A 72,089-nucleotide genomic window follows, 5' to 3' on the forward strand; every position below is an offset into this window, starting at 1 on the left:
AAAGAAAAAGTTTCTTTAGTTGATGGTTTAGGGGGTTAAATGTCAAACAGCACAGCATGGTCAACAGGCTCCTGGTAGAATGTATACTTGAGGAACTAGACCGTGACAAGACAGGAAACCAGAGAACAGGGAGGAGCCAGCTCCAATCTCTCAATCTTCCTCACCTTTTAAAGGTCCTACCTCCTAACATCACCATTATAGGGACCAAGCTTTTAATAACGTGAATCTCTGGGATTCTGCACTCAAACTGTATCCAAACCATAGCACCCACCATTAGCCTGCAGACACAGCTGCATATGTATTTTGTCCTCAACCAGACCGAATGTGGTAATCACCTTCCACTATGAATTCCTGGTGAAGGGACTAACTGATCCCTAATATTCCCCAACTCCACCTTTTCACATATTCTCCTCTTGAATCTTAAATTAAGCCTATGATCTGATTTCATTACCCATTCCACCATCTGTACCTGCCTCATATCTCTCACTTGTGCTGTGTATATTCATATTTTCAATTGGGAAAATAAATGGAGAAGGTATTTATTAAAGCTTTGGTTCTCCATTGCGGTGCAGAGGGCTTCAGCAAATCCAGTGAGGGTTTTGGTTGTCACAAATATAAGGTACTACTGTCACCTAGAGACTAAACACAAAGATGCAACCTGAATATCCTACAATCCACATACAGGACAGCTTCCCACAGTAAGAACCAAATGTCAGAAGTGCCAAGGTTCAGAAACTCGGACTAAATGCCTTTTCTTGGCAGAACTGCTGACAGTGAGGGCTTATTCTGATGCACTGCATTGGGAAGATCTACCTGAAATATTGGTTTTGTTTTATCCGGATGGAGGGATTGTGACCTTAACACAGCTGCCAGAGAACATGCCTGTGCACATCAACTGGCTCTTGACCCTCTGAGTCTGTGCTAAGGAATGTGTGAATGTGCCTGAAGTCCATGGACTGGGTTGGAGCCAGAGAGCTTGAGGTCCAGTCAGGCAGGTACACATACATACATTTGTATATGTGCACACACATGTAACATTAAGGGAAAGTAAAAGGGAAACTGTCAGGAAGAGTTCCAGAGAGAGGAACTAGGAAGGGTAATGGGAAGAAAGACAAAATATTACATGTGGGATCTAGATTGAATTACACATATGTGAATGTGCCTGTGTGTCCCATCCTATTGCTGTAATAACAACATTGCCAAACATTACTAAGGTTCATCTCATCTTACTCTTCCTCATTAACAGTCCATCCCTGGGGGCAGGGGACAGCAGGAATTCAAGGCAGGAATCTGGAGGCAGAAACTCAAGTTGAGGCCTTGGAGAAATGCTGTTTCCTGGCTCTCTCACTCCTCAAGTCTTGCTTACCTGCTTCCTTATACAACTCTGGACCATCTGCCAGGGTTGGCAGTACCCACAGTGGGCTGAGACCTCCCACATCAGTCAGTCACTTGACACAAAATGCTCCATGGGCCAGTCTGGGAGGATTGTTTTCTCAGCTGAAGCTCCTTCTTCTTCAATGACTCTAGCTTATGTCAAGTTAACCAAAATCTAGCTAGACCAATGTGTTGCCTTTATACACAATGTGGGGTGGAAAAGGGTTTGACTTCCTCTGAAGATTCTCCCAAAGACAATGTGCTTCTTACTGCCAAAAGAACAAAATTACCCAGATCCCTCACTGTGTGGCCCATTTTTTTGTTTGTTTGTTTGTTTCTGTATAAGATAGTTGATGCAAGGCCAGTTTCTTGCCCAAATGGCTAGCTTTTGCCATAAAGAAAGCAAATTCCACATGGAATTTCTTCGATGTCTATCATCTTCTCTGAAGTAAATTGGTGCTACCAGGAGTAGATATGTCTTATTGTCATAAAAAGCCCTATGTTAACAAAACATTTTAAATGCCATGTTCTGTAGGTGCTGGTAACCATATTGGAGGTGGGGCAGGTAGCAATTAATATTCAGGTGTTAGTCCATCAGAAGCTCAACTCTCTGATAAATACGTCTTATTCAAGCAAGGCTTATGAAATTACAGACTCCAGAATGTCTTTTGTCTGTGCTGTGCCTTCATATTGTTGCTGCTACATGCTCTTCTCTGGTATCTGATATGATATGTTTTTCTGTGGGAACTCCCCACTACCCGTATTGCTATGTGTCTATATCATGATTACTTCTCAATTTTATGGGCATTTATATCTGTGTACTATCTAAAAGATGTATAGTTGGATGTTTCTCCATCCTTCCTGGCCCTGCAGTCAAGACGAATCTCTCCCACCTGCATTCCGCAGCTGCTTGGCCCCAAGTAAACACACAGAGGTTTATATTAATTACAACTGCTCAGCCATTAGCTCAGGCTTATTACTGACTATCTCTTACACTTAAATTAACCCATAAATCTTAATCTATGTATCACCACTCATGTCTCTCCCCTCTCTGCCTTTTCTCTTCCTGTCTGTCTCTTGGATTTCCTGCCTGGCTATAACCTGACACACCATAGGCCAGAGCAGCTTCTTTATTAACCAATCACAGCAAAACATATTCACAGAGTACAGAAATACATCTCACAGCACTGTTACATACATTCCATCAACATTCATTATCCTCTCATTTAATTGTTCCATTTTTAGACTGCCTAATGTGTTATCAAATGGAGACCAAATTCCTTCCATTGTAAAACTGTTTCCCATTTTTTAATGGGGGGAAAAATTCTCTTTTAACTAATTCTTCCCTTTAAGATATCTTAATTAACTTATCAATTCTGTCGACTGCATAGAACAGCAGAAGTGTGAGGGAATTTCAAAGCAGCTACCTAGTGTAGTAGCAGTCTGAAATGGGAATCCAGAGAGAGCCCACCACACACCGGGAAAGAAAAAGCCAAAGAGATCCCTGCCCACATGGGTGGAGATCCAGTTGTGTGCAACTCTGGCCTGAGCAGGGGGCCGTTAAGGCCATGCTTTTTAGTGAATTCTTGACATAAAACATTGAGCACCAATTGTAGAACAAAGTGTTAAACAGTCTCATAAAAAAAAAACCTGGAGCCAGACATCAGTGTTAACACTTGAGAGATCAGAGGAATAGGAAAAGCCACAGCTCACCTCACCTCACTAACTCAGCTTCCAAAGAGACCTACTTCCTGAATAATCATGCCTATATGCCTTTCTGTTCTGCCATCTCATTTCCTCTCTGCCCAGCTACATCACTTCCTCTTCTTGCCCAGCTCTGTCACTTTCTGTCTGTCTGTACAGACCTCCAGACCTTTATGGTTAGTACTGGGATTTAAGGCATGTGCCACCACACCTGGCTCTGTTCCCAGTGTGGCCTTGAACTCACAAGGATCTCTGCCTCCTGAGTGATAGGAATTAAAGGCGTGTGCTACCACTGCCTGACCTCTATGTTTACCATAGTGGCTGGCTTTTTCCTCTGATCCTCAGATAAACCTTATTGGGGAACACAGATAAAATAACATCACAAAGATGACTCCTCCGTAAGCTATATAATTTTGATAAATAAGAATAATGTTTCATATCAAGGTGTGTTGTTACACACAAGGCATATGAGTCACACCGAAAAGCTGTTTTATATCATAGCTCAGGTTGACATAGAAAAATCCCTCCAGCTACAAAGACAGCTATATATTAGTAGCTGATTTAAGGCTTCAAAGTGACTTCAATTTAGATCAGGTTCCTTGGTAATGGGTTTTAAGATAAACTTTCCCAGGAAATGCAGTCCTGTTCACAAGGACATATAGCCAACCACAATCCAGTTTACTGGGACAATATAGCCAGCTGTCTGATTTGTTGAACCAAGGTTATAGGCACAAAGCAACTTTACTGTGGCACCAGCCCCTCTCCTACTCTGGCTAATTATCTAGTACAGTGATGAACTCTCTGCACAGATTTCTAACTTCAGTTTTATGATATGAGACTCAAAACTCAGACAACTAACTGTTTCTATGCTTGGTCCTAAAATTGCTGGAGACAAAATAGCTTTTGTTAAGAGTATGTACACAGCAGGAAAGTTCTGCCAACTGGCCAGGGCTACAGAATATAATCTGATTTCTTAGCCCCAAGAAAGAGTTGCAGGTTTCCCCTTTTACAGTCTAAAGTTATATGCAGGACAGAAAAATGTATTTCAAGATTTAAAGTTATTTCAATGTCACTATGCCTTGGAGAATGCCAAATGAGATCATATTAATATAATTAAGCTAATAAATGACTGGTTCTTTCCTTGCAGCTGCAAGTTACAGTCCACCAATTAGGAGGCTGAGATTTATGACTTGTATGTTATCAGGCTGACTCTATCTCTTATCATTTACTGTAATGTGGTGACCTTAAAATGTCATACCTATATTCAACATAGAAGAGTCTACAGTGTATAAATAGCTATTAAAAAACAGAGGAGCTGGAGCCAACATGAGGAAGTAGAGACAGGAGCAACATGAGAAAATAAAGACAAGTAACTATCTAAAGAAAACTGTCTGAGCCCTTTTCCCTTTCCCTAAAAACCCCTCAGATAGAAAAAGTCTAGTTTTGAGACTCTGGGTGTTCTCTTTGATCCCTGGTGCAGCCTGGGACTGGTTCCCTAGGGCTGTACTATGTAGGTCTCTGAAATGTTTGAAGATCATCTATCTGTCTAAAAAATATCTCTGTTTGACCTTGAAAACATTCCTAACATGACTACAAATTTGATTGTTATAGGTGACTAACCTGTAAGACAATATAGTGCAAACTGTATTATCTTAAATAGTTTGGAACCATGACTTTCAAGGACTAGAAATATACATTACATTGTTAAATGATGTGTATAGGTATAATAACTTAAACAAGAGTAGAAATGCATATACAGTATGTTCTAACAAAAATAACCTTAAATTTGTATCAATATAGAAAAATCTGCTGGATGGTGGTGGTGGTGCACACCTTTAATCCCAGCACTCAGGAGGCAGAGGCAGGCAGATTTCTGTGAGACCAGCCTGGTCTACAAAGAGAGTTCCAGGACAGGCTCCAAAGGTACACAAAAAAAATTTAAAAAAATAAAATAAAAAATAAAAGAGTACAGTCAATAGTCTACCCTTCTATCCCACCATTTATTTATCTCCCCTTTTTCTTTTTCAAAATGAGATCTTTCTGTCCTGCCTGCCAGCTCCCAAATAACCACATGGAGACTTCTTATTAACTATGAAAGCTCAGCTGATAGCTTAGGCTTGTTGTAATTATCTCTTACAACTTAATTTAACCCATTTTTAAAAAATTAATCTACATTCTACCATGTGGCCTTTTACCTTTATCCCATTTTGTGTGTCTGACTCATTCCGCATCTGTCTGGCTTCTCTTGACTTCTTCTTCCCAATGTTTTCTCTGCCCCCAAAGTCCTGCCCAGCTATTGGCCATTGAGCTGTTTATTAAACCAATCCAAATGACACATCTTCACAGTGTACAAAAAGATTATTCCACACTTAGGCATCTGGGTTTGGGATGATTATAGGTCTAGGCAGGATGATTACAGGATGATTCCTGGGTTTGTCTTTGTTGGATAGGTGTTTTGTTCCTTGGGTTCTCTTTTTTCTAAGTGTCCAAAGGTTCTGGTGACTAGCAAATCTTCAGGTCCAGTAGGGTGTCTCTGCTGGGGTTTGGGGGGTCTGCTTGGCCTCTGGGATTCCCAGTACAGCCTGGCCTCTAGTGCATCAGAAACTTTCTGCTGAGGCTGGGATCCCTAGATCTGGCCTGTCCTCCATTAAAGCCAAAGTCCTCTTCCAAAGTTGTAGGATGAAGTCTCAGGTTGTCTGGCAAGCTTTAAGGGGTGTCACTGGGAGGTGGGTGGTGTCTTAACTAGGATCTCTAGGACCAGGCTGGCCTCCAGTAAAGCCAAAGTCTTCTTCTGAAGTTGTAGGCCAGGATATGGAGCCCAGAGGTGGTGCTGCAGTCTGTGTGGTAATTGTAATTCTAATCACTTCTTCCCACAATTTCAGAGAGCCACACATTCTAAAGGAAGTCCAATCACTAAATTTGTTATAAGCCTGATATAGTATAATAAGCACGAAGTTTTTTATTTCCTAATCATCATGAAACCCACTCTCTTGTGTCATTTAGTTTCAATACTTTACAAAATATGACAACTGAGATTATACATCTCACTTCTTTTTTGTTTTGTTTTGTTTTGTTTTGCTTTTTGAGACAGGGTTTCTCTGTGTAGACCCAGTTGTCTGGGAACTCACTCTGTAAACCAGGCTGGCCTCGAACTCACAGAGATCTGCCTGCCTCTGCCTCCCAAGCAATGGAATTAAAGGGGTGTGCCACCACTACCCCGTACATCTCACCTTTTAAACGTTATCTTCTACCAACATATTAAATCCCTTCATACACTGTAGAGTTCAAAATATAGAAAAAAAGGGGCACCAGGGATAGCATCTTTAGCCTGATAGTTGCACTGTGAGAGGAAGAGAATAAACGAGGGATAAATAGCCAGCAGAGGGTGAAGACCAGGAAATAGCAACAAATCTTGGTGTTTCTGAGAGGCAGCCTAACAGTTGGAGCGTTGTGATGTCTCATGACATCCAGCAGGTGGCAGTGCTGCATAACATCTCAATGTTAAGATGTTTGCTGTGCTTTTGAAGCTCCTTAAAGAGAAAATTGTTTCCTTCCTTTCTACAGTTGAGAGGTGAATGTTGAAGTAAACATTATGTGTTAAAGATTCCTCCTTTCATCGCGAGAATTCAATTGCAGCCCCTAAATCTTAACAAAGTTCCCAGACACCTCTGTGGTTCCTTTTGCTAGAATATTTGTCATGTGGCTCTTGGTTCACCTGTAACCTTAAGCTGTCACACAAAGTGGCTATCCCAAATGGATCTCCCTACAACCAGCCTCTTCTGCAAGAAAGGGAGCCAGAGTGTGCTACACTCAGTCTCAAGCTGGCTTTTGAAACTTCTTTTCATTAATTAGTTTACTTTGCCAATTAGTCAGCTTGATAACACGGAGTGTGTATGTGGTGTACGTGTGTGTGTGTGTGTGTGTGTGTGTGTGTGTGTGTGTGTAATTCTTCCTGTTTATCACTTTGTGTCATCAACTCTCAAAAACGCTACCAACACACAATCTAATTTTCAGTAAGGCTGTGTGAGTTGTGGGCAACTGTAGACTGAGCAAACGCTCTGGTCAGGGATTTCTGGGGCTGGCTAATCCGTCAAAGCACCTGAGAGGTGTCTGTAGATGAAATCCTATCACTGTGCTGGGGACCACAGCCCTCCCCTTTCCCTGTTGCCAGGTTCTCTCTGGGGTGGGGGCACTCCCTACCCGGAGCATCTCCTTATCCATGCACACAGTTATTTAGTTGAGACTGCTGGACAAACATTGTATCATTTTTACATTTAGGCCTCAGTCAAGTTTTAGTTATTGATAGCTTCTAACCAACTCCTTTCCTTACCACCTTTATTTCCTTTTCTAAGCCTGCCTTGTATTCAGTTGGACTTCCTGCTGTTGATGTGTTCCATTTAGATACACTAAGTTAGGAATGCCTAACACCAGGAACTTCTAAGAACCTGACATGCTAACCTTGCAGTCAGCCGCCCCTTTGTGTCCCAGGTCTCTTCAGCATTATTGTTCATTCTTTCCATTTGCTCTTATCCATAATTCATTAACCAAGTACTTTTTGAAGACATGATCTGTTCATTTTTATTGTGTATCCATGAACATATTATTTAAAGTATTATAATTAATACTTAAGGTTTGTTAACAATAATTCTAATGTTCATGCCTCACAGATTGTTGATACTATGTTAATGACTTCCAAATTAATTATGTCACCACAGAGTTTTGAATGCTGAGGATATCAGGTACTGGACACAGTGGCTAACAAATCAGCATAATTCCTGCTCTTTGGAAAGCTTGTGGGGTTGGGAGGTGAGGTGTGATGGTTTGGATGGAAATGCCCATAGACTTATAGGGATCGGCATCGTTGGAGGTGTGGCCTCATCAGAGTGGGTGTGGCCTTGTTGGAGGAAGTGTGTCACGGGGGGTGGGCTTTGAGGTTTCAAATGCTCAAGCCAGACCCAGCCTCACTGTCTCTTCCTTCTGCCTACCAATCCAGATGTAGAACTCTGGGCTCCTTCTCCATGTCTGTCTCTGTGCCACCATGCTTTCTGCCATGAAGATAATGAACTAAAGCTCTGAACCTGTAAGCCAGCCCCACTTAAATGTTTCCTCATAAAAGTTGCTGTGGTCCTGATGTCTCTTCACAGCAATTGAACACTGATTAAGATGGGAGGGTGATAACTTGGAAATAAATACATAGACAAGTGTGCAATTATAATTAAGCTATGAATATTTAATAAATAATTAAGATATAATTAAGGAAAGAATCAGGTGCTATTGGGGTCGGGGGGGGGGGGGGAGTCCCTGTGAGTTCAAGGCCTGCTTGGTCTACATAGTGAATTCTAGAGCAGCCAGAGCTACATAATAAGACCATGTCTCAAAAAAAATTAGTTTTAACTGGGCTTAAAGTTCCTGAGGATTAGCATTTGCAATGGTGGAGTAAGGGCACAGAGGTAGGCCTCTGGAGAAGCATCTAAGAGCTCGTATCTTGATCCACAATCAGGAAGCTGAGAGAAAGCACACAGTGAATAGTGTCAGTCTTTTCAAACTTCAAAGCCTGCCCCCAGTGACACACCTTCTATAGGAGGGCCACACCTACACGCCCACCAACTGGAGACCAAGTATTTAAACACATGAGCCTATGGCGGCCGTTCTCATTCAAACACCACATAGGGTGTGAGGCAAGGTTGGGTGCTTAGATTGCTGATGGAAGCCGTGCAGGAGTGTCTGCTGGAACCTCCTCAGGGTGCCACACAGAGGTGGCCTCTAACTGACATCCCCTCGCTTTCAGACACTGCTGTGGGATGTTATGTATGTCAAATGTGTTGTTCTGATTGGTTAAAATAAATAAAGTGCTGATTGGCCAGTAGCTAGGCAGGAAGGATAGGGTAGGCGGGACAAGGAGGAGGAGAATTGGAGGAAGTGGAAGGCTGGAAGGCTGGATAGAGAGATACTGCCAGCTGCCACCATGACAAGGAAGATGTCAGATACTGGTAAGCCACGAGCCACGTGGCAACTTATAGACTAACAAAAATGGGTTAATGTTAATTTAAGATAGAAGAAGTAGATAACAAGAAGCCTGCCACGGCCATACAGTTTGTAAATAATATAAGTTTCTGTGGGTTTTCTTGGATGAGTCTGAGTGTCTATGGGCCTGACAGGTGAGAGAGATTTGTCCTGACTCTGGGCCAGGCAGGAAAACTCTAACTACAAGACACTTTCCGGGACCCAAGCTTAGATGCTGCCCTGACCTTGGTAATAACATCTCCAGGACCAAGAACAGCTCTCCATCTTTCTGAGAACCACAGTTATCTTAAGCACTGAATAGCAAGAATGGGAGCAACAAGATACTTTGACTTATTTAATGTTACCCAAGGCCTCAATTAGAGATGTCCAGGTTGGCATGGGCTGAGAAGAAAGAAACTTTCACCTGTGATTCAGGATCTGAGCCCACAGGAAGAACAGGGCCCAATATGCTCTGTAAGCAATGTGACTCATGAGTGACACTGTACCTCCTACCTATGCCTTCTGCTAGCATTGAACAGGTGATTGTGCCAAGTTCAGTTATTTCTGCAGCTGAAGGAACACATGTGATGGTAGCATGTTAACATATTCAACTCATGTCATTAAAGGGGAGAATGGTAGCCAGGCCATTACAGATACCAAGGGATGTGCACGCCAAGTTCATTTTATTATTCTTTTTAACCTTTGGATATGTCTGGGAAGTTCAATGATAAAATGTGTTCCCTTCAGATAGTCTTTCTGTCATGATTTAATATTTCCCCACTACTTCTACCAAATACTTTCCTGTACTAATTAGAAATAGGAAGTTTCCCAGCCACCTGTCACTCAAAGCTGCTCTATTAACAAATGTTTGGTGGAGTTTAACAAGACTTAAAAACTGTGAAGTCTGAGAACTCAGTTTACCTACTCTGAATTCCCACTACTTCACTTTCATAAACAATTTCCAAACTAACTTCTCAGGACCAGAAGGAGAATGTCAAATAGACCAGCAATAGAGCAGACTGCACAGTAAAGGGAGCTGGGAGACAGAATTCACTTTTTCTCCATCCCTGCCCACCCCAAATTCTTCCAAAGAAAAATCTTCATTAATCAACAGTCAACTAAGTCACCTTGCTGGAAGTAGTGGGGGTTTTTGTTTTTGTTTTTGTTTTTTAAACAAAACAAAGCAAAATCCCTCTTGGGGAGCTCTTATACATTGCTAATCTAAACCCTTCCTTTCTATAATGATTCAGAGGACTGATGCATAGCCCATTGGAGGATCTGGTTTAGGATGACTTTTTGAACCCATGTAAAGTGACATAAACAGTCACAATGGGAAGGATGCAGGCTCCAGCATCAGACAGTATTGGACAGCATCCCTGCTCAAAAGTGTAGTAGCTACTGATCTATGAGAACTGATACCTCAGTTTCCACATCTATGAGATGATGATATATTAGGATAATATAGGGATTAAATTGGAGGGCATATAGAAAGTGCTTATCACTATATATAGTGTTCTATAAGGACTCTGTGAAGGATTTAGGGTCGTATAAATCACATTAGCCATGTCTTAATATGATCTGGATAGACCCATTCCCTAACCTGTCTAAATCTCTTGTTTAAGGGGGAAAAAAATTGTTTCAAACATGTGAGTAGAAATCTATTTTATTTTGCCTTTGAACTAGGAAAACATTAGCCTATATTTCTGATCCATTAGTAAAATTCTAATTTAAACAGAGGAATGAATGGCACACTGAAAAGTTAGATAATTTCTTGTTTTCCTACTTATTTCCAAAGTGGAACTTACAGTTGGATAAACAAATATTAAAGATATAGAATCATTCCTCTTCAGTTTTATTCTTAATTCCATAAAATGCCCTATTCCCATGAATTCCTTAGAACTTGGAACCAACCGTTTAAATACATGGAGGGGAGAAAAACAGTAACAATTTGTATAGATACAAAAACTGTAAACTCCAAGATCTACATCTTTTCTTACTGGTTCTTCAAAAACATTGCCCACGGAAAGTCAGAATGCAAATTCATTGCATTTATAAAGTCAAAAGATCTGAAATGTTTTTACATAAAATTTTAAAACCTTTGATCACTATCCTAGTCTTTCATAAACACAATAGAGAAATTATATTATAGAATCACATAAACAAAATTTACTGTAATCAATGCCTTGAAAAACATATGAATAAGAGCATTTATATTTTTTTAAAGAAATCATTTTTAAGATGAAAAAATGACGTTTAAGGTAAAGTGCTATTTCAAAACAAATATTTCATTTTAACTTTGAATTCCACAGATATACCTAAATTATTCTTAAAATTGCAAATGACAAAGTGAATGGATTAAAAAAACTAAAGTCACAGGATGAGTAAAGACAGAACATTCAAATTCTCTATGAAAAGCTACAAGAAAGTAGTATCATTTTCTCCATCAAATCAAGCTGCTATCCCATTATGAAGGCAATATAGCAACACAAGCATTCTCCAATTCAAACAAGGTCTTCGCTATCTTCAGACTTCCCTCAATGCTTTGTTATTTCTCCCAGCATCACGTCTGGCAAGAGCCACTCTGAGGCCTCTTGGGGACAGTAGGTTAAATGGCCTTTGAGATCAAAATGTTTCCATGTGACTTAGATTTAAACTCCTGAATGATTACAATTCCCCTTTTAGTTACATAACTTGGCTTCTTTGCAGATGTGACATGATTGGGCATTTGGGACTCTTAATTCTATGGATTTGAAACAGCTGGAGATGAATTGGGGGCCCTGCCCTTCCTCTGTTTTCTCCATGTCCTCTTCTCCAATCTGAAAATTCAGTAATAATTCCAAGTCACAGAAAAGTTGAGTTTTTAAAGAATGAACAGACCCTTCTAAACTGATAAGTCAGGTTTATAATTATGATCCAAAAATGAATAGGGTGAGCACAGAATCCCATTTTTAGAACATCACTATGACAAGAAAACCCCCAAGCCCTCTTTTGGACAGTGATGAATCTAATGACTGGTTTGCAAAGAAAGCTCCCACCAGATACCCTGCTGACTCAAGAATTCAATTACTGCTCAATTGGAGTAGTATCAACATTCTTCTATTCCTAACAGGAATGTGTCTACAGTTCAGATTCAAGGTGGGGGTTCCTGGGGTACTACTAACATTTCAGAAAAGATGGAGAAATTGCTCCATCACTCATCGAGTTGTGTTAAATTTAGAGTAAGTATGGGGTGGTGACAGAGGTGAGTAGCAGGGACAGCTAGAGCACAGAGCTTCCTGTTTCAGCTAGTTTCAAATGAAATACACTACCAGCCACCTTTCAAATCCATTCCAACCATGGTGTTCATGATTATTCAGACACTCGAAGTGATGTCTACCTTGGAAGAGCCATGAGAAGGAAGACAGAGGAACAAGGACTTTGTGATGACAAAATTGCCTGGTGGCCTGTGCTTTGGTTGTGTCTTGGAGTTACCCTGAAATATAGCTAATTCCATCAACTATGTCCTGACCTCCTCTGGGGAGCTAAGTTTTGTAGAGAGTACAAATCCTGAATGAGAAAACTCTAGGCCACTCCAGATTTCTTTGTTATTGGTTATTTCTCCTTATAAATATGTTAGCAAAACAGTATTAATAATTTTCTTGGGAGGCAATATTCTGTCAAAATAAAATACTTTTGAAATGTGAACAATCTGGTGGCCTCAGGTCCATCAGCCTTGAAGATTCCCAGGGATAAGGCCACACTGGTCACGTGAGGTTGCAACCTGTCACAGCAGTAGCCATAGATCCCTCTTTCTGATCTGACTCCTTTGCTACAGAGTAGGCCACTGATCCATTGGTCCAAAGTGGCAGCTTGGGATCTGATTCTTTGGCCAGGAACCGCAGCTGTGTTCTCTTCATCCTCTTTACAATTCTAGCAAAGCCAAGCAGTACAGAACTAAATATCATGGCAAATCCACAGAGAAGGAATGCTGCAGTATAGCTGCCCATTGTGTCCACCAGCCATCCTACAACAAAGGCAAAACCACATTGCTGAACTGAAAATTCAATTACCAGATTTACCCACTCTCAAATTTAATCATTTGTCAGGATGATCACAATAGACGACAGCACATCATCATGACTGTGAACGAAAAGCAGATGGCCCCAAATTGTCATGTAGAAACTGAGAAATACATTCAGATTAATTAGGGTAACTCATAAAATAAATTAAATAATTGCTATTAAGTGAAGAATTTGTAATAGTCCTCTGTACTCAGTCATGACACAATAAATATTAGTGATTATTAACTTCATGAAATCTGGTAGAAAACGCTCAAATGAATATTTCATAGCCTATAACTTTAAACATCATTTAAAATATTGAAGTTGGGGTTATTTATATAGGGGGTTAGGTGGACATGAAAGATGCTAATAGAATTCCCAGACATCACACACCATTTTAAGTAACTTAATAGGCTTCAATGCAGTATCCAGTTGTCAATGGAAGTTTAATTTCACTCATATGCCATTCAAATATCAGGACTTTGGGCCATTGCATCTTTGCCTTTTGGCTAAGATCATGTGCCAAACATGGTGGTGTGTATTGTCTTAAATGTATATACTCAAGACCATTGTTGCTCTTGTAGCATATCAATCCCAATATTTACCCAGCCACAAAAATTTGAGGGCAACCATGTTGTATGACAGGAAACATATCAGTCATAAGGATCAGAGAATCAGTGGGGTAAAGCTGTACTTTGGCAGGCAGTTACTCTGTAATTGACAAGGAGCATCTTTAAATTTTTCCTCAAAATATCATTCATATGCCAACAAAATGTACCAGGAAAGCACAAAGCACACAGCTTTCCAAACCCAGTGGTCAAAATGGTGTGTACAAATTAATTGACATTCTACAAAGTTTCCCATAATCCATGCCCCCTGCACACATTTTTGCAATGGTCTTATTTATGTTCGGATTTCTGTAGGACCAACGTAGTCACTTTGGAAGTCAATAGATATTTATCTGCTTCCCTCAGTTGCATTAAAATGGAATCTTAATTTCCTCTGTCATAAATCTCTAGATCACAATTTCTAAAATATGCTTTCATCAGTTTGCACAAAAACTTGAATGTTACCAGCATTTAGTACATACAAGTGATAAAGAATTCAGAGCCCTGTCCTCTACCTGACTCTCAACTGCATCATCATGCCATTGCCTATCCTTTTGGCCTTGCCACCTACTGCTCCATTTTGGAAGCAAACTTCCTTCTGAATGTGCCTGGGTTACTTATAATTGGAACAAATGTGCCATTCTTTTAGTTCTACCATTAGTATGAACTAAAACAAAGACCCTAATTTGGGACTTTCTCTTTCCAGGCAAGCCACCAAGCTTACTTGGTTGGGAAAAAAATTATAAAAGAAGAATGTGGGTGGGACCATGATACTTTGGTGGCTCTTACATTCCTATTACCTTTGTCTTTCACTCTTCTCAAACTGACTTGATAGGCTTTGCCTAGTCTTTGGCATACGAGTTGTGTTCGTAAGTGTGAGTTTACTTCTTCCACATCAATATGGTGACAGTGGCTATCAAGCTTTTAACACTTACCTGCAATGGGTGGGCTCACCAAGTATGGCACTGCATGAAGGAAGTATACCACGCCAAGTGCTGATGACAAAGAGGTGGTCCCCACTATCTCTGCAGTCACTACAGGGATCAAGGTAACGTAGGCTCCATCAAAGTAGCCAAAAGTGCAAGAGAAAGGCACAAGAAGAGGGAAACTTTGGAGCATTGGGAGACACAGATAGCACAGCCCATCTAGTGCCACAGCAAAGAGGTAGCAAACATATCTGTAATCCTTCAAACACCTAGGGATGGGAAGGAATAATAATGAGAATGGGACACACAGATTTCATAAAAGAGATTTCTGAACTGAGCCGCGAAGCTGTAAGCATTGCAGCTGTTTATACAGGAACCTTCCTATTTGTGTTCTCTTCCAACCACTCTTCTCTTTTTAAAGATTAAATTTTAAGCATGTATGGTGTGTATGTATGTGTGCGCGCATATGTGAACATAAGCACTGGTTGCCATGAAGGCCCGAAGATGGTATTGTATGCCCTGGAGCTGGATTTACGGGTGGTTGTGAACCACTCAGTGTGGGTGAAGGAACCAAACTCCAGTACCCTGCAAAAGTAGCAAGTATTCTTTATTGCCAGGCCATCTCTCCAGCTCCTGTTACCCCATAACTGTTCTACTGGCATATGTAAATAAATATATGTCTGTAGCAAGCATAGTGTGGTGATGCTCTAAAATTATATATGCATAAGATTGCAACTTCACTATCTGTATAACTGTAATCTAAAATTCTTCCATCATAAAATAAGGTTATCGACTTCAGTATATGTAAAGCTGGTTGTGAAGTAAAGCATAGCATGTCAGGAGACTATAATTTCCTAGGCATCTACTGCACTGGGTGTTTCAAGATGTGGTAGCCATTGGTATGCAGCACATCACACATGCTCAATAACTCAACTGATCATACATTGATGAGACTAGAATATGAGGTCATAAAAATGAAACGCATGAATGATGAAGGTCTAAGTCCTATGGTGAAGGTCTGACTTAAGTCTTCCCCAATGGTACTTCCACTTCAGTCCCTCTCTGCAACTTCATCCCCTTCCACAATACCAATTATCTGAAAAACTGCATCAATGTCTGGCGATTTGCAGATGCTTCCTCTCATTATCCCCCAAATATTGCACTGACCTGTTTGACAGATGGAGGCCCTTGAAAGTCTGAGCACTAGGTGATTTTCCCTGGGTCATGGGTTTAACAAGGGGCAGAGCTGACACAAGAATTTAGGTCTCTTGCCTAGCCAAGCTTCCTTCAGCTTATATGTTGCTTCTGCCTGAATCATCACTGTGCAGCAGACCTCGCCCTTCAGTCTTCCTTTGTCCTTAATTCAAAATGTGGAAGTGCTGGGGAGTGGCTGGGTGAGCTTGCCCAGCACAGAAGGTGCTGGTTTTATCGCCAGCAAAGCACAAAACAAAAGAAGTGGAATCTATCCTAAATGTCATATCAATCATGCTGGAGAGTGACAGTCAGTTCCTGATTGACCACTGAGGCAAAATTTGTGAGAAGCCTTGACAGATCTCTTAGGTCATATCTCCAATGTAAAGACTTCCTCATCCAGGACAACATTAGAAGTTTGTAGTCTTCAACCCAAACAGGTAATTATTTGCTGTGGAGTTCTATAAATTCTGTCTCTGAGCTTACAATGTCATGAAAGTATTCTTTTCCCACATTCAGATCTAAAAATGTGGCTGAAGACAATGTGTGCTATTGTACCTGACCCTCCTACCTGAACTATATTCAGCTCCCCTTTCTGCTAGTAGCTAATTCCTGGGATGATTCAAAACAAGTTAAAACAGCAGCTGTCTCTGCAGAGAACTGACTTGCCCTGGGAGGGAATTAAATATGTCGTTGGAACTTTCAGTTGTCCTCACCCTGTGCAGTTCAGACAGACTCATCAACCTAGACAATCTAAGACACGGGGAAACAAATTAGGGTCACATCTAGCTTGCTATCTGTTTGTGTAACTTACCTGCTCCCCCCCCATTTTAAATGGTTGGAAATAGAAAAAAAAAAAGACAATATTTGATGAAACATAAAATTTCAATGTACATTGCTTATCAGAACACAGCTGCTTTTGTGCTATGATAGCAGTTCTGGGAACCCATGACAAATACATGTTCGACAAAGCCAATCAACGTTTGCTCTATGTCCCTTTACATAAAAAGTTTGCCAAAACCTGATCTATAAGAATCAGCAAGAAAGCTGCCTTCAGATATCAAAATTACCCTTCAAAGGTAAGTGTATGACAAGGTAAGGTCAGGAAAAACTTGGGGCTTAAAATCCCCTAGGAGAAACTGGTTGTGTTTTCACAGATTTTATATTTTACCTTCTGTCAGTAAGCCATCCAAATGTGATGTTGCCAACAATGTCTATCACCCCGAGTATGGACATAAGGAAAGCCGCTTGATGGTGGCTAACTCCGACACTCAAAGCGTAAGGCACCAGGTACACAAAGAGAGGGCTACAGCCATAAGCCATGAACAGAACGGAGACGGCTAACATGACAAAGTCAGACATGAGTAAAAAACCATATTCCTGCTGCAAGGAGCCACAGAGACACATCTGTGCCCATTCTTTGGTCAAAGGCGAATAGGGAGATGCCTGCCGACAGTCTCCTCTCTGCGTTCCATGGTCATGATTCTTCTCTGGACTTGAATGGTCCTCTTTAAGAGTAATTGGACGCATCAAAGCACCACAGACACAGAGGTTCAAAACGAACCCTCCAAGAATGAGCAGTGCCCCTCGCCAGGAAAACTGTTCAATAAGGAGCTGAACGACAGGAGCCAGGATGAAGGTACCGATACCACTGCCGGACATGGCAATCCCATAAGCGAGGGCCTTGCGCCTGCTGAAATACTTGCCGACCATGGCGATAGCTGGAGAGTAACAAAGTGCAAATCCAAGACCTGGGAGAGAGAGAGAATGCTGTGACAGCTGGTTCACAGTGAGCGGCCTGTGGGAAAAAGTGCTCGTGCCACAGTATGTCTGGGATTGAAGAGAAGCTGATCTTCCGGGAAATCCCTTCAAAGCTGAATACGTATACCCCGGCGAAAACTTAGTTTTCCTGCCAGTCATTCATAACTAGTAAAACACATGACTTACTTGACATTCTTCTTAGGAAGTACACACTAAAAGAAATGATTTCTCAGAGAAAAGAAATGCAAGAACTTTACAAAAATCACTATTCAAGCTAAGCTGGAATTTACTAGCAAAATCTAGAAAATGCTGAACCAAGAAACTGATTTCTCCTCTCCCTCCTTTTCCTGTGTCCTCTCTCCCTTCCTCCCCTGTCTGTTTTTGTAGGTTAAATTAGTTGAATAATTGCCTCAACTCTTCCCTGCCTGAGAAGACACAGCTTTGACAGTCTGTGCCTCCCTGGATTTGTACAGAAATGGGACATATGAGTCCATGGAAGTTGCAGAATTAATTTCACTTAGGTGGGATGCATCGTAGAATAGGAAACATTTCATAAGAACATGGAACCTGGAAATATACCTCAAGGCCTTCGGAAAAATACCAATAGTCCCAAAGGCGTTTAGATGCTTTCTGGTTTCTATTACTTTAGCTTAACCACTTCAAGCCTAGGTTTTGGAACATGTACATGATATGCTTCAACACACCTAAAGATAGCTGTGAAACAATATAGCACATCCAAAGGCTAGTCATGCCAGAGAAGAGAACAAAGAACCACTTTCAGCTCCCATTCTCATGGTCAGCAGATCGATGGGTTTCCAGATGTGGGACATTCAGTGCTAAAACCAGACCAGTTCCTAGTAAAATTAGTAGTCAGGCCCATAGAGTTACTCGGTGTAGGTCCCTTCCTTAGCAGACAGGGCCATATGTACAGCCTCACTATGAGGGTACATCCATTACTGGACTAATTCATGCTACACTCATGGCGCAGTTCCCCAGACAGGAGTGGGTACCACTTTCCATGCCCGTATCAGTGATGATTTGAATGCCACTTTTGTCCCACTAGCCAACATCATTCAGATCCTATGCAGTCCCCTTAAAGTATAGCTTGTAGAATGTACATGATCTTCTTGTTCCATAAAATCCAGCATGATTTTCTAAAAGTGATGTTTCTATAATATTGAGAAAATGTGAAATATAAGAATACCTATGACAAGGTGATTTCTAAATTGAAATTCCCACTTATGGATAATAATACTCATAATAAAGCCAAGACAACCCAGGCTGAACACAGTGTTTAGTGTCTTAGCAAAGGCAGAGAGATGGAGAATGACCATTGTTGAAAATCTGTACTATGCTGAGTAATTTATCATTTCTTCTGAGTACAGAATCTCAGGCATATATAATACCAGAAGGAAAAGCTATTTTTCACCACATGACTAAATTAATGTGGTGAGGCATGCTCACTAGCTTGGTGGCATCACATTTCTGACTCTGTGTAACTGCTAAGTAGGGGGCCATTAGCTAAGTCAGCTTCATTATGCATCTAACAAAATGAATATTTTGTAAGTCTCAGTTTTGTGTATGTGCTCGACAACACCTGAACAAAGTGTGTCCAGACATGTGGAAGGAAGTGTACTCACCTGTGAGAACTCCCAGAGTGAGGTAGAGATGCTTCAGGCTGGTGGCAAAGGAGCCCAGGATGAAACCAGTAGATGCCAGCAAGCCGCCCAGCATGATCCCCACTTGACAGGATAAGTGATTACTGACAACACTCCCAAGTGGAGCTTCGAAAACAACAAATAGGTCAATAGAGAGAAAGTTTGGGGGTGCCCTGAAAACACTGTGGTGTTGCACTGACCAAGAAGAGAGCCATCAACCTCTTAAACATCAAGCCCACTAATTTTATAGCTTTGGAAACTGAGACCCAGGGAGAAGTGGCCCATTCGAGGTTATACAGACAGGGGCGGGGCAGCGTCAGGGCTGAAATGTTCTGACTTAGACTCACGGATTACTCTTATCTTCATTCTCCTACATTCACACTTCCAGGATGACAGTGGGGTTTTTTTTTTGTTTTTATTTATTTACTTTTATCTACACTTTATTTATTGTTACATATTACATTTTATTTACTTATCTATATTTACTTTTACATACATGAATGTTTGCCTACATGTATGCCTATATATCATATGCATATCTGGTGCCAGTTGGGATCAAAAAATGTTGTAGATACCCTAGAACTGGATTTACAGAAGGTTGTGAGCTGCCATGGGGTTGCTGGAAACTTAACCCAAGTCCTCTATAAGAGTAGCAAATGCTCTTAATTGCAGAGCTATCTATCCAGATCTAAGGTGTTTTCATACAAGGATCACTTATTTATTTAAATTGCATGTCCCTTGCTCAAGGATGTTATATACAGTATTGATTTTACAATTAACAATAATGATGACAGTTACTTGAGTTGTTGTGGAATATTTGTTTACACTGTGTGAAGACATGTCACTGTGATTGGTTTAATAAAGAGCTGAATGGCCAATAGCTAGGCAGGAGAGAATAGACAGGATGTCTGGCCAGAGAGAAACTCAGGGCTAAAATCTGGCACCACAGGAGATTCTAGCAAGACACTGAAGAAGCTGGACATACAGTTAAGAGGAGAGGTAACCGAGCCACATGGCAGAATGTAGATGACTAAAAACAGGTTAATTTAAGTTATAAGAGCTACTTTGGGGAAAGCCTAAGCTTTCATAATTAATAATAAATCTCTGTGTCAATTTTGGGCATCTGGCAGTCCCAACAAGAAAATACTACTACAATGTGTGAATTTTTATTTTGAAGGAGAAAAAAAATCATGGTATCACCAGTATTCCTAGGAAAACTATCAAAAGACTGATTCCCTGAATATCTGTTGAATGTGATCAGTTTTGTACTAATCAAGTTAAAATTGGAGACTCACAGATGACAGAATGTTACTTGGCCAGCATCCCCCACCACGTAAATCTGTGGCTATTAGTATATTTAACTCTGGAAGAATGGGAATAAGTAAATCTCTAGAGACTATGCTGAATTCTCATGGGTGCTGCTACTGTGGTTACCAGAAAATGAAAACATTTGAGTCATTCTCTAAAGCAAACTTGATGAGGCCATTACACCAACTTTAGCAAGTCTGGTTCACTTCTCTGTTCATCACATGGCACATTTTTTTCAGGGGATGTCTCAGTGCAACTGTGCAGTCCCTTGTTCATGCTCTAAATTCTCATAGTAGGTAACTTGGTGAGCAGGTGGATGCATGTAAACGAATATAGCAATATTCACAATCTTCCACAGAACATAAATTCACAGTTTTTTACCCTGCCCAGAGCCTACACCATTATGGTGACCACATTGTTATTGCTTGGTGGAGAATCACAAATATTCTCCAGAAGATAACATTGAGGGAAATGAGTCATGCGTATCCTCTGAGGCCTGCTGATATGAACCCTGTGGCTAACACTGACCCTGAAAATCCAGTGCTAGCTCAAGGGGGGAAGAAGGGCTACACAAAGGACCCAAATATATGATTTTCCTAATACTTTTAAGTTGAAAAAGTAAACTTACTCTTAAAAAAAAATTGAGCCAGAAATACACTTAAACACAATTCCACTGATTCCTAAATCTAGACATTTAAAAATAAATGTGCTATTTTGCTTAATTAAAATTAATAAAAATAAAATAATATAACAAAATTTAATTCATTAAAAATAAGTACATATGAGTCAGTTCCCAGAATGGAGTCAGATGAATTTATCATGAGTTATTGATTAGTACAGTACTTTCCTTTTGCCACTGAAACATAAAAATTTTAGATTTATTTATTTTATATTTTAGGAATGACTGTTTTGTCTGTGTTATGTATGTACACCACATATGTGCCCAGCTCCAACAAAGAAGGCATCAGATACCCTTGGAACTGGAGTTAAAAATGGTTGTGGGTTGCCATGTGGGTAACTGGGAATTGAACTCAGGTCCTCTGCAAGAGCAGCAAGTGCTCTTAACCACTGAGCCATCTCTCCAGCCCCAGATAAAAGTTTCTCAAGAGACAACAGCTTCTAAAACATCTTAGAATTTATCTTATTGAAAGGATAGAGTGGGTCTGGAATAGAAATTGATTGTTCCAATTTTATGTAACCTTAGAAATTCACTAGTAACAAAGTTAGTAACTTTGGTTCCAAATTTATAAAAGGAAAAGTTCATCATCATCTACTACAGATGCAATGTTAGTTCCCATGAATAACTGGAACACTGTCCATGTCATAGAGAGCACATTTGAGGTTTATAAATGAAATTATAACCACAGTGAGTATGCTTAGCTTTTGATCACACACTCCTATTATTCTGCAATATTTCTCTTCTTAATGAAAAGATGAAATCTGTGAGTTAGATTTGAAACCCTCTGGGAAAGGAGCAGAAAGAAAGCCAAGACTGGAGATATGATTCATCACTGTAGGCACTCATTTAATGAGACCATATAGAAATGGCTCATGGACTATACCATCCTGAAAGCACCTGATTTCACTGAATCTTGGAAGCTAAGCAAGGTTGGTCCCTGTTATTATTTGGATAGGCAAAATGGCTTACTGTCCTCTATAATGTATATGTGCACGACTGGAAAATTAGAAGGCCATTGAATTTGAAAGACATAAACCATATACATTCTACCCATAAACTGCCCCCCACCAGATCATCACAAACTCTGTGACACCCAGATCCAGATGAACCAAATCATTTGTGTCTTTCCCAATGTATTGATGAATTCCTGCATCTGGCATCAAGATGAGATTGATCTTCTAGTTTTTCAGTCTTAACTAACTTGTAACATAGTCCTTCCATTTATAAAACTAATAATGAAAACAGTGTCACTTGACTCTGTCAGAAGCCATTGTCATGTACAGTTTCATAAGTATCCAGTAACTGTCTACTCTAGTAAATGATACTCACCACAGAGCATTGTCATGCAGTCTACAATGGAATGGATCCATGCTGTTTGTGAATAATCCTGAGCAAAGTGCGTCTGAAACTCCACAAAAAAAATGGAGATACATCTGAAATATACAATACAGGCATTTGATGGAATTGAATTAAAAGCTAAAATTGTTTCCATTAGCTGCTACAGTTTCAAAGGATTTCAGCTACTGAGCTATGATCAGTAGGAAACCAGGAATTGACTACTGGGGCCATTCTGAGGAACCAGAAAACAAGTGTTCTATTGCTATGGGATGTTCTCTATGCTGTGAATGTATTTCTATGATTGATTGAGAAATAAAATGCTGATTGGCCAGTAGCCAGGCAGGAAGTATAGGCGGGACAAGCAGAGAAGAGAATTCTAGGAAAGGAAGGCTGAGAGGGAGATGCCAGCCTGCCATCCAGGGAGCAGCATGTAAAGGCATCAAATAAAGCAACAGAACATGTGGCAACATATGGATTAAAAGAAATGGGCTGAGTTTAAGTGTAAGAGCTAGACAGTGGTAGGCCTGAGCTAATGGCTGAGTAGTTTAAATAATATAAGTGTCTGTGTGTTTATTTTATAAGTGGGTTATGGGACTGCCAGGGCTTGGTGGGAGCTGGAGAGAAACTCTCTAGCTACATTCCATCATCAGAGAGGCTGCTGAAACCATGGCAAGAGTAAAGACCACTGCTCTAAGAAGGTGTTAGGGAAAAAAGAAAACATGTTAAGAACAGAGTTTATTGTTAAATACTATTATTGATATTTCTTTAAAGCTCTAACTTTTCTAAAGTGATATGCAACTTTAAACTTGAAAAATTAAGAATAACTTACAAAAATAAGCCTCAGAAAATTTACTTCTAATTGTAAAGGCAGTAATCTGATGATAATAATGATGATGGTGATAGATGTATTCAATGAATATATTCTAGAGAACAATTTATAATAATCAACCTGCTTATTATTGAAAGGCTTGTCTTAGTTACTTTTCTATTGCAGTAATGTGACACCAACTTATAGAAGAAAGAGTTTATTTGGAGATTACAGTTTCAAAGAGTTAAAGTCCATGACCATCAGGGCAGGGAACATGGCAGTAGGCAAGGAGGTGTGCCACTGGAACAGGAGCTGAGAGCTTACATCTTGACTCATAAGCACAAGGCAGGGAGAGAGGTCAATCTAACTGGGAAGGGTGGTTTGGGAAACCTTAAAGCCTGTCCCCAGTGACACACCTCCTCCAACAAGGCCATACCTCCTAATCTCTCCCCAAACAATTCTACCAAATGGGGACCAAGCATTCAAATATATGAGTCTATGGGAGTCTTTTCCTTCAATTTGCCATAAAACTGATTAAGCAAATTATGGTATATCAATAAAATAAAATAATATTTTATTAAATATTTTTAAATAATGTAGATCTGTATCTGATGATTTGGAGATAAATTTATAACATGATGTTAACTCAAAAAGTTAGGGCTAGCAATTGACAAAATGGGTAAAGATTCTTGTCCCCAAGTTTGATGACTTTGTCCCCTGAGTTTGACCCATGGAACCCACCTGGTGGTAGGAGAGAACAAATTCCCACGAGTAGTTCTCTGCTCTCTATATATACATGAATGCCCCCCAAAAGTGTAACAGAATTTAAACGTTCATAAAGTAAGAACTCATTTTTTTAAAGGCATAGCTCATGTAAACACACAAAGAGCCTGAGAGCTGAGCTGAGTCAGGCCCTTTGAGTTGTGTGTATTTTGCCAATCATTATATGAAAATAGTGGGATTGTAAATAATTATTCTAACCTTATGGGTTTCAAATGATTTCACACTCAAGATGGTGTCTTATATATAGTCACATGAACATATGTTCAGCAAAAAATACAAAGGATAATGTTCATGTTGTAAAAGTAATTACCAACAGAGTATATGAGGCAAGAGTTTACCAGTGCGCCATTTGGAAGGTGCCTCATACAGGTTCATTTAATGACCTCATTTATGGACAGGTACTTTTAGAGGTATATAGCAGCAGAGAAAGAACATTGGCCATGTTGCTTAAGGATAAGAGGTTATCCATCTTTTTGGATATGTCCAAATTCCAACTCTTCAAGATTCAGCAGCCCATAGGCAATTGTTATTTTTAGTCTTCTACTCCTCTTCAGTTGCTTCTGGGTAAGAATATTGGTGGTGGAGAGCTTGAGGAAGAAAGATTACTGGGATCAGGGCAGCTGTGTCACACATAGCCTGGCATTCCAAAGCATGGACCTTGATTAATGCTCAGCTGTAACTGAATTAAAATTCTTAATAATCATAACTTTGGAATTAGATTTATAACTGATGTTCAGTGAAGCAACAGAGGCTTCCTGTGATCAGAGTATACACATGACCTATGTGTGTCTGTTACTCTTTGCTGCCCCACTTACATGGAGTGTTGGAGACGTCCCATGAGCACAGAATTCCGGTTGACCTATAGTCCAAGAGAACTTAGTAAAACCCAAAGCTAGCAGAGAGTGCATGCATTACATCCTTGATAGTGACTCCATGGGAGCAAAAAGGAAAGACCTAACAGCCCAAGAGAGGCCACGCTTTACTTCTATACCAAAACTTGGTCAAGAACAGGAAGAGGCAAAGGTACCCTAAAACTCATAATTCCAATTACCTGTGAGGAAAATGATGGCACAGAGGAATAGGATAAGAGGGTTATTCCTACTTCTGCTGCCTTTCAGGAAGTTGAAGATGGCTCAGTGGATAACATGCTTAATGAGCAAATATGAAGACCCACGTTCAGATCCCCAGAACCCGTAGAAATACTATGTGTGGCATAATCTGCCTATACCGTCAGTGCTGGGGATATGGAGCCAGGCAGATCCCAGGGCCCTCTATGTGCATGAATGTGTAAGTAGATCACATGCACACACATGCACATGCATACACACGTACATCTGCATAAATACACATATTCACTCACATAAAGATTAGAAAGAAAGAAAAAAGGAAAGAAAGATATACAGACAGACAGACAGACAGATAGATGAGAAGAGGAGAAAGAAAAGAGATTGATATGCAAGTATCAGAAAATAGGGGTGTCAGCTGTATCCAGGATTTCCATTGTTCTGATGAAAATCACTCACTTGCATGTACAAGCTATAAAGCATGAGTTATACAGTTTCAATGATTCTACATAGAAGTCAATACTAACATTTGCATTTAAAATTGGCATTGTATGACATAGATGATCAGTAAATTCATAATAATAATTTAACGTTCTCATTTTTCTTAGGTAGACAGCACTAAATACCAAACAGCATGAAACATGCTGAAACAGCATGAAAATTTGAGTGACTACTCAAGAAAGAAAAATATTTTCCCATTATAGTTTTGCAATGTATTTTCCCTTCTTTTTTATTTTTAAACAAAAAGCTTTGCATTTTTATTTTGTGTTGGACTCTTTATTTTGGCAGTCCTGGTAGTGGAAAAGAGATATGGGAGTAGTAGAAGGAGCTAAATAATCAACCCACAGGCAATGGCATGGAATCTAGCATTCATGTTATATAACAGAGGTCAATGCCTGGAGAAGGGAAAGAAAGAACACAGGATTAGCAAAAGGAGGTCAAACTGTGATATAACCTAAGAAATCCTCCTCCGGGTCCAAAGGATGGCCCACCCTCTCTCCACCAGTCATCAGATATGATGCCCCCTGAAGGGCAGGCAGCTTCCTACAGATGACAGAGAGGGGAAGGCTCAGACAGCTACAGCTGTGTGCTTCTGTATGTGTACTATCAGCTGAAGCCATGCTACTGGCACATCTCTGTGTGTACCACAGCCAGTGCTTCTCCACACTGAAGGCTAGCAGAAATGCTTCAGTCAGAAGGGTATGAAAAGCAGTCCTTCTCCATCCATTGTTTTGAGAATCTACACAATCCTTGTAACAGATCCAATGTGAAGTCAGTAATCATGTCAAAGGCTGGAGTCTTGAAATACACATAGTCACCATCAATAGCACAGACAATAAGCCAGGTATAAATTACCCAGACAATTGTATGACTTTAATTTGAATCAAAACATTGCAGAAAATCTTAAAAACATGAATTAACTGCAACTACATTTAGCCAGTTTTAAATCAGAGCAACAAGAGAAACAAGATCCTTTCAATACAGATACAACAGGAGTCCATCTGTCGATCTTGTTTCCTTCCCCAAACAGATACTGATCTCAAGAACACTCACTAGTAAATTCTGCAAAAGAAACTATCAGCAGAGCAAACAGACAACATATAGAATGGGAAAAAATACTCATCAGCTATACTGCAGACACAGGACTAATACTCAGAGTTTACAAAGAACTGCAGAAATTAGACAGACAGACAGACACAGACACAGACACACACAGACACACACACACACACACACACACACACACACACACACACACACACCAAAGTGTTAATCAGAAAATGAACTCAGGAAATGAAAAGTTTTCCAATGAAGAAACACAAATGGCCAGGAAGTGTTTTTTTAAAGTGTTCACTATCCCTAGTCACCAGGGAGGTGCAAGTTAAAACTGCTTTTCAATACCACCTCGTCTCAGCCAACAATCTGACAACTGTCAGCAAGAATGTGGAGAAAAAGGAACCCTTGCTCACTGCTAGTGGGGGTGCAAACTAGTACAACCATTGTGAAAATTAGTAGGGCATTTCCTTAAAAATATTAAAATAGAACTATCATATGATCCCTATACTTCACCTGGGCATATGCCCCACAAGCTCCATGCCATACTACAGAGATGTTTTCACAGCCATGTTTATAACTGCTCTAATCACAAGAGCAAGGAAATGGAACTAGCAACAGATGAATGAGTGAATAAAATGTGGTACATGTACACAATTGCATTTCAGCTATAAAGAAATATGAAATTTGCAGGAAATGGGTGGATATGTAAAATATTATCTTAAGCAAGGTGACCCAAACTCAGGAGGACAAAAGCTTCATGCTTTTTTACATGCAGATCTTAGTATGTTAAATACATATGGGTTCATATAAACAGATAAAAGTGTGTGTAAAGCCTAAAACCTCAAAAGGAGACCAAGAGAGGGTAAAAGTAGGCACTGAGGAAAGACGGAGGGTAAGCAGAAGGACACACAGGACACAAAACAAGGAAGAGATTGGGGATGGCACATGGGGAAATCCGGGATAGTGGAGAGGTGGGGGAGATGAAAGGGACTAATCACTAAAGCACTTCATTCAAAAATGCAATAACGATAACAAGAGTTGATATACTAATTTAAATTTTAATAAAAATAAATACTATATACTAAGAGCAATAACAAAAATCTTCTGATGTCCCTTACTATCCCAAAAGACTTCTGGTCTGGTACTAAAATGTCTATTATTTTCTCCTAACTATTCAGTTTTCAATATAAGTGAAAAATGATTGTACAGATATAGCCTCATCATCAAAACAGTTAAGTTATCCATCACCCAGGATTCTGAGCAGAACATGATTGACTTTGGGGCTGGGTAAATCCTTGAGGGATTTGTCCAGTGTGGCAGGATGCTTAGCAGCTCTCCAATTTCTGCTTCAAATGTCTCCAGACATTGTTAATAAGCCTTGAAACCAAAATGAGGATGGCTGACGACAAGTGATCTAATCATCAAGTTTTCCAATCTCTCTGCAGAGCATTCAAATCCCTCCATGGGTTTCAACCCCTCTGTATTGTTCATAATTCATGCCAGTACCTTTCCCCTGAACTGTATGTAGCTCAAAGCTCCTAACTAATGCTTCTGAATTCACACTTGGCAGTCTTCAGAACGTTCTGCCAACAGTGGCCAGAGTTACCTTCCTGGAACACAAATCAGTCCTGCCATTTCAAACATTTTAGCTTGACTTATAAGATTATGCAAGCTGAACCTTTTTGTTCATGTTCCTTTCTGTCCACTGTTGGACACTTCACATCAGCCAGAATGAACTTCTTTCTGCCTCTTTCAACACACTCCTGTGTTTTATGCACTTCTAAACATTATTTATTTTTCTGTGATTCTCCTCTAAGCCCCCTCTTTTAGTCTCAGGCAGTCAGCCAGTCTGCACTTCCAGGAAGTCTTCCTTGACTACTCCCTTACTACTTAAGACAGAAATTGGTGCTTCTCTTATGTGTCCTCTTCATGCTGCATGTTTATCATGAGATGTGGCAGCTCCTTTTACATTTGTTTGTACTGTCCACTAGACATTGCTCTGTGACAGCAGAAGACATATCTGTCTTAACTCACACTAAATCCTAAATATCTAATATAGTATATGTCATGAATTGGGAGCTTATAAATATTGTTCAATGGAAGAAGGGGGGAGATAATGAAAGGAGGGAAGGAGGAAGGACAGGAGGGAGGGAGGAGGAAGAATGAGATGGGGGAGAAGGAGGAAGGAAAGAAGGAGGAGAGGGGGAGTCATGCCATGACAGAGAAACTGAATGGAATGTAAGGAAGTGAAATGGTCCAATAGAAAGAGAAGAGGAAGAATGGCTGGCAGCTCCAACAGAGGGGCCTGTGCAGAGGTGAGCTGAAGCAGGGATATGAATCATCCAAACATGCTCTGAAGAGAGAGAAAGAATCAGCAGGATCCGGTGCAGAAGGTGGCGATGTGAGAGCACAGAGTTGAGAGATGGTAAGCTATTTTAAAATTAAAAACCATGGTCTCCTCTCATCTTTGTGGAACTTAGTATCAATGCGATGTCTCTCGTGATTTTTTTTTAATTTTACCTTATCTTCCACTTGCTGATTTTCTGAACTGAATTGACTAGTCACAACAGTATGAAAATCAAGGGCATGAGCTTCATGTCTGGACACATGAGTGCCTTAGCTGGAGGTAAAATGGTTAATGACTACATCCATCTTTCCAAGCACTTCAACGATCATGGCATTCAGGAAGATGGATTATGTCACTCAGAAGGAAAAGGACCAAGTTACAAATGACAAAATAATAAAACAAAAAGGAATAATATGGTCACATTCAACCTCTCTATAGAGGGGAAAGATGACCGTAGAGCTTTTCAGATGTTGGAAGTTTGTGTTGTGAGATTTAAAACCCAGTGGTGAATTGTAACAGAAGCATGCATGCATCTGGATTTTGTTGTTGTCTGGGATACCTGGGCAATAACAGGGGTCATAAAATCTAAACTCTCATCCCACGGTCATAGCACAGGGAAACAGTTAATGAGGAAAGTTCTTAATCTCTCAGGGTCTCAATTTCTTCATTTACAAATCAAGCATTTTTGTAAGCATGACTCACAAAAGTCAGACTGATGAGTCTCATGACATCTCTTCAGTCCTTGAGGGTTTGATAGGATTTGTTCACAAAAATATAGAAACAAAACACAGCCAGCATCATCACCGATAACCAAAACTGCTTTCTTAAAAATAATTTGACTCAACAGGTCAATACACTTGCTATCTCCATTTCATCACTGCTCGAACACTGTCCTTGCTACTGTAGAACTGGTTGCTAATACTTGGCTTGGCAAAGAGATATCTAGGTTGATTAAGTTATCTGCTGAGTCAGTTCAAGAACTGACTCACTGGGGCGTTATAGCCTGCTAGTTAAAAATCACTGCCATATACCTTGAGTAATCCTGCAATGTGGTGGAAGTGACTTTATGAAATCTATTTGAAAGCATGCCAGCAAGCGCAAAGTAAAGTTAGCAATCATTTGTGTTTTACCTCAACTGTTCTTAAAAGAGTTTGAAAAAGCTGCAAAACTCCAAAGAACTCCAGTCATTTATTTCAACTATGTTGATTTGGACCCAGAAAAATCTAGTCAAAAACAAGTCTCATGCCTCTGATATTCTTTTGTTTGGATATTTAAGTCAAATGTTTGTTTCCCAAGTATCCACTCAAGTTGTCAATGTATGCATCTGTTCATCATCATCAATTCACATAATTGCACTTTAAATGTGACTCTTACATGGATAATGTATTTGTATAAAGGTACCTTAAGAAATCAATGCATGTTAATAAATAGATGACATAAATAAATAATAATGGCTGCATCCATGGACTGCAGAACTTTAAAATCTAAACTTTGCAAAGTACAAGTTCAGAGCTGAAATAGGACTTTTAAACAACTTTGATCATAATTATAGCAGAACTCAGAAAACAATATAAAATCCCATTAATAAAAATGTGTTGAATAATTGTGGACACAAGCATATGATAGAATTTTAAGCAACTATTTGTCAGTGAGTTAGAACAACATTTGTTGATATGGAACAATCCCAAGAGTAATTATTAAGGGGGGTCAGATCCCCCTTATGATTCTGTATCCAAATTATCCTACTTATGTAAATAACAGAAATGTACATTTGTGTTAGCTCAAGGTTGAGGGAGCTTTTTATTTTAAATTTGATACTGAACTAAAAAAAATATTGCTGATGTTAATTTTTAGGCAGTGAAATTGAGTCAAGAAGTAAGGAAGAAAAAATATTTTCTATATTTCTAATGTGTTTGAATGCTACCATTTGAATACAAGGTATTTTGTTTTGAGATGTATTTTTTAAATAGAAAATCAAGGCATAGTTGTCCCATAGACACTGATTATCTACTAGGCTGATTACCCTGGCTTTCATTTCTTGTTCTCCTCCCCAGTTCTCTTGGCTGCTTCTTGGTTTGTGACATTTAGATGGCTAGGCTGGCTCCATCACCACACTTTCTCATCTGCCTTTATTTTGCTGAAGTATTCTTATCTTGGCCTCTTCTGTTGACCCTTGGCACTCTGCCTTGACTGCCAGCCAGTCTTCTTTTCTGCTTTCTGACCAAATTCTGGGCAGTTTAGGAGTGGTAATACAGGGCAGGCACTGATGCAGGTTGAGACATCTTTCTCTTTTATTTCTGCCCAGTTCTTCTACCCTTTATGGCTTCACTCCAAGGACAACTTCTCTAGAAAGTCTGCCCTCAACTTCCAGGCATAAATTTGTCTCCATGTAAATCACATTTTAATTCTATATTGACCAAAGTTCATATAATTTTTTGATGACCTACATCAGGAGCTTGGAAGCCTATCTGTAAATTGGTGGCTTGTCTTTTTGGTAGGTTGTTGAATCCTTTGACTACCACCAAACATCATTACCTTCCTATTTGGTCAATATGGATGATTTTGTTCATATTTCAGCTAATTGTGTATGAGTCTACTATAAAATAGCCAATGTATCTATGGTTGTAGAAGCCTCTAGTACAGAGTTATGCCTTCAATAAATGTAAAATAATCATCAATGGAACTGATTTTAAATGAATTAAAAGGACAACCTAAAAAAGCTAGGAGGCTTTCAGTCTTTGGTGGTAGTCAGAGATTCAATACCATGCCAAATAAGACAACCCACCCATTTACTGATGGTCTTCCAAACTCTTGATGTAGGGGATCAAATATGTATGTTTCAGAAAGTTCAAAGAATGCATACACAGTCACTCATGTGGAGTTGTTTGTACAAGAATTGGTGTAATATCTCCTATGGCTGATTAACAACAGAACAGAGAAGGTAGAGGCCCCCCCCCCCCCGGAAAACAAATTTAGAGAGATGCACCCCCTTGGCACCATGATTATTATCATTGGCGTAACAACAATAAATCATTATCCTTAGATAGGAGGTAGCCCACCTTCAGACAATACTTCCTGTAACCAAGGCATTTAAAAACTCTGTGTCTAATACTACAGCTGATCTTGATGGTACTGAAGATAAGCTACAAAGTGTGGATGGGGTGCAGAAGTGCAGTATATTATGAGAATAGGATAAGAAGTTATTTAGTTATATTCTAGAAAGAGCAGTAGTGATTTCTATGGGTGTGGATATTTGTGTGTCTGTGTGCATGTACTTTGAGTCTGTAGATGATGAGCATGTGCACTGTATTCAAAATAGGTAAATTAAAAAAATTAAGATCCCAGTTTATCTCTATCTTGGTGGCCATAAATATAGGTAAGTCACTTAGTCTTGCCACTAAGCAGGGATAAATATGCCCATTTGCCTAAATCAAAAGGCTCACATGAGACAATGTGATTGACAGAAGAATCTTAGTGTTGCCACCAGGAGCACTATGGACAACCTTGTGAGAACACAAATTCATCATGAAGATTCAATTACCCAGAATACTATAGCATAAGCCCTCCTTGTAATGCAATGAGCCCATTTCCAGAACTTTCCTCTTCTGGGACTAATAGAAGTTTCCATTTGTAAGAAGCTACACAAAAGAATTCCTTTTTAATTATACAACCTCTCCACACTCAGAATATAGAAGGAAGAAAATCAGACTCAATATGAAATTATTTTGAAAAAATCTTTATTAGGACACATAACCAACAAACCTTGATGGTGACAAATATAAACCTCTGCACTGTATCTGTTGGCATATAGATATCAATATCTTCGTTTATGATGTCAATTAAAGTTTTTAGTGCAAATACTTTCTTATACTGTCAGAGAAGAGAAACTTGGTCCATTTGAGCAAAAGTGAAGAAAGAGCAACCATGTGCATATCGGGAGTATTAGTTCATATATCTAGAAGTGAGCTAGTTGGACAGTAGTAAGTTTGTTGAGCACCATGTCTCTGGGGGAAAACAAATGAGTAAGTGAGGACCAAAGGGTCACTATTTTTATACAGTTGCTTTTCTTCAACCTAAAATCCAGCCACTATCACCATGAGTCAAAATACAAAGTGAAGCACAGGAATTTGAATTCTAGGTTTGATGCTTTCCAGTCTTTATACTTACCAAACAAAAGGGATTTCAGGATTCTTTGAAGTTCTATAGTTTCCCTCCTGAGAGGATATAGATTCTAACCCTACACAAGCTTGGCTCGATTATGAGGTGTTCACAAACCTATTATAAATTTTATAACTATACTTCAGTCATGGGCATATTTTTCCTTATTCCTATACTGCAAACTTGAAAATATATTGCATACTATAGTCTCTTGCTATAGTGTTTTCTCATTTATGGGTTATGAATCAATTGTTTGCACTATAAAATCTAAATGATTAATACTTAATTAAGAAACTAATACCTAATTAAGATTTCTCATTAATATATCATATCTAAGAAAAATAAACTTATAAAGATCATCTTATATATCCCTAGAGCCAACAGTCTATGCTAACTTAATCTTCTTGGGTATGCATTTAGCAATTCTTTAAATCCCTAGAAAACTGATTTCTTTACAAAAATACCATGGAAAACTCCTCTTCTAATGAAAAAAATCCTGACAATTCTCCTGTTATTTTATATAAGAGGAGTTTATGTGTTTCACACTAAAAAATAAGTATAATATGGAAATTAGGAAGAAATATGCATCACATATTTCCACATTTTGTAGAGATACTCATGAAGATAAATTTCTGGATTAGATTTTGCCCAAGACATTAAAAAATTCCTAAGTATCCTAACATATATCATATATTAAGAAAGAGACCAATACCCAGGCCTATGTAGCATCATAGTATCATAACTTGCAAAGCAAAAAGTACATGAGCAGCCAAACACACATATAAAATGGCATGAGGTCCTCCTTAACAAATCAAGAAGGAAAGACCTACTTACCTGGTGACTGCCCTGGTGCAGATGGTAACAAGAAAGCAGCCAGCCACAATCATCCAGCCCCAGCCTCCATCTGGAGGGCCTACTGACCCAGCTCTAGTCACCTTCGCCATGGTTTCAAGTCTGATTTTCTTCAACTTCAAGTTACTTCAGCAGTAAGTTGTGATCTTGAAAGTTTGCTACCCAGTAACTCCCTGTTGTTATTCAAAGTTGGTACAGGATGCTACCTGGCACAGGGGTTACTGGCCATCTAAAATGAAAACAAGGGCATGCTTTCAGTCTATTGCCATGTTCAAAGGTGCATTTTTCACTTGATAAGTAATTATTACTATCCTAAAATATGATTACTTATAACCATGAATCCTGGGGCATGGTAAAGACCAGTAGCTGTCCTTTTTAAAAAAAGTCTTTAAATGTAAAAATGTTTTTACATTCAAAATATTCAAAATATCCTTGAGAAATTTCCATTCCTTCAGAAAATTCTTTATAAAAAAATATAAAAAACTGAGACAGTCACTTATATTAAAGCAAAAATATACATGTGATATAATATAAACCTTAAAAAGCATCAACACAGGCAATGTGAACATAGAGTACCTTTAAATTATTTCCCATGATGCACCTACAATTTAAATTCTAAAATATATATAAATACTAGCATAACCTAAAATATATTTGCATATCAAAGTATTATATTTATTTCTGACAAAACTACAGATGTATGGCAGTTCAAATATCAAAGGAGCCACATAATTTTTTCATGTACCACAAGAACATCACTCTTTCTATCCAGGTGTTCCTGTGCTGTTGAGAGCATACTCCATCATTGCTGAAGAGAAGGACAGACAGCAAGGGAGAAAGGACACAGCGTACTTGCTAAAGTGACACTCAGTCCTCAGCCAAGCCAAAGGATGAGGCTAGGAATCACTTCACAGCCCTGGCCTTTGGTAAGGATTCAGACACAGAGCAAAGAAAACATGTATGCCACAGAAAGTAGTTGTAAATACACCACTATTTCAGTTCCATCTCTACAAAGCACCTGCACTACAAGGCAAAGAGAACAGTGCTAGAGGCAACACAAGATCTGACTTCATGCCACACCACAGGGCCACATAAATAGCTCCTGGCACAAAAGCAGACATGTATATTAATGGAGTATTAAGAAACACCCAAAATTAAACCCTTGCAGTTATAGCCACCTGATTTTTGATGCAGGTATAAAAATGTTCATGGAAAGAAGAGCCTCCTCAACAAACGGTGGTGGGAAAACTGGGCAGCCACATTCAGAAATGTGAAACTAGGTACCAACCACTCATCTTGCAAAAAAATTATTCAAAATCAAAGACCTTACTGTAAGACGAAAACTCTGAAATTATGAGAGGTAAGCAGGGATACCAGTTCAAGATAAAGGCATAGCAAAGACTTTTTGCAAGGTCTCTAGTAACACAGAGAATAAAACCTGGGACTGATAAATGGGGATGCATAAAGTTAAAAAAGGCTTCTGTACAACACAAGAAATAATCAAGTAAATAGCCCATAAAATGGTAGAAAAATCTTTGCTAGTTATATATCATACAGAGAATTAATATTAACATTATATAAAGAACTAAAAAATACCTCCAATATAAACAATCTAATCATTAAATAGGATAATGAAGTAGTTTTCAAAAGATGAAGTAGTCAATATTCTTAATGCCATCAGAAAAATGCAATTTTAAACTACATCAAGGTTTTTGTGTTGCCCCAGTCAGAACAGCCACCATTAAGAAAACAACAATAAATCTTGGTGAAGATATAGAGGAGAATTAAGCCATATACACTGTTGGCAAGAATGTGAATTAGTCTAGCCACTATGAGAATGAGTATGGGAGTCCTCAAAAACCAAAGCCAAAATGACTATACCATCCAGCTATACCACTCATGAGACTATGCCAAAGGAATCTAAGTCAGCACACTATGGAGATACTTGAACGTTTATTGAACACTGTACACATCAGTCAAGTAATGGAACCAGCCCAGGTATCCATCAGGAGATGAATGGATACAATAGCTGGGGTACAAAAGACAAATGTTGCTTGTTTTCTCTAACATGTAACCTGACGATTTTTACAGATGCAGAGAAATCATATATGCATATGTGACATGAGAGTGGAGTGGGGCTGTCTAGGGCAGTGGTTCTCAATCTTCCTAACACTGTGACCCGAACCCAGTGTGGTGGTGACCCCCAACCATAAAATTATTTTCATTGCTACTTCATGACTGTAATTTTGCTACTGTTATGAATCACAATTATCTGATATGCAACCCCTGTGAAGGGGTTGTTCAGCCTCTAGAAGGGTCATGACTCACAAGTTGAGAACCACCAGTCTAGGGGAAGAAAGAGGTTAGCAGGAAAGAAGAGGAAGAAAAAGGGTAGGTACATTCTATACTTTAATTGTCTCTATGAAACTTATCATTATGAACAATTAATACATGGTAATATGGTTTACTTTTTATAAAAACCTGATTATAAGGAACATTAAAAAAATACAAAATTGTATAAATCCAAGGCTTGGAGAGATACTTCAGCCATTAAAGGCAAAGGCTCCCAACCCAAACATCAAGTGTTTGGTAACCAGCATCAACATCAAAGCCTACCTTTCCACTTCCCTCTCCTTCTTACAGTAGCACAATGGCACATGGCTTTAATTAAAAGAAAAAGACATCTTTTAAAAACCAAACACAATTGCATGAATCTGAATAAATTTAAGCAACAATCCTCATCATACTGTAGTGACAACATGATAAATGGAGGTCTCCTGTGAGTCAAAGTTAACCTGAATGACCACAGCATAAGGACTGTCCTCACCAAGACTAGGGAAGGCAGAGCACCACTCATGAGAGCATTCAGGCCCACCACAGTTCTCCCAAAAAGCACAATCTTCAGAAAGAATGCTACTCTCCCCCTTTGACAATGGTGAAATTCCCCTCAGAGGATACTCCATTGACGATGCTGCTGCATCTGAACACATATGGCAATGGCTATCTCTGCAGTCTTTGGATGATACAGTTAGACACCAGCCCTGGGGATTTTGAATTTACTACTGGCATTTCTGTCAACAAGATGTCCACACAATGCTAAAAAGCAACAAAGGAAGAGAGAAGAGGACCCTATAATGTTAGAACTATGGTTCCTCTTGATCACAAAACAATGCATTCAAAAGATGTCAATTAATAGTTGCGTCTTCCCAAAGAAATGCACAGGTTTCCCACTGGGAAGCCAGCTTCCTGGAGACTTTGAAGTAGCCAGCAGTTACCATCATATGAACTTGAGCAATCTTGTAGATGATTAACCCATCTGATATTTGCCAAAAAAAAAAACAGTAGGGAAATCTTTTACTGAGTCACTATTAGATCTAAACCAATAAACAAAGAAAGCACTACCTTTATGAAACTCTTCACTTTACTAATAGTCCTCTAATTTATTGTATTTTTACATCAACTGCTAAAATGTAATTGTAGTCTATATCTTATTCTGGTTTTAGAAATATTTTCTCAATCAGGAACTGTATTAGAATGTCCTTCTAAAACTATCCCTTTGAGTACAAATTGGAATTTAGTCCCAATTCACGTCATCCTCTTGGTGCTTCAAAGAATTTAATTATTTGCAAAGAAGTGCTAACACAGTAACATTGCTGTAAAGCTCTACCCTTGGGGAAGGGTGCATCTCTTTCCTGTTACCCTCAGTGGAGTTTTCTAAAGTAACCTATTTTATCTGTAGAAAGTACATAGATGCATGCATCAGCAGCTAGCTGGAAGGAAACTGGAATCTTTTGTTTTGGAAGCTCTGCACAGTCACTTTCATTGCTTTCCTTCCCTGTGTCTCCTATTTCCAGTGTCTTCCCCATTACCAGGATGCTTCCTCTAGAAGCTGGTTTTCAGCCATAACAGAGGTAAAGGCTATGATGGAAAATTGCAGAGAGTGGAATCACAATGACTGTCCAAGTGACCCTACTCAGCGGTGTGACCCCGTCTGAATCACTTCTTCCTATCTGCTACTGTTTCCTAATTTATAAAAACAGGACACTGAACTACTGAAACCTAGTCTCTAATTCAGATAGCCAGATGTGGTAAGTCAGCTTTTTGTCTCTATGACAAAATGAGAAAAATAAGTTCAAATGAGGAAAAGTTGATGGTTCATGGTTTTAGTTCATGGTTGGCTATGTTCATTGCTTAAAAGACAGAGCCTCCTGTGAGGCAGAACATTACGGCAGGGAGGGTGCAGTAGAGCAAAATGGCTCATCTCAAGTTGCCCAGGAAGGAAGGGAGGGAGAAAAGAGAAAGAGAGAGAGATACAGAGACAGACAGACAGACAGACAGACAGACACACACACACACACACACACACACACACACACACACAGAGAGAGAGAGAGAGAGAGAGAGAGAGAGAGAGAGAGAGAGAGAGACAGAGAGACAGAGAGACAGAGAAAAACAGAGACAGAACACAATGCCCAGTGGCATGCTTCCTCCTGATAGGAAGGATAGGTTCTACCTGCTAGGAGCCTGTTCAGCTATGAACACATCAATGAATTAAACTATTGATAAAGTTAGCATCCTTGTGAGCCAATCACTCGCTAAAGCACTACTAGTTGGGGACCAAGCCCAGAGCATATAAGCTTCTTTGAAGGATGTAGTCGGAAGGTTTCTCCAGTCCCACCTGGCCCTGTGGTCCCACAGCCACTTATAAAATAATCACTCAGAGTCTTAATATTATTTACAAACTGTATAGTCTATGGCAAGCCTCTTGCTAGCTAGCTCTTATATCATAAATTAACCCACTTCTATTCATCTGTAAGTTGCAACGTAGCCCTGGCATTACTGGTCTGCTGGCATCTTGCTGCTCCTTGGGCTGGCGTCTCTCTAGACTCCACCTTTCTCTTTCCTGTCCCTCTCCTTGGATTTCCCATCTGCCTCTAAGCTGCCTTGCCACAGGCCAAAGCAGCTTATTTATGAACCAATGGGAACAACATATACTCACAGTGTACAGAAAGATATCCCCGAGCAGAAGGATACTTCATATCCAAACCAGAAACCTGAACTAGCTACATCCTTATTATGTAAGTCTTCTTGTAGAATGATCACTGTCCATAAACTCAATTGGCTTCATTCTTTGTTAGTAATTAAGAATTATGAAATTTGTCAGCCAGACTCTTTTTTTGAGCATCTATAAAGTACTCCAGTTATATAGGAAATATTTTTGAAATAAGCCATGATAAATTGCCCTTTATTTCAAACCAGTTTATCTCAATAGTCCTTTTCTATCACTGGAACTTCTAGAATAGTTACATCTACAGGCAAAGAACCATGGGCCATATTATGGGAAAATTGCCACCATAGAGAAAGGCAAAGTAGCCACAGAGTTAAAGGGGTGAGATTTTTTAAGTGAAGAGTGGCAAATTTCCCACATTTCTCTGAGTCCCACAGAGACGTGGTGAGGTGAAGCGAGAATTACACATTAACTTAGAGGGGAAACTGTAATATCAAGGTCATGTGTGACTGTGGGAACACACAGCTTTGCTGGGTACCCTGTGATGGGCTTAACCAGAAAGAAGCAAAGACAGCATCTATGCACTGTCCCTCAAATCCATACCTGGATGTTCAGGTATTCTCAATGTAGACACAGACAGCAAACGGGACATAAGCCAAGGCCATGGCAAAGAGAAAAGTGACTCTGTGGCAAATATACTGAGCCAAGTGGGAGTCATTATTGGTGAAATTATTATGGCCACTCCACGTAGTTAAAAGGGAGGGTTTTTTTGTGTGGCATAATTTACAAGTGAAGGGATAGTTTACAGGGTCTGGGAAAGGTGTAGCACAGTCCTGCAGTGTTCTCTGGAGAATTCTGCTTGGTCTACCTCTAGTGTCCAGGGTCCAGGAACCAAGAGAGCCCATGCATCTGGATCTCAGGTCTTCAGCATCCTCTCTCAGCCTGGCCTTGTAGGTGTGACCGTTACTGAAGCCTCAGTGGGGGTTGGACTTCCAGGTCAAAGCTGGAATGGCTACCCACTACAAGTCATGCCTGATCCTGAAGGACTCTCATAAGGAAGATAGGGAATGTATTCATGTTCTGGCTGAGTACAAACTGGATTCCCCCAGGAGCAGATGCCAGTACCTAGACACTAGTAAGATGAATCATTTTATAATGAGGTGCAGGAGACCCAAAGGGTGCTTGGTGGCCAATGATAAAACAACTCTACACAGGCTCATGAGACCTTAAGAAAAACCAGGAACCAACAATTCCATCTCCATCATCACAGTGACAATATGTGTGCTCCTTCCTAAACCAGGCACTGCTAAAGGAAAAATAACCAAACGAGGAGAGAAATGACCCTTACAAAGAGCCAAACCTTAGGCATGGCTGAATAATGCACAAAAAAAGACTACTTGTGTGCAAATAGATCAAAACTCTTAAAGATGGCTAAAAACTTTAAAACTGAGATATGATTTACATATATTAAAACACACTTTCTAAAGATTTATTTCATTATTGATTCATGTGTATGTGTGTGTTGTATGTATGAGTGCAGTACTTACGAAGGCCAGAAGAGGACATCAGATCCACTGAAACTGGAGTTACAGGCAGGTGTGAGCTGCCATGTGGGTGCTGGGAACTGAACTCAGGTCCTCTCGAAGAACAGCCAGTGCTCGTAACTGCTGAGCCTTTTAACTCTAGGTGTCAAAATACAATCATTTTAAAGACTACATTTCAACATGTTTTGCAAATATATGCATTTGCCTAAGTATATGACCATAATCAAGGCACAGAACATTTTACCACCTACTAATGGTCCCATCATGCTCCCATGCACTAAACTAGGCATGAGGTTACTACTGATTTGCTTCTGTCAGTATGAACTAATTTGTCTCCCAAGAATTTTATTCAGTGGGGCTGGAGAGATGGTTCATCAGTTAAGAGCACTGCCTACTCTTCCAAAAGTCCTGAGTTCAATTCCCAGCAATCACATGGTGGCTCACAACCATCTGTAATGAGAACTGGTGCCCTCTTCTGGTGTACAGGCATATGTGCAGGCAGAACACTGTAAACATAACAAATAAATAAACCTTTAAAAAATAATTTCCTACAATATGGGATTTCTTTAGTTCAAGGCTTAAACTTGAACTACATCCATGCTAAGCATATGTTCTACCACTGAGCTATACCTCTAGAACTTTCTGATAATGTTTTGAGCTTCATTCTGTTTGTTTTGTCCATTGCTGATTCTATTGCATTGCTCATTAGTAGTTGGTACTATGGACCCATTTCAGTTTGTTTATTCATTCACCTATGATGGACATTAGTGTTGGTTCCAGTTTTAGATAATTATAAATAGAACTGTGAAAACTGTTTACAACTGTTTTGTGGACATGTGTTTTATTTTCTGTAGCAAATTTCTAGGAATGAAATAGCTGAGTCTTATGTATGTACCTAAACTTAAGAAGAAACTGCCAAACTACTTGAGATGGTTGTATGATACTGTCAATAGCACACTGCATTCCAGTTACCTCTCAGTCTTAGCAATACTTGGCCTTGAGACATGTTTATTTCAACTATTCTAGTGTGTTCCTAATGATCTCATTTTAATTCTAATATGGACTTCCCTGGTGAGAAATACTGTTAACTACTTTTCACATTATAATTAACTATTCATAAATCTTCTTGTATGAAGAACTTATTAAAGCACTAAGATCTTATTTTACTGAGATACAAGAATTATTTATTCTAGATATGAATTTGTATATTGCAAATATTTTCTCACACTTTATGGCTTGTGAATTTCTTAGTGCTACATTTTGAAAAGCAAAGGTTATTAATTTCAACTAATTAGAATTTATTATTACTACTTTTATACTTAATTCTATTTTTATGTCAGTGATAAATGATTAAAAATTAGAGTATAGGGAATGGAGAGATGTCTCAGGGGTCAAAAATACTGGGTGCTCTCCCAGAGGACCTGGATTTTATTTCTAGGACTCACATGATGACTCACAACCATCATAACACCAGTTCTAGGGAATCTAACCTCATCTGAACATGAAAGCACCAGGCACACACATGGAATAGTGACATATACGAAGACAAAAAGCTCATACACATATAATAATATAATAACATACAAGATTTATTTAAAAGTTGGAGTTAAAATACTACTTTATAAGGTCTGAAGAATTAGAAATGCTTATGAATTAATTTACCATAATATGTATATACACATTACTTAAAGACTAAAAACTACAAACAGCACTGAGAGGAATGTAAGGAGGCCTGGGAGACAGAGAAATAGAAAACCATGTTTACTGCTTTCAATACTTAGAGAATATCATCACTTCCCAAATTGATTAATAATTCCAATGATATCTCAACCAAAATGCTAATAGTCTCTTTTTAATAGAGAATAACAAACAGATTCTAAAATTTTTAAGAAAATATGAAATATCTATAAAAAAAAGAATTTTTAAGAGAGAGAGCAGGGGCTGGGGGTTTGGCTCTGTGGTGAACAGTGCTTGCTGGTATTGCAGAGGATGTGGGTTCAAGTCCTAGCACTCACATGAGTGGTGCTAGCTCCTACATAGAGTCCTAACTCAAAATCGTCAGTAACTCCAGTACCAAGGGATCTGGCACCTTCTTCTAGCCTCTGCTGGCATCAGGCACACACATGGTACCCAAACATGTATGCAAGCAAAACACTAATACACATAAAAGAAAAATAAATACTTTTTTAAAAGATTGAACACAGGCTGATGACATACTAACTAATTTTAAAACCTATTCTAAATCAAAGTCAACAATGCATTTGATTGCCAATTAGATTATCAGAGCAGAATATACTAATTAAATGGGGGTGGGCAGGGGAATAAATCCAGGGACTTAAATCACACCATCTGCAGAAACTAACTCTGAATGGGTAGCATATATTAATAAAAAGTAAAAACTATAAAAATGCTAGAAGAAAATGGGAAAAGCTCTTTAAAATCTGGGGATAGACTTTTTTTTTTAAGGAAGGACACAAGCCCTTAATTTCCCATTCTTACATCTACTTAAAACTCAGACTGGTGAAGAATTTAGATTTATGACAGGAACAAAGACATTGTAGGATTTCAGAGTAGGTTCTGTTGCTTCTGTTTCTGCCCTATGAAGGCATTCTTTGGGGATATAACATTTGTAGTGCTTAGGATGTTCCATTTGGAGCTGGTCTTTCTAGACGAACCTGTTTCTATAAAAGCAGGAGGAAGTATCTTTACTCAATCATGTATGAATTCCTTGTGGTTTTGTGTCATGGCATCTGGAACAGTGCCTGGCTCCACTTGCTAAGCCCGGCTGATTGTACATCTCTTGTGGCTACTCACTGAGAAACACTGTAAGGTACAGGTAAGCCAAGAGGTATCTCCCAGCTGCACACTATGCTGTGTATTGGATATTTTTTGCTAGTTTAAAAAAGAAAGATGTTTCTGGGCTACATGCTGCTTTGAGAGAAGCATAGACCCACTGTTTCTGAGAGTTGATGGCTCCCAGAGCTGGGGGTAAATGTACCACCGCCATGTTGGGAAGCTGAGGTGAGCAGAGCCACCAGCCAAAGCTGCTATTTTAGCCCTAGTAATGCTGCAGTTTAAAACAATAGATTCACAATAAGACAGATTCGGATGGAATAGTTTACAATGTGTGTAAAAATGTATGTAGGATTGAAAGAGAGAAAAAAAGGAATATATGTAGTTGTATAAACAAATAATTTTTAAAAACAAAGTCTTTAAAGAGACAGTAAAGGTAGTATAAAAATAAGCCATGTAAATATGGATATTATACAGAGAATCTGGATTGTGTTGTCTTTGGGATTCTTAACTGTAGAAAAACATTTGATTGTGAAAGCTGTTGAGTTAAGCCAATATGTATATTTTAAAGATATCTTGACTTCAAAATTTGGATATAAGGATATGTTGCTTTGGAAAGGAGGCTCTGCTTTTGTTTCCACAGAAATTCAGAGGCTATGGATTTGTTCCAGATTAAGATACATCAGGTTTGATCAGCCAAGACCACCTGAAAGGTCTCCGAAGACACCATGGCCCAGATGATCCAACATCCAGAACAGTTTCAAGGCAACTGGCTCAGACGATACACCCTCACAGACTACTCCATAATCCTAAAATTTTCTTTGTATTCCCATAAAATAGAGCACTCCCCTCCAGCAGGAAGTAGTAAGAGAAGTTGTGTCCAAATTCCGAGATATACCAAGCTGGCTTGGGAGATGGAATTGGCTCACACCTTCTCTAAACACAAGTATAATGCAAAAAAAAAAAAAAAAAAAAAGGTTAAGAGATTCCTGTGTCCCAAATCAGAAGAGCCCTCTGGTGTGGGACAGAGAAAAACCAATATTTGTATTTAATACAGGTTGATTATAAATGCAATCTCTTTCTAAAGAACAAAAGGGGACATTATAGATAATGATAAGATAAAGGGGTAGATTATTGAACCTACTTTTAAAGAGCAACTTGTTTGAAATATTTTACATTGGTATGGATTTTAGTTTATTGATATAAATTTAAAGTTAATTTTGTTATACTGTATATATACTTCTACTCTTGTTTAAGATATTATGTTTGTACTGCTCACTTAATTGTAATGGATAATTAAGAAATACAGATTAATAATTAGTCTTCTATAATAATCAAACTTATAGTCATGTTTTCTAGGTATACATAGATATAACTCAATTATGTAGGTAATCTTCAAAGACTTCAAAGACCTACAGAATATGACATTTAAAATGTTTTAAAAAATTTAGACTTTCTGGACAATGAGACATGTCTGCTCCTGGCAGCACTGATTTACATCAGAGGGGAGGATGGGCATCAAAGACACTCTATATAGAGTTTATCTTCACCTTGGCAAAAATAGCCATTTGGACAAGAAACTGTTCTTGCCTGGACTGCTTGATCAACTGGACATGCAGAACCCATGGGAAGGTGACCACTGAACTTTGCTTGGCAAAATGGTCCTTCAGGTTCCTGCTTTGCAGAGGAAACTGCCAGACATTCTACAGGACACAAAGAGAAATGACTAGGAGACTCTAGCCCTGTGGGCTGAAGACAGATGCCCCAACTTTACAAAGGAACATTGGGTGACTGTCCAGGCTGCCAGCTGTCTCTGTCTACTCTCGCAAGACTCCTGAAAGTTGTTTGCATCCATCTCCCATTTCTCAGGTAATATTATATCCTTCTGAGGTCTTTGATGTAGTTGAATACTAGATAGTTACAATTTTCCTTAGTTATGATAAAGGATAAGTTAGATATGAAACCTTAGACTCACAAATATAGGATAGATAGGATATCTTCTTTAATTTTGCCAAATACAAATAGACTAGATATTATAAATAGACTAGACACTATAACTGTAATTCTTGCTTGATAATTGTTTTGTTATCTGTAATTTTACTATGTGAAAGTTAAAACCTTCCTTTAAAAAAAAAAAGAAAGAAAAGGGGAAGTGCTGTGGATATTGCTCTGTATAAATAAAATGCTGATTGGCCAGTAGCCAGGCAGGAAGTATAGGTGAGACAAGCAGAGAAGAGAATTCTGGGAGGTAGAATGCAGAGGCAGAGAGACGCTGCCAGCCGCCACCATGACAAATGAGATGTAAGGTACTGGTAAGCCATGAGCCACGTGGAAACTTATAGATTAATAGAAATGGGTTGATTTAAGATATAAGAACAGTTAGCAAGAAGCCTGCCACGGCCATACAGTTTACAAGTAATATAAGTCTCTGTGTGTTTACTTGGTTGGGTCTGAGCAGCTGCGGGACTGGCGGGTGAGAGAGATTTGTCCTGACTGTGGGCCAGGCAGGACCAGGAAAACGTTAGCTGCAAAATACCTTGCCTGTCATTCCATTTTGTGCTTGTTTTAGACAACAAGGAAACGTTTGGTTCTGCCCCAACCAAGAACTAAGGCTCATTCAATGCTCTGGCCTTTGACTAGGAAACCCCAAGGGATCATGTACATTAGAGACTATTAAAGGGCAAATTTCCAAATATGTTAGAAGAGAATTTCAAAAGAGCGTTGGAGCATTTACATCAGTCCTGCAAAGTGTTCCAGCTGGTGGCTTTACAGACTCTCATTCAGGGGCAAACTTAAATCCAAGGACTGAGACGGGAGAATGTTATTAAAAAAATAAAAGTTTCTGTTCAATTTGGACAGGCTCAGGCCAGGTCCAAGCTATTATTGTCCACTTAGAGTCCTTGGTGTTAGGTATGCCTGCGGCTGAACATGGGGTTACTTATTTTTGTTGTTTAATGACCTTCCTCATGTGTTGTGACAAAAAAAAAATGTTATTCTTGGGTAAAGAGACTTGTTTTGCTCTTCCTTTCTTCCTTTCTGCTTCTCTTTCGTTAGTCCTCAGACAGATCCTAGTAACAAGCAAATAACTACCAGCTTCCACCAGAAGGCTTTGGATGTCTGTCAAAGACCTTTGGGCACTGAATTGCAACACTGATCTCTGAGGAAGGAGCTGCCACAGTTTCTACATTGTGTCTGCTATTTTGAAGCTATAAATACTTTATATAAAACCCAGAATAAACACCCAAGGGATTTGAATGGTATTTGACCCACAGAAAGGAAGGAGCAGGTGCAACTAGAGTTTCACAGCAGTACAGAAAACGAACTACTTTCCCCCCAACTGGTCAGCTCCTGGTCCACAAAGTCCATGACTCTAGGCAATGTTAGACAGTGTTTATGTCTAAGCTGATTGCAGTGTAGTTCAACAGCAAGAACTTGTCCCAGATTTACATTTTCAACAGTAACAGAGTTCTTCTCTCTCTTATTTAGAAGCACTGGAGTAAGTGGGAACCCTGAGCAGAATCTTCTTTGAGACATTGATGGTATAGACTGATGTGGATATTGAGATCAAGAGGGCTGATATGGAGACAGACATTCCATACAACTAAGTACAGGCAAAAAAAACCTGGCATGAAGCTGGTGCTTGGTATTTACGCAGTCCAGTGAATAATTTTTCATCTAACTCAATGTTATTTTTGCATATTCTCTAATCCCAGTTTATACCGTTACAGAATATGGCATTATGAAGTCAGATCGCATTATACTAAGGACATCTTGGCTCCAGAGGAGAGCCTGGGGTTGGAGATATATTGCACAAGGTCCCCCCCCCCCTCTCTCTGTCACTAGGAAGCCTGTTATTGAACAATGGTACTGTCTGTACCACATTTCCTCACTCTGTAATTGCTGTGCACCGTCATATTGTTGAGACAGGAGGGACAGTGAGTCAACTATTTCAGCTAGCTAGAAGTTAACCCTTTGCATTGTGGAGTTGTTTGGAAGTGAGCCTAAGTTGGTAGCTGGAAGCAAAGAGTAGTCAATAAGCATTGAACTTCCCCCAACTCTCTAGTTTGAACATTTTCTCAAATCACATAAAGCTGGCATAAGGAGCTTGAGAAACGGGGTAAGAATTCACCCCTTCTTTCTCCATTCTTTCTAGCCACGGCAGCCAGCATTCCCAGAATGTACGTCATGAAGCCCCCAGTGACTATATCTCACCAGAAACATCTCACCGGAAACATCTCACTGGAAACACAGGGCATCCTCTGACAACAGAATGGGACAAGCAAGTCTAGAAGCAGAACTTCCCTGGCAGGCTTCACATCTCCTTCCTTTTGCAGAGTGGCTAAAAAGGAGTGTGGGCCTTGGAGGGCTCACCTGCAGAGCCTGGCACGCTGCCTGCTGTCTGCCCCACATACACAGGCCATCAAATTCCACAGGCCCTCAGAGATGTTTATTTTTGTGTTCTGTAGACTCTGTTCACTGCTTGAACCACAGCAGGTCACACAAAGGACAAGGTGTAGCCGAGACCGAGAACAGAGTGTAGCCTTTTTCTTCTCTTTCATTCTTCCTGCGCCCTAAGACTCAGAACCAGCATTTCCTTCTTGAAGTGAAAAAGTCAGACATAGTTTTACAAAACTTTTTTCAGATTTGGCTTAGCCATCTTTCTTCCTGTCCTCCTAAGAACAGTGAGAAATGAATCATTGGGTTCCACCTTCTAGTTTCGGGCCCAAAAGTCTTGTCGCAGCAAACATCTCAGAACTAGGTCCCAACTTTTCTGTATGTGAATACGATCCATATATTCAAAAATATGCCCTTAGCCAAGCTTGAAATAGTCATTATTATTAACATAAATTATCTGATGAAATATATAAAGACATCAGGTAAGATTAACTTCATATATTCAGATAAACTATATTTCATGGGACTCACTAAGGCATTTCTGTACATTTGAAAATCATGATTATGTGTAGTAAATCCCACTGACTGACAACACTGCACATATTTGCAGTGCCTGGACTTGTTTATTTGTCTCCCAGGCCTGAGGCTCCCAGAGCAGAAGCCCCTCTGTTTATGTAGGACAGCCTTGGAGAACATGGATTCCTACTGGTTAGCAACATGTAAGGTCCAACAGGAACTAGGAAGTGGGAGAAAATTCAACAATGGCTCAATTCACAAAGGTATGTGCAGTTGAAAATCCAGTGAAGGGGATGGTAACAACCAACAGCTGTCATCATGTGATGCCTGAGAAGAAAAAGGGAGAGAGCAGCTGCTGGACCCTTGGTGGGCTGCTGTAGAAGATCCTGGGGAAAGGGAAGCAGCCACCCTAAAAGATGTGACAGTGAAGGAAATAACTATGTGAACCATCCTCAGGCTCTGCCTGCCTTCACAATGCCAGGGTGGGGTTTTTTGAAACCAGTGAGAACCCAGCTGATGCTACCCATGCTGCCACCTTCCAGAGCAGAGGACAGGGTAGAAATCAGATGGTGAGCAAACCCAAAGAAACCAATGAAAATGGCTACACAGTAGCATCACCCAGGGGCTGCCTTGCCTTGCCTTCTTGCCTTGCCTTGCACACACTAGGGATCTGGCCAAGTCTGGAGCTGGTGCTCAGCCTCTCACTTAAGCTATAAGTCTCTGCAGTTACTGAGTCAGATCTTTCAGTGTTCCGAATATAAAACTTACTTATAAGACTGGTCTCTCCATTCTCTGTAAGACATAGGCACTCCCTGGGCTTCAGCCACCTGTCACCTTCAAACACTTGATGCAAAAACCTCATCTTGGTTTCTCATCTTTCTGCCAAGTTATGGGTTTCTTATCAGTCAGTAAGGTGTCTTGAATGCACATGTCCAGAGAAGCACTAGTCATTTCTGGAAATACTTTAATTTTTAAAGATTAGTTTGGTTCTTCTACAGTTTTATACATGTGTATAATAATTCTGATTGTTCTCTCCCTACACCCTCTCTCATCTCTCCCACCCCATCATTCCCTCCTCCTCCTTGCCAGTCCCTTTCCCAGATTAATGGCTTCTAAAACAACAGCAACAAAAGAACTCCACATTCCTCTAAACAAAATTCTCCTTGCTGAAGAATTCTAAGGGTCCCTCACCTCAGCTATAAATCTGTTCAGTGAGGCCTTTAAAGCCACATTACAAATATATATATATATATATATATATATATATATATATATATATATATATATATATAATGTCACATTTATTTATTTCTTGTGAAAGTGTGCCTATGTGCATGCAAGTGTGTGTGTGTGTGTGTGTGTGTGTGTGTGTGTGTGTGTGTGTGTGTGTAGGTCAGAGAACAATGAAGGAGGCAGTTCTTTCCTCACCACCTTGAGCCCAGGGACTGAGCACAAGTCTTCAGCCTTGATGGCACATGCCTTTGCCCCATGAGCCATCTCACCAGTACACTTTTAAGCACATGGAGAATAGCCCTGGCATGAGGTTGGTCATGCATGCCTCTGCAACACAGCTCAGGCATGAGCTATAAAGTCACCTGGCTTTCCAAAACTCTCCTGCCACACCCCTTAAGATAACTCCTTCCTCTTTAATAGACTTGAACTCCACTTGTAAGTCAAAATACATGGGAAAGCATGTAACAAAATTTTCACATATTAACAAATACTAACTTCGGCCCACAGAGTATCAGCAGATGCATTCTTCGCCTTTATTTGTTTCAATCACTTTCCCATTTAAAAACAAGAGATGCTGGCATACAATCTTTATGTAGGTGCTCAAAAAGAACTGCTTAAGTAGAAGCTGAGGGTATAGATCAATTATAGAGCATTTTACCAGCATATATAAACACTCTGAGTTTTATACCCACCCACAGCCACACACACACACACACACACACACACACACACACACACACACACATTAAATAAGTTACTATATATCAAATAGTGGCATGTTTAAACATTGCTAGTAAATAAGTATTTTTAATATTTTACAATATTTATTAGAAAGTAACTGAAAACAGATATTTTTCTTATAATATTGAAAGGAAAAACTAAAAGACTCAACATCTTCATCCACTCTCGATTTTCCCTTATTGAGATAATACAAAGGAGTCAAATATTAAAAGGATAAACAAGAGGACCACAAACCAGAAGTAGTGTGTCCCTTCATATTTAAATGATTTTTACTTCATTGCAGCATATGGCTGCTTCTCTCATTTGAACTAAATATGGAAATTCTTTACAGGAAAATTATGTCAAATACATATGTTTATACTTCTTTCCTTTTGATTATTTTTTCTAAGTGTTGTATGGATGATATATCCAACCATCAACTTGACTAAAATTACAGTTCTGAGGATCATAACAGTACACCAAAAGGAACATAATGGGTTCAACTCAAAAAGAGAACACAGAATGTATGTATTATGAATATACATGTATAAACACATTGGAGCAAGAAAGAAAAAGGAAGGAAGGAAGGAAGGAAGGAAGGAAGGAAGGAAGGAAGGAGAGGGACAGAGGGAGAGATGGAGGGAAGGAGGGAGAGAGGACAGCAAGCAGCTGAGTGAGAAATTGAGATTATCAATAGACTATTTCTACATTATCTGACTCTTGGAACATATTACTCTCTTTTTGACTAAGTATGTATACTTAGACCCTGTCTTGTTTTTTTCCATGTAACATCTGTTCACACACACTTTTATATGTTTGCCACAGTTGATGTTTGCCATCTTATGTACTTACCACATTTATGTCAGCCTTCCTTGGTGAAACATACCAAGACTTGAATGCTAGAAGGGTTTCAGATGCATCAGCATGAGGCTTTCCTCTGTGGATTAAAGATGTCCCCTGTAGTTTTCATCTTCCCAACAAGCTGAGAACAGGGATCCCTTGGCGGAGACAGATATAGTGGCACTCACCTCAAATCCATCACTCGGAGGAGGCTGAGGGATTGTGAGTTCAAGTCCAATCTTAGTTTCTTAGTGAGACTGGTTGGTTTACAACCATCCCTTGTGCACAGCTCCTCAGAGCTCTTCCTTCTCCAGTCCACACCTGCTGCCCTGGATGGTGACTTGGGCAACTTGTCAGCAACAACTCCACCATTCGCAAAGCGGCCTTCTCTGGCATAATGCTCCCTAAGCAGGCTTTTCCTCTATCATGAGCCACTTGTGACACCAGGGCATGCTGGTGGGCATGAGCCAGAAGGACTCCTACATGAGTGACAAGACCCAGAGCAAGAGAAGCATCCTGATCCTGAAGCACCCAGTGTCACCAACTGGAAGGACAATAGAGAAGATCTGGCACCACAGCTACAATGCCTATGAGGAGCAAGACCTCCCCAATCCACAGCCCATGGTGAAGAGATGTCCCAGATCATGCTGGAGACCTTTAGCACCTCAGCCATGTATGTATATAAACCACCCAAGCTGTGCTGTTCCTGCTGCCTCTGTTTGTATCACTGGCATCATAATGGTTCCAGCAGCAGGGTTGTACATACTGCCCATCTAGAAGGGCTTCCCTTAGCCCCACTCCATCCTGAGTTCGGACCTGGTTGCTTGGGACCTAACAGACAGACTACCTCAAAAAGATACTGACCCGGTGCAGCTACAGCTTCACCAACATGGCTGAGTGGAAAATTATGCATGACATCAAGAGGCTGGTGCTATATCACCCTGGACTTTGAACAAGAGACCACCTGCTGCTGAAACCTCTCTTCCAGTCATCACCATGGCGATGAGCAATTTGCAGTTGCATCATTCTTTCAGCCTTCCTTTCCATGTATGGAATCCTGCGTCATTCACAAACTACCTTCAACTCTATCATGAAATGTAACATCACATACCCAAGTATCCTGATATTGCCAATACAGTGTTGGATGGCACCGTCATCTACCCAGGCATTTCCATCATGTTGCAAAGGAAACCATTGCCATGGCTCCCAGCACAATGAAAATCAAGACCATGACTCTGCCTGAGCGTGGGTCACATGGATAGCGACTCCAACCTGAACCTGTTGGTCATCTTACAGCAAACGTGGATCAGCACCCAGGAAATACTACAAGCCTAGCCCTCTCTCATACACTGCATATGCTTCCAGCTGGACTGTGGGGGAGCTGCTTCACAAATTTTCTTGATGAAACCTAGCTTGAACAAAAAAACTAAATGTTGCCATGGTTTTTACTATAATCATTACCTTTTAATTTTTGTGGGTTGTTTTTGTTTTGTTTTTGTTTGTTTGTTTTTTGGTTTTGAGGGGGTTTGGTGCCTTTGACTCGAGATTGAAAAACTGTAACAGTGAGGGGGACAGCATTTGGTTGGAGCAAGCATCCTCAAAGTTCTGCAGTGTGGCTGAGGGCATGTGTCATGTTGTTTTAAAAACAGTCATTCCAAGAATCTATGAGAGAGATACACGGCTACAAGAAGTCCCTGGCTATCCCCAAAGCTGCCTCCTTGATAGCCACCTAGTCTACACTCGGAGTCCACACAGAGGAGGTGACCATATTGTTTTTGTGTCAATTATGTACTCAAAAGTTTTAAGTCTTTTCCTTAATTTTTAATTGTGTGTGTGTGTGTGTGTGTGTGTGTGTGTGTGTGTGTGTGTGTGTGTCTGTGTGTCTGTGTTTGTGTATCCCCACCCCAGCTTGAGATGTCTGAAGGCTTTTTGTCTTCCTGAAAAAGGGTCGAGGGCTTGCCTGTGCATTGACTTGAGGGAGGTTCAATAAAAGTGCATACCTTACAAAAATTGAAATAATAGAGTAAGCTTGTACTGTGGCTCACAACTGTAACCTTAGCATAAGGGTGAAGGCAAGAGGATTGCTATGGGTTCAGGGAAAGCCTCGGTCCCAGAATGAGCTCCAAGTCAGCCCACACTAGAAAGTAAGGCTGTCTAAAACAACAGCTGTAAGAATAAAGGGCCGGTGGTAGAAGGCTCGGTAGGTGAAGCTGCTTGCCACACAGATCTGACCACTTGGGTTTAATCCCTGATAACACAAAGGACCAAGTCCTGTGAGTTGTCTTCCAAACTCCACACTCATGCCATGGCACACACGAGCCTCCCTCCTCCTGAATACACACACAGTAATAAATACAAGCTCAAACTTTTAAAAATTGGCTTGTGATTTACTACAACCTATTTGGCAGGGGACATACGCATAGGTAGATATGTGTGTGTGTGTTTGTTATCAATAAAATGAAAGGTCCATCCCAATCTGGTCTTCCACTAAGATCTTCTGAACTGCTTTCCTCTTACAAAGTGATGCAATATTTGATGAGTAAATAACACAGAGGGCAAGTCCACTCGAGGACAGCTGCCCCTCACAGGATGAGAATGCTATGTTCTCTTAGCATTCTAGGCTCCTATGAGGAAATCACTTTGGTTTCTTTGATGAACTCCTTCAGAAAACGCCGACAATGGAAAAATAGTCTCACTGGTGACTAGGAGATAAGAACAAGTTAATGTTTGCGAGATGTAAATAGGTAAAGGCTCAAATTAGACTGTCTAGCTCCCTGGTTTGTTTTTGGCCTTGAATAGACAGCAGTCCCCCTGCCTCTTCCAAGGGTGACAGCAGGCTTCAAAACTTTAAATAAGATAATCTGAGGAGAGTGAATGAATGTTTTGGCAAATAACCATCTGTAACACTGAAGAGCACAGTTCAGACTCTAATCACGCATGTCTTTAGCCCTCACTCTGCATCTGGAAAAGGCCCTCAAATCATGCAAAATTAGTTTATTGGGCCTCATTCCTCAAGATTGATACCAATTAAAACAACTCAACAAAGGCCAGCAAATGGCTACGGTCTATGCTGTCACTCTAATACTCTTTATTCTCAGGTGCATTCCTGTGACTAGTGTCCAGTGACTTTCCCTCTGGATTCTATGCTAACAAATTTGGTTTTATGGATTCCAGCCCCCCACTTATAGATAGATGATAAACTTGTCACAATAAGGAACATCACAGGCCAACCTATAACCAAGAATGAGAAACTCAAGTTCAGAATCTGAGTAGATAAGACCAAGTCAAGAAAATAAGAAAAAAGACCCAGAAAACTTAATAGCATGAACCCTATCTTTCTAGAAGGAAACACATCTGTGCACTTTATTGGCCTGACTGCCAAGCTGGGCTGCAAGTGTGACACTGGTCTACATTAGTCTACCCATGCTGCTTAACAAAATACCACATACTGGATGGCTGAAACAACCAAATTTATTTTCCTATAATTCCAAAGTGCAGATTTTCCACCATTAAAGTTCCAGAAAATTCAGCTCCTGCTAAGAGTTCTCTTTCTCATTTGGAGACCATACCTTTTTCTCCACCTGGCATTCCTTGGAGTATACGCATAGGAAAGATGAGAAACTTGAGTTCCCTAATATCTCCTCTTACAGAGTGCTATGGTTTGAATGTAGTTTTTCCCTTGGCACTCATGCTGAAATTTAATCCCCATTATGAGCTATTAAAGAAATGGGGCCAGTTGGGCTCTTTGAGAAGTGATTAGGGCTCTGCCTTCAGGAATGGACCCATCCAGTAACTCCACTAATGGCTCAGTATCGACATGGGTTACTTCTGGAGTATGTTTTCTATAAAGCCAGTTTAGTTAGGTCTTTCTTACATTTTCTGTTTCTCACTATATGGTGCCTTATGCTGCCTCAGGACTCAACAAACAAGAAGGCCATCGTTAAAATGTAGCTACTCCATTTTGGAGTGGAACCATAGGCCAAAATAAACCTCATTTCTTCATAACTTACTGTGCTGATTAGTTTTAGCTATGAACTTGACATAGCCAAGAATCACCTGGGGAGACAGCCTTGCTTAGTAATTATCTAGATTAAGTTGGCATGTGGTCTTGTCCTTGGAGGGTTGTCTTGACTGTTAGTTGATGTAGGAAGACCCAGATCATAGTGGGCAGCACCATTCCTAGGCAGGGGAATCCTGAATGGCATAAAAGAGGAGAAAGCTAGCAAGAGCAAGCAAGGGTATATTTATTCTCTTTTTGCTCTCAACTGCAGACATAGCATGACTAGCAGCTTGAGTTTATGCCTTGACTTTGACAAAATGATGAACTTGGAATTGTAAACCAAATAAACCCTTTCAATCCCTATGTTGCCCTTTGTTAGAGTATTTGTCATCGACATGAAGGAAACTAGGGCACTTGCTATGTCTTAGATACTGTGTTTTCGGCAATAGAAAACAAACTGAGACATAAGGAAACTAATTCCATTAGACCAGGAGCCACCCTAAAGACCTCATTTAACCATAATGACTTCCTTGCAGGCACCATCAGCAAATACAGTCATATGGAGGGTTAGGGCTTCAGCATAAGGGTTTTGAGAGACACAAACATGCAGCCAGTGACAATTGTTTTCAGCTCAGGAAGAAGTTTATAGAGTCCTTGCTGGCTGTAGCCTAAGTCCTAGGGCGTCCCTAGCCACATGTGTACTGCAGTGTGGCTTAGGGTAATGATGGATTTTTGAGGTCAGCCTGCCCTAAAGAGGACAGGAAGCCCTGGCTTAATGAAGTGAGTAAATCACTGCACTGCTGACCAGAATGCAATAAATCACAGCAATTATCAAAAGCAGAAAGGCATGCCGGGCATTAGTGCTTAAATGGACTCACCACCTGCCCTGCCCTGTCTTTATATGTATGTGTTTTTATGCAGATTGGCTCATTTAGACCTTCTGTGACACTGTAGCTGAGAACACAATTTGGGGACATCCATATTCCTGCATTAAACTCAACTTATGTGTTATTAGTAGCATACTCTTTCTTGATTAAGTGTCTAGCCCTTTTGGAACCTATTTTTTCTCACATACTAAATGAAGATACACAGACAACTGTAAAACTCCAAAAACTTTTGCAAACATTTTTTTTTCACATCTGGCAGTGTATAAGACATAAACTATTTAGAAATTTTATCTACTTCCTGGTTCTTTTGTTGTTGTTTTGTTTGTTTGTTTGTTTTTTGAGACAGGGTTTCTCTATGTAGCTTTGGAGTCTTTCCTGGAACTCACTCTGTAGACCAGGCTGGCCTCAAACTCACAGAGATCCACCTGCCCCTGCCTCCCAAGTGCTGGGATTACAGGCGTGCGCCACCACCTCCTGACATGGTAGAGTATTCTTATGTTTTACTGTGGAATGGTTTGATACCTTGTTATAGGGCACTGTTATGTATCAAAACTCCTGCTCCTCAAGCGATAACAAAATACCTAGCCCCAAGGATTCCCAGACATTTAACTTCACAAGTGTGGGAGCTGTGTGAGTTAACTAATGTATGTAAAACAATGCCCTGCAACAGTGGGTAAGAGGGACTCATGTCTCAATTCCTAGATTGCTTTTATCACAACTGTCATTCTGAAGATGAGAAAACTGAGACCAAGAGACTCCAAACAGTCTGTTTCAGCCACCAGCTGGCAAGTGGCACCATGACTATGAACTCCAAAGCCTTTGCCCTCAATCCCTGTTTTGCTGTCTTCACAAATAATGAAGGGTCCGTGTAAATGAAACAATCTGTTTACGAACGCTTTTTAAAAATGATTTAGAACCTGGCATGGTGGTGCACACTTTAATTCCAGCACTCAGGAGGCAGAGAACTCTGTGAACTTGACAACAGCCTGATCTGTATAACAATTCCTAGGCTAGCCAGGGAGGGCTACAGCAAGAGCCTGTTTCAAAGAAACAAAAGCAAAAATTATAATAAAATAGTTCTAGAATTTTTTTCCACACTAATTGGAAATACTATATGCCTGAAAGGAAAACAGGCTGAACTTCAAGGGAAATTTAAAATCATCCCTGCCCCAGGAAAGGGGACCTGCCAGTGTGTTTTGCTTCATGATGGGCAAGTCTTGTTCATTAGACCAGGAGTGCACAACTCATTCTGAAGGACTGAATTAGGCTGCAACTCAGAGATGCTGGAGAGCCACGTTCTGCAGGGACAAGAAACTAATATGATAAACATCAGTAGTTCCCAAGCAGGGGTAATTTGAGTCTCAGAGAATATTTGGCAAAATGTAGAGACAAATTTGGTTGATACAATTGGGGTATGAGTCAGAGCAAAACATGAGTCAGAGAAAAGAAGCCCCAATAAGCACAGTATGTTTATACATAGGAAAACAGAAGCCTAGCTAGACCAGCAGGAACACCCTGGAGAAGACAAAAATCAATTAAAATGGAAACTATTTTTGCATTTCAAATACCAATTAGGAGATATCTTGTTATCTAGTAGACAGAAGCTAAGAATGGTGGAAAACATCCTACAGTGCACAGGACACTCCTGGAAAAATGCATAAGAAGAACTAGATGACCCCAAATGTCAATAGTCACACGATTATGAAACTGAACTAGACCCAGAACACAAAATCATGCAACGTCAAAGAGACAGAGAGATGGGGAAATCCCTCCTGTTGGTGTCAGTGCTTCCCCGGGCCCCGTTTCATCTGCTCATGATGTCTACTGGCTCCTCCTGCCCTGAGTTCCCTGAAATACATTAAGCTCCGTGTTCTTTATGTATGTGAACCATTCTACAGAACTTCCCTTCTGCCTAACACTAGTAATGAGTTGATGTGACCTCCACCCAAAGATGCCTGGAGACAGGTTTAGGGGTGATGAGCTCAGATGGCAGAAAGAGCAAGTCTGTCCGAAGTCACAGCACCTGTAAATGCACATGGTTGAGAAAGTATACAGGGAGATGCAGAGAGAAAGATGGAGAACAATGAGCTGAAAGAAAAGAAATCAGGGTGAAGAAGCCCCAACAAGTTCGGTGTATTTGTGAGCAAGAAAAGGAGGAGCCTAAACAGACGCAGACAGATGAACACCAGGAAGATCAAAATAATCTTGAAAGATACAACAAGATACACAGACTTGCACATATGTGAGTATACTAACCATGGTTCATTCTTAATTACAAAGAAAATCAAGAAAATGTACCACAGACTTGCCTACAGGACAACCTGACGGAAAGAGGAACCCTTAAGAATTAATTGCTACTTCTAACTGGGCATGGTAGAACAGGCCTTTAATCTCAGCACTTGGGAATCAGGGACATTTTCTTGATTAGTGATTGGCATTGAAGGGCCCAGATCACTGTGGGTAGTGTCACCCTTGGACAGATGGTCCTGGATAGTATAGAAAAGCTGGCTAGGCAAGCCATGTAAAGCCAGCCAGCGAGCAACATTCTTAGATAGCCTCTGCTTTTTTGGTTCCTGCTTTCAGGTTCCAGCCCTAAGTTCCCATCCTAATGGACTAGAAGCTGTAAAATGAAAATCAAATAAACAAACGAAACCACAACAACTTTCCTCCCAAAGTTTCTTTTGGTGAGAGTGTTTATCACAGCAATAAAAAGCTAGCTAAGACATTATCTTTCCATTGTTTCACAGTCCTAAACAAATGCATTTTATCCCTTTCTGCTCAAACATTCAAATAACCAGACGAGTCAACAGTCATGTCAGAAGCAGGGTGAAGATGAAAAGGAGTTTGTAACACAAAGCACACACATGATGAGCTCTTCCTGAAGTGATTTTGTCAAAGCAGCTATAAGAGCACCACTAGTTCTTGAATGCCAAAGCTTCTGGTACAACCTGAGATTAACCTATCAAACTGTACAGCAAAATAAACCTGATAACAGCCACTGTCCTGGCTCCATTTCAGTTGGGCAAACTAATTAAGTGCATATCACACATTTTTCTTAAAGAACTACAAAACTGTGATGTTTAATATTAAGTTTTTTGGTTATCCAATGTGAAAGTCTACCAAGATTATTAAACAGAATTAGTGTGTTAAGTTAAGCAATTAGATCCATCAGTCCAACAATCCAAAGGACATGAAGCCAGTTTTTACTAAAGACATGTCTTGTCTCATATACACTGTTGATAGCAGTATTAGTTGGTTCATTTTTTTTTGAAGGTTATTTGGTAGTGTTTATTGAAAACAATTAACTTCTAACCCAGCAGTGCTCTTACATTTCTGAATCTTTTTTTTTATTTATTTTTTTATTTTTAGTTTTTTTACTTTTGTACAGTAACCCTCCCTCAAACACTCTGAAGTTTGTGCAGGAGTCCATCAGCATGACCTGACCTGACACTGAGAAGCACTGGCCTAAGCTGCTATCAACAGAGAATTAGTTTGTGAGCTGTGATGGGTCCGACAGAGTGAACACGCCCAAGCCTGCTTCCTTCTAATGCGCCACTGATAATAACAAAACTGGAAAGGACCTAAGCCACAGGACAAAGAGAACAGGAGGGAGGGTGATGGCAAGTAAGAGATGTCAAACATATTTTGGAAGCTGGGAAGTGAGTGAACAGATGGTATCTGACTTAACAAAGCAGGGACCACTGAGACCCAGAATGCAAACTGAGCCACCTCACTCCCAGCTCCTGGCATCCAGCCCACAGTTACCCTCCTGTGTCAGGGCTCTATACAAATGCACTTTAACATGCTCCCCAAAAACACTTTTGAAGCTTTGAATGTTCTATTAACTGAGGCTGGCTTTGAATTCCAGATCCTCCTGCCTCTAATCCTGTGTGTTGGGATTTCCAGATATCTGCTATCACACCTGGACCCGTTTCTATCTCTTTGAACAAGCACTCAAATAATAGCAGAGAGGAGACAATGAGAAGTGATCAAAGTCACTCAAGTTTCAGATCCCACAAAAAAAATCAGTAATGGAAGAACAGAGACTTTCTGAAGTGTACTGAGTGTGGAATGGGCTAAAAATAAGCATAGTGGGATGTCCTATAAGTCCCACTGGCCCTTCCCCTTGATAATTTGTTTTCCCTTTTGGAAGAAAACTGATGCTGAGTGTGTTTATTCTGTAGAAATGCCACAGACTATCTTTGGAAGGAGCAGACCGCTGGGTGAGTTGGGAAAGTTGAAACACCAGACACACCAAAGCAAGTGGGTTATCATGCTGAATTGTGAAGTTCCTCGTCCCTAAATCCGGCCACATGTGACTCCAGCCGGGGTTTTAGCTACCAATCAAAGACCCAAATACCTGTGGTGACACTCACTGCCCAAGCTGAGAGATAAGATCTTGACCCTGGAAGCATTCTCCAAGAGCTGTGAGCAGTCGCTGTGTGGAAGCTGCTTACTCAAAAAATTTGCCAACCCCCTTGCCTTCTAATAAGCTTGTCAGTGAGTCATTCTGAGATGAACAGACAGCCACAGGTCATCAAATAATTAAGAGCTTAATTATTAACATTATTAAGGATTATATTAATCATTAATATAAAATTGGAGAGATGAATCATGAAAGAAAAGAAGAGAACTGAGAGAAACCAAGATAATTCAGACCATGAAAGGGAAGGCAAGCATATGAAAGAAAAATTTTAAAACATCCTGTGTTAATAAATCCAAGGAGGGGGTGGCATGATGGCTTGGTGGTTAAGGTCATTTGTTGCTCTTACAGAGGATCTGGGTTCAGTTTCCAGCATTTACACTATGGTCCTAACCATTCATAACTCTAGTTCTTAGGGATCCAACATGCTCTTCTGACCTCTGTGGGCACCAGTCACATGTGTGGGTGCACATACATACATGCTGGCAAAACACATTTCCACATAAAGTAAAATAAATAAATCTAAACAGAAATTAGAAATAAATCCAAGGAGACAAATGGATGGTACATAAATGAGACAAGAGTAGAAATGTATAAATAAAGAGATATTGGGCCAGCCAGATGGCTTAGTAGTGAGGATCACATGCCACACAAGACTGAACACTCAAGCTTAACTCCTCCAACCCATGGTTGCAACAAAGAACCAACTACATAATATTGTCCTCTGACCACACACACACACACACACACACACACACACATACACACGGATAATAAAATAAAAATTTGAAAATAAAGAAAAACATTTGAAAACTAAAAAAGAACCATATGATAATGAAAATGTGAAATTTAGTAGAATTGGGAGACAAGGTTAAAAAACTATCCCACAAAATACACAAAAGCACAAAGACATATGTGACATTATTCTCCAGGAGCTGTGAGCAGTCGCTGTGTGGAAGGCTGCTTACTCAAAAAATTTGCCAATCTCCTATGCAAAGTACAGAGTTCAGCACTATTTACAGTTTTAGGTACCCAATAGGAGTCTTGGAAATATTCCCATGGTGGGGGGGATTCCTGGATCTCTAGTGATTAAAAGGAGTGGGAAGAATTCTAAAATAGGAATCAAAAAGTTCCAACCATAAAGAAAACAACTGTTTACATTTGGCTACACTTAAGCCAATAACTATGTTCATCAAAGAACATGTTTTTTTTTTTTTTTTTTTTTAAACAAGGTCTCATATATCCCAGGCAGGTCTCAAACTTGCTATGGAGCTAAGGATCACCTGGAATTTATGATCTTCCTGCCTCCACTTATCAAGTGTAGTTGTTGAAGGCATGCACCACCATGCTCTTAGGACTGGGGATCAAACCCAAGGTTTTGTGCAAGCTAGACAAGAACTTTGTCAACTGAGCTACACTCCTAGGTCTTGAAGGATGTCAGAATTTAACAAAGTGAAGACAGAGTGGGAGGATGTATCTGCAATATATGTACCAACAAAAGACTTCTATCAAGAATATTGGAGGAATACCCAGTAAGCAGCACAAGGTCTCCTGCATATCTAGCCACACCAAAAAAAAACAAAAACAAACAAACAAAAAAAAACAAGGAATCACAAGAAAGGGTTAACTACATGAGGATAGGCTTCATGAGATGACCTCATTTGTAATCACAGAAATACATGCTGGAAATACAAGAAGAGACAGGCACCGTGGTGTGTGTGTAATCACAGCATTGGGAGGCTTAGGATGGATGATTAGCAAGTTCAACTCAGCCTGAGTGCTTTAGATAGGCCCTGCCTCTGAAATAAAATAATACAATACAATACAGAGAAGTTTATATCTTAATGTAAATAAACTATGTTTGAACTATCTGCTGTAGTTAATAGTAAATCATTATTGGTTCATCAAATCATAACAAATTTGTCACACTAATGTACAGTGTTAATAATAGAGGAAAGGGTGGGTGACCAGAAGGAGTATATGGGAACCCTTCATCTTCTAATTGATAGGTGACCATGAGTGCTCCACTCTATAGCACATCTTTAACAGTACCTCCACCCCAAAGCTCAGAGAACATTGAGGAAGAGAGGAGAGAGAATGAGGCCGAGGTTGTGGAGAACTGCTTTGAATGCCATCTTCTTGACATGTCCTGGCTAGTGCACTTACCTGTATAAATATAAAGCCAACCAAAATCCCAGCATAGATGAAGGAGGAGCTCATGAGGCTCCACCCTTATTGAGGGGCTATGCTCATTGACAGCTGCTGGGGGAGGGAGTGTCTTTCTTCTTTGGGGCTGCGAGTAAGTTGCCCATGCTGCAGTGGCTGATCCACACCCATGCATATGGGCAACATTGATTGGACTCACTGGGTTGTTAAAAATGAGAAGGAAGAAGAGGAGGAAGAGGTGGCTGGGGTGGGAGGGAGTATGAAATTGGGAGGGGTTATGTCTTAGGAAGGATCCAGGGAGCAGTTGGGGGGCAAATGGAGGTGTCTATGATGATATTTCATTGTATATGTGTATCAAAGTCTCAAAGAATAAAAACTTGAAATTAAATAGTTTAAAAAATAAAAGTGTCCTTAAAAGATAAAGTCTATTAATTAAATGCACATGATCACAATAGGACACACACACCCCACCCCAAAGACACACCAGACCAATAGACAGTAATTTTGAAGAGTGGCAATAGCAAATATTAGGAAAGGTATGAAGGCAAGGGACTTTCATATGCCATTGGTGGAAGTGAAACTCTATGCAATTATTTTTGAAACCTTCCCGTGTCCATAAAAGTTATGATAGGCATTCCATATGACCTCTGCTATGCCAAGAGAAACAAATACACAAATGCACCACAGCACATGTGTGAGCAATGAGGGACAAAATCCTTGAAACTGCCAGTGTCATTAAACATCAGACATTCAGACAAGGGCCGCTGAACGGGGGGGAAACAGACACACACACACACACACACACACACACACACACACATATGCCTGTGCATCAGCAGCTCACCCAAGGTCACTCGAATGTTAGACTCTGTGGGTGACTAGGTACAGTGTCCCTACAACTACCACCAGTGTTGGAATTCACACAGAGCAGCTGTTCCCTCAATTCCTCAGAGAGAAACTGTGACTTACAACTAATTTCTTAACCGTACTCATGGGATAGGTATGGCAACAAAGACATCGAGTTACAGAGGAAGCAGCACTATTTACTGGATGGCACACCACTACTTAAAGCTTTAATGATTTCCTCCTTGCCCCAAGAAGAGAAGAGCACCTAACTTCTGTATGTTCAGAGGACCTTGAATGACCTGACTCCTTCAGGTCCTCAAACATCACCTCCTATCATTGCCCCCGTCTCAGTGAGACAGATTTCCAGACCTGCATTCCGTTCTCAGAAAGTGCCAAACTCATTTCTGCCTCAGGCTCTCTCTCGTGCTTGCTCTTCCCTGCTTGTAGTACTGTCTCCTTATCTTCACAGTGCTGGCGGGCGCTATGTGCCAGTCAGGTCTCTGGTCACATGTCTCCTTCTAGGCCATTGAGGTAAGGGAGACTGCTGAGCAAGCCGGGTGACCTGAGCTTGATTTTCAGAACCTAGGTAAAGATGGAGATGGAGAAATGACTCCACAAAGTTGTCCTCTGATTTCTACATTTCAGCTTTGGTCCACACACACATCATACACACACACACACACACACACACACACACACACACACACACAACAAGAACAGTAATAGTACTAATAAATTTTTTAAAACTTTGTGTCTTTCTGAGACTCCCCACATTTATATGACACCTCTGTCCCCAGTCCCTAGGAGCTCTGGGTTAAACGAGGCTTTCACTCACTTCACCATGCACCTGTCATGATGTGTCTCATCCACATCATGTTCACTGCTCATCTTCAGACTGATGGCGGTAACTGTAGAAGGGAGAAACATCCTCCACAGGCATTAAAGGAAATAAGGAACACTTCTTTCACATATGACAAATCCTACTGAATTATGTAACATGTCAAAAGACTTATTGTTTATGTGTAACTGGCTTCTACATTATTTTCATTTACTTTAAAATGTCCTGTTAAACTAATGAGCCTTTATCCAGTGTCATTATGTAAATGCCGACTTGTGTGCTTTTGGAAAAGTTTAGAGAAAAGCAAAGAACAGAAGCAACTCCTCTGACAAAAGAGAAAACTCACATAAGTTAATGTCATCTAACCCACAGTGGCTGTTCCAATCCCACTCCAAACTATAAAAGGTCTCTGCAACGTCTACCCCTGCCCCCATCGGCCTGCCAAACTGCTCTCTTCAAGGCTTTTGGCCTGCTGTGTGGACACTCAGACTGAAGGAAATGAAGCATGGAATGACTGCACATTGTGAGGTGGAGAGAAAAGGCAAGATCTAGTAAGGGCATGACTATGTGCATTCCTAAACTTACATAAATAAAAGGCACAGACCACTGGTCACAGGTAGTGACCTGAAGACAACCTTGGAGCCAGGTAGGTCAAGAGACACAAATGTGTTCCTCAACGCACAATGAGGCTACATACATCCTAATAAACCCACAGATTTTGAAAATATCATTAAGTCAAGGGCTGGAGGGGCAGTTCCATGGCTAAGCTTTTTCCCAGCATGCAAGAAGAGATACAAAGACAGGAAGGAAGATAAAGAAAAGGGAGATGAGGAGGGGATGATGGAGGGAGAGCACCAAATACCACAAGCCAAAAATATCTCTGATATACCTAACCTATGAAATGCCATACTTTAGCCTAGACTACCTCATACTCAGAGGTTTTAGCTTACCTCAGGTTGTTTAGCCTACAGCTGGGCAAAATAATCTAGCAACAGGGCCTATTTTATAATCAAGTGTTCAATGTCTCGTGTGTATATACATGGGCATTGTGTGTGCTGGTAACACGGGAACCCAGCACACTGTGGAGTATGGATTACTCTCCCTCATGATCATGTGACTGACTGGGAGCTGTGTCTCACTGTCACTGTCCAGCATAAGAGTGTCTTACTGAATATTGCTATGCTGAAAAAAAAAAAAGATTAAAATTCAAAATGTGAAGTATATGGTTTCTACCAAATATATATCACTTTAACATTATTCTCAAGTTTAAAAATCATCATAAGTTGTCTTAGTTTACTTTGTTGCTGTGATAAAATACTCTGACAAAAGCAACTTGAGGGAGAAAGGGTCTAATTCAGCTCCTAGTTCCAGGTTACAGTCCGTCATAGTGGAGATGTCAAAGCACCAGGAGTTTAAAGGGGCTCATCACATTGTGTCTGCAGAAGAAGGCAATGACTGCAGGGTCGTGCTCAGCTCACTTTCTTATACAGTCTAGGAATGCCTGCTTAGGGAATGGTACCACCTGGAGTAGGTGGGTCTTCCCATCTTATATAACATAAGACAATCTCCCACAGAAAAGTTGAAGTGACTCCTCTCCCAGGTGATTTTAGATTTTGTCAAATGGACAATTAACACTAACCATAATGTAAGTCAAACATCTTCATAAATGGAGGACCTGCTGTAATTGGTGAGCAACACTCCACAGTAAGGTTGGCAAGAGTGCTACCAACGGAGTTTACAGTGTCTCCCCACACCTGGGTCACTGAGCCCTGTTCTAGCCAGGACAGCTGTGACAGGGAGGAACAGGCTGCCTGGGATGAGAGTCATGGAGCTAGAAAAGCCACAGTGTCAGAAAGCTGGGAGCGAAGAAGGAAGGGGACAGTAAGCAAACCCTGTAGGCTTGGCTGCTTCTGTATGGAAAGCCTGGGATATCTGGACCCAGGGAAGAAATGCTGAGCAGAAAAAAGCAGTAACACTGTTGCTCAGGTACAAAATGACAAAGAGAGAGAGAGAGAGAGAGAGAGAGAGAGAGAGAGAGAGAGAAACTTGACCTCCCCGTTGCCATAGGATCTTCCAGTTCAACCGCCTCCCTGAAATCAGTCACCAGCTCTCACTTCTTCCCTTATCTCAACAAAAGGCATCGCGTGTCACATGAGTCCAAACAGCCCAAGCTCAGGGAGCTTCAACAGTCTCTTTTCTACTGCTTCGTACTCTTGGTCCTCAGATGAAGCCCAACAGAATTATATCCCAACAACAGGAGCAAATCAAACACACACTCCAGAAAAGGCCATTAAAGACTGGTTAAATTGGTAAATTTCACCTAGTCACTTAACTAGTTAGAAAATAGCCCTTGACCAGTTGTGCCAATTGCCTGGTACCTCAAACTCCCTAACAATAAAAAAATAAAATAAAATAAAACAAAACTTTCTAATCCAGCTGCTCAGCCTGCACATAAGCCCAATGTCTACAAGAAAAACTGAATAATATTATAAATGAGATAGTCTTTACTTTTTTTAAGGTAGTAATTAGCTCCATGAAAATGTTTCCTGCACCTTTTTTTTTCCCCTTTCAAATTGCTATATCTTGGCTGCTTTTTTAAGCTGAGATAAGCACTTGCTGTGGGCTCTAAAACTTACTGGAAAATTACAGAACATGAAGTTTCCCAGAACAGGAAGCACACTTCCTTTCCACTTGTAGTCAACTAAGATGACCTGACAAACCTTGGTAAGTGAGCAAATGGAAAAGGAAAGGTCTTTGTGCTGAGGACAGAGAAGGGGTGGAGGTGTGCAAGGTGGCAGAGGCGCAAGTATGAGGAGCTGATTTGCACGTATCTACTGCCAAGAAGCCCTGGTTCTGCTTCACTACCCGGAGGAGCACGTGGCAGCAGGTCCACAAGCACTGGAACATCTGAGGCTAGACTTGACATGCACAATATCAAGCATAAATCAAATGTAGGTTGGCCATGTGAAAGGAGCATTGCCAGAACAATGTAAACTCTTTACATAGCAATGACCATCAACTTGGGAAGGTACCAGCTCAGCTCCCAATTCAGAACACTTTCCATTGCCATGTCATGTATGTCTAAGGTAAGACAAAAAGAAAGTAGGGCAAAAAGACAGTAACAATAAGCTGTGTGCCACACAGCTCCACATAAACTGGCAAATTGTCACTGTTTTGAGGAAATACTTAAGAGAATCTATTTATTTATTTACTTACTTATCTATATACAAGTATATGTGTTTAAATATAATTAATTTAAATATAATTTAAATATTGTAACTTCACATGCAATACAATGGTTATTGTAAGAGCAAAAGAAAACAATGTGTTGGCAAGGATGTAAAGGAATGGCATTCTGATGCCTTTCTGGTAATATTGTAAAATGATGTAGCCTATGTGGGAAATGTTATGATACATCATCAAGATGTTACAGGAATTACCAGGGAATCCAGCAATTTTCCCCCAATAATTAGAAGCAGACACTCAAATTGTTATGTACACCCATGTTCACTACTGCTCTATTTATAATCACCCAAGAATGGAAGTAACCCCATCCAAATGTCTATTGCCAGGTGAATGGATAAATAGAATGTGTTCCATACTCATGTAATAGCGTTCAGCTTTAAGAGCAAGGAAATTCTGACTTATGCTACTAAACAAATGAAGTGTGGAGGCATGATGCTAAGTAGAAAGAGCTGTATGAGTCCAGTGATGTGGTGTGTCTAGAACAGTCAAAATCATACATTCAGGAAGTAAAATGGAGGTTGCTAACATCTGTAGAGATAGGAGAATGGGGTTAGTGGGTAGAGTTTCTGTTTGAAAAGATAAAAAGAGTCTAGAGACGGATGCTGATAAGGGATATGCAACAGTGTGGATCTGTTCCTCACATAATAAGAAAATGATACTTGGTCCCTGCCCTGGTTTCCTGGCACACAACTCCTAAAACACTCGAAATTTTAAGGAAACATAAAGATCTTGGAAATCATAAGTTTCTTCTTGCATGCTAATGAGGTGACGTTTGGTTGGGGACTCCTGGAGGGTCTCCAAATGGAACTGACTGCCAGATGAATTATCCATGTAATTGGAGGGTTGGAATATGCATCGATACCCCACCCCTAACCTTGGAAAGAGAGAGGGTCTGAACAATGACTTAATGACCAGAGACAAATGATTTAAACTACCATGCCTAAGTGATCACGCCTCCATAAAATCTTAGAAAGACAGGCTTCAGACAGTGTCTGGAGGAGGAAACACAAAAATGCATCCACATGCCAGTAGAGTGGTGCAACCCCAAATCTCACCAGGGGAAGCTCCTGCCCTGACCTCACCCTACCCTGTCTTTTCAATTGCCTGCTGTTTTTTATCCTTGAATGTATCCTTTGGTGTAAACTCTTTACATAGTCAAGTAAATCATATTCCTAAATTCTGTGAGCTGTTCTAGCACATGAGCAAAGGCGAGACCCTTTGGACCCCCGTGACTCTCAGCCAGACTGCTTAAAGTGTAGATGAAAAGCTGAACTTGCTATCAACAATCCTTGTATAACAATTTCCTCTGAGTTCAAAACTTCCACCTTGGAGGGAAAAGGAAGATAACAAATGTTACAAAGGAAGAGAAAAAACAGGATGTTCTAATAGAAGGTGAAATAGTCCACCCAACAGGGGAGCTTATTAAGCTGTGGAAGTAAACAATTCAAAGTCTTCAGGAAGTCCCTGAAACTGACCAGATTCACTAGGCTCCTTCTTCTATTTATAAACTGCATGTATAAACTATAGAGACTGCTGGAAGACCCTCTCAGATAAACTGAGATGCCTAGAAGAGGTTCAGACCAGTGGAGTTACCTGAAAGAAACAGAAGATCAACCAAACTACCTGGGGGAAAAAACAGACCAGCCGAGCTTGCTGGAAGAGGTTCAGACCAACTAAACTACTTTGCAAAAGACACTTCAACCTGTTGAGCAGCCTGCAGGTTGTGCAGTGTGCTCCAAGTTTCCAGCTTTTATGAACTGTTAACTCACACTGGGGTGGGCTTTTGGTGATGTAACTGTCTAGTCATTTCTAGATCCCCTCCCCCCCAAAAAAAAAAAACAAAAAAAAAACAAAAAAAAAACCTCATTGGTTCACTAATGGGACTATGGTGGTCTCTGTACATTGGTTTGTTGTGGGTTTCCTCTCTGGCATGAGTAGCCTTTTGTTCACATCTCCCAAGGAATAGTGTCACACAGCAGCACTGGATTTGTGGAAATCTGCAGGGCTGAGCACTTGTTCTATGGGCACCTTACTACATCTAGGTAGTAAAGTCAGAACTAAGTTTAATTGTAGGATCCCCAGTAGGCAGGTGCAGGGAACTGGGGGACTCTTTAGGGTGGAAAATTCCAGAAATCTGGTATAATAATTGAAGTCTGAGAGTAGAATACAGAGGAAAATAATTTTTATTTTTCCTATTTAGTATTCTATACCACACTAACTTCCCACTTAAAATGGTTTAGTGGACATTTTGTCATGCATATTTTACACTGATTTAAAAAAATACTACAATCTTCTCATGCTTAATTTTTCCTTTTTATTTATAATATTGTAGATATGTTTCCATGTTAATAATGTATTCTCTCTGATCATCTTCATAGTTGCAAACTATTTAATTTCCTTATAAATGAACAACCAGACTGCCTATGACATGAAAAGGATACTATATGAATCATTCATATGACATGTCCTAACACACCATACTACATTTTTAATAGCCTTTCCTTGAACTCACTATGGTCATTCATAGATGTTCTAAAAATCTGACACTGAAATAAGAAAATGCTGTTTTTCCTCACTGTTAACAAATATTAACTACTTACATGTGTGGCATCTTAATGATTAATAGCAAATGTAATGATTAATTCTGAACAGTAAATATTTATAAAGTGCTGGGACACCTTGAAACTTACTATGGGAGAGGAAGAGTTTGAAGTATTTCTAACTGAATATGATGAGGCCTGTAATATTCAAAACACCTAACAAGAAGCTGAGGGGGACTCTGAGAACTAGAGGAATAGGCTTGCTGGTCAGTGAGCCAGCCCGATCAAGGCATACTAGCTACAAGCCCTGAGTAACTCAAGGAAAGCACCTAGTGCAGGAGTACATACATAAATGGGAGTCCTAAAGTCAGTCATTTGAGTGATCTCCTTTTTTGATGGTTTCTAAATAATAGCAATAATAAACATATTTAAAAATAGCACAGTCGAGCTGATTAAATAAGAGATGTTCCCTCCAAAACCCATTAATACCTAGTCCTTTCTTTGAGGTCTTAAGGAGGCAGAAGCTTACTTTGACAATAGTGTTTTTAAGTAGAACCTTGGAGCACTAATTAGGTTTCAATAAAGCTATTAGGATGGGGTGCCTGTGAACACTAGTAGATGCTTGTGAATGCTGGTGCCTTTCTTTATAAAGGAATGAGAAAGATGCACCTGTTATGCCCTGTCTCTCTCCATATGATAACTGTACTGTCTCAGAAATCTGCCAGGAAGACCTTCAACCAAAATCAGCCCTCTGACTCTGGATAAGAACCCTGAGCCCAAATCATCCTCTTTCCCTTGAGGGTTACTCAGTCTGTGGTATTGTATGATAAAATCAAAAGAGGATACAGTAGCATAAACAGATCACATAGGTAAATCAGAACAAATCTGTCTTGAAATGTAGACACTTGGGAAACTCAGTTAGTTGAACTGGACTAGATCCCAAGAGAGATGGGATTCAGACACTATGGTTTGGCTCTAAAAGGTTCATGTGCTACAGTGCTGGCAGTTAGTGCCATTATGATGGGGAAAATAATTAGGTCATGGGGCACTCACTACCTTCATAAGGGGTTAATTTTCATATCATGGGAGTTGTAGTCCTATCAGACTACATTAGTTACCAAGGAGAAGTTGTTACAAAATGAGGCCACTCCATCCACTTGGCCTCTTAAATGCTCCATCTTCCCCTTGCCCTACTGTTCTACCTTGTAGTATAGCCTGAGGTACCCTATCAGACCCTAATGTCATAGCACTTCCTTTAGAAATCTCCCAGTCCTGGATATTTTGTTACAATAACATAAAACCAACTAAGACATGGTATGAACACCTGGAGCTTACAGCACATCTGGCCACTGAAATCCTCAAGAACAGGACTTGTCAGACTTCCACTAAAGAACACTCAAATTCAGCAGGATAGAGACTGCAATCCACACTTTTGGCAAGTGCCGAGAGGCCTCTGTTGGTCCAGGGACTACATACATTCAGGAGCAAGGTACCCTTAGGGTGGGTGGAAGAGAGAGATTGGGATTTCATTAGCTCCTGTTTCTAAGGGAGGCTTGGGGAAAGCTGTTTGGAAATTGAGGGAAATCTAGCCAGAAAGGTAAAGAAACATGCAGAGCGGGCATCACTAAAGTCAAAGAAGAGAGGAGTGACCCCTAAGAAGGACTGTAGTTCTCACTGTCTGCTCAGGTGTCACAGAAAACTACCAGAGGTGGTGGCTCAAACAGCAGATCTTCCTCTCCACCATTCTGGGAGCTACAAGTATGAACTGGAGGGACCAGCATGGAGCTCCGGAGAAGGCTCTTATCCCAGCTTGCCTTCTCCATGTGCTCATGTCTCCTCAGTGCATGCACTTGCTCAGTGGAAAGAGATATTTCTCTTCCTCTTCCCATAAACACATTAATCTTATTTTGAGTCTCCACTCCATGACCTTGTCTA

The 72,089-nt window shown here is 40.1% G+C and overlaps 1 protein-coding gene across 2 annotated transcripts; it reads right to left on the reverse strand.

Moving 5' to 3' along the window:
* Window positions 1-11,363: 11,363 nt before the first annotated feature.
* Slc16a12 (solute carrier family 16 member 12) lies at window positions 11,364-40,742 on the reverse strand. 2 transcript variants are annotated; one of them, XM_036197230.1, is made up of 7 exons: window positions 40,715-40,742; window positions 34,142-34,388; window positions 22,582-22,685; window positions 19,248-19,391; window positions 17,018-17,597; window positions 14,665-14,924; window positions 11,365-13,084 (listed from the first exon to the last, which is right to left on the reverse strand). In XM_036197230.1, exons 2-7 carry the CDS (start codon window positions 34,249-34,251, stop codon window positions 12,825-12,827), a joined length of 1,458 nt encoding a protein of 485 aa, XP_036053123.1. In that variant the 5' UTR covers window positions 34,252-34,388; window positions 40,715-40,742; the 3' UTR covers window positions 11,365-12,824. The 2 variants fall into 2 exon arrangements, with proteins under 2 accessions (XP_036053134.1, XP_036053123.1); XM_036197241.1 differs by lacking the exon at window positions 40,715-40,742 and having other exon boundaries at window positions 11,364-13,084; window positions 34,142-34,276.
* Window positions 40,743-72,089: the final 31,347 nt, after the last annotated feature.

The sequence above is a fragment of the Onychomys torridus genome, chromosome 1 (genome assembly GCF_903995425.1).
Source record: "Onychomys torridus chromosome 1, mOncTor1.1, whole genome shotgun sequence".
Lineage (NCBI taxonomy): Eukaryota > Metazoa > Chordata > Mammalia > Rodentia > Cricetidae > Onychomys > Onychomys torridus.

Coding starts and splice junctions, on each gene's coding strand:
- Slc16a12 (XM_036197241.1), bottom strand. CDS start 34,251: ATGGCGAAGGTGACTAGAGCTGGGTCAGTAGGCCCTCCAGATGGAGGC. Junction 19,392..22,581: donor CTGCATGACAATGCTCTGTG/GTGAGTATCATT, acceptor TTGTTTTCGAAG/CTCCACTTGGGAGTGTTGTC. Junction 17,598..19,247: donor CACTCTGGGAGTTCTCACAG/GTGAGTACACTT, acceptor TCTCTCTCCCAG/GTCTTGGATTTGCACTTTGT.